The sequence below is a fragment of the Oncorhynchus clarkii genome, chromosome 16, assembly GCF_045791955.1.
Source record: "Oncorhynchus clarkii lewisi isolate Uvic-CL-2024 chromosome 16, UVic_Ocla_1.0, whole genome shotgun sequence".
Lineage (NCBI taxonomy): Eukaryota > Metazoa > Chordata > Actinopteri > Salmoniformes > Salmonidae > Oncorhynchus > Oncorhynchus clarkii.
Window position 1 is genome coordinate 61090162 of NC_092162.1, and position 72089 is coordinate 61162250.

Below are 72089 nucleotides of genomic sequence, written 5' to 3' on the forward strand. Positions count from 1 at the left end.
TGACAGCTTTGAGATTGGCCTATAACTATTTAAAAGAGTTGGATCTCCCCCTTTTAAAAGTGGTAGGACAAAAGCTGATTTCCAGATTTTCGGAATTTCATTACATTTCAGGGTTAGCTTGAACAGATATGTAAGTAGTTCAGCTATGAAATCAGCTGCCAGATTTAAAAAGCAGGGATCCAAAAGATCAGGACCTGCAGGCTTTCTCTGATCTAAGAATTTCAGGGCTTTATGTACCTCCTGCACTGAGAATGGCAAAAAGCTACAAGTTTGACCAGCTCTCACTGGTTCATCCACACAGGGTTGTACAGAGAAAGAGGACACTGAATCAAACAGCCTACCAGATGATACAGTGTGCTCATTGAAACAATTCAGCATTTCAGTTTTGTCATATACAGCAACAAGAGTTGCAAAACACATTCTATAACTGATTCAAGTATTTTTAGCCAGAACCTAATTGGAATGCCGAATTTTATGTTTCTTTTGATGGCAATTGAATGCACTTCTTGCCTTGTCGATCTCTCTCTCTCTCTCGCTCTCTCTCTCTCTCTGTATCTCTCTGTATATGTTTCTCTTTCTGTCTCTGTATCTCTCTCTCTGTCTCTCTCTCTGTCTCCGTATCTCTGTTTCTCTGTCTGTCTGTCTGTCTGTCTGTCTGTCTGTCTGTCTGTCTGTCTGTCTGTCTGTCTGTCTGTCTGTCTCTCTCTGTATCTCTCTTTCTCTCTCTGTCTGTCTGTCTGTCTGTCTGTCTGTCTGTCTGTCTGTCTGTCTGTCTGTCTGTCTGTCTCTGTCTGTCTGTCGGTCTGTCTGTCTCTGTATCTCTCCCTCTCTGTCTCTCTCTCTCTTTCTCTCTGTAACGATTGTCGTTGGGAGAAGGAGAGGAGGACCAAAGTGCAGCGTGGTACGTACCCATAATACTTTTAATGAAGGGAACAAAAACATCAAAATGACAAAGGAACAGTTCTGACAGGTGCAACAAACATTAACCAGAAAATAACTACCCACCACTCAAAATGGGAAAACAGGCTACCTAAGTATGGCTCTCAATCAGAGGCATCCTCTGATTGAGAACCATACCAGGCCAAACACATAGAAAAAGAAAACCTAGACCTACAACATAGAATACCCACCCACATCACACCCTGACCAAACTAAAAATAGAAACATACAAAGCAATCTACGGTCAGGACGTGACACTCTCTATCTATCTATATCATTCTTTATCTTTTCTTCTCTCAAGGCAGTTTTGCTGCATTCAGAGGAAATGTTGCCAACTGTTACACGGCATTAGCAACACATCAAATCAAATCAAATGTTATTTGTCACATGCGCTGAATACAATGACTGTAGACTTTACCGTGAAATGCTTGCTTACGAGCCCTTCCCAATGATGCAGAGTTAAAAACAAATAATAAAAATAAAAATTTTAACACAAGAGGAATAAAACACAAGAATGGAGCTATATACAGGGAGTACCAGTAACAGATCAATGTGGAGCTATATACAGGGAGTACCAGTACCAGATCAATGTGGAGCTATATACAGGGAGCACCAGTAACAGATCAATGTGGAGCTATATACAGGGAGTACCAGTAACAGATCAATGTGGAGCTATATACAGGGAGTACCAGTACCAGATCAATGTGGAGCTATATACAGGGAGTACCAGTAACAGATCAATGTGGAGCTATATACAGGGAGTACCAGTACCAGATCAATGTGGAGCTATATACAGGGAGCACCAGTAACAGATCAATGTGGAGCTATATACAGGGAGTACCAGTACCAGATCTATGTGGAGCTATATACAGGGAGTACCAGTACCAGATCAATGTGGAGCTATATACAGGGAGTACTAGTACCAGATCAATGTGGAGCTATATACAGGGAGTACCAGTACCAGATCAATGTGGAGCTATATACAGGGAGTACTAGTACCAGATCAATGTGGAGCTATATACAGGGAGTACTAGTACCAGATCAATGTGGAGCTATATACAGGGAGTACCAGTAACAGATCAATGTGGAGCTATATACAGGGAGTACCAGTACCAGATCAATGTGGAGCTATATACAGGGAGCACCAGTAACAGATCAATGTGGAGCTATATACAGGGAGTACCAGTACCAGATCTATGTGGAGCTATATACAGGGAGTACCAGTACCAGATCAATGTGGAGCTATATACAGGGAGTACTAGTACCAGATCAATGTGGAGCTATATACAGGGAGTACCAGTACCAGATCAATGTGGAGCTATATACAGGGAGCACCAGTACCAGATCAATGAGGAGCTATATACAGGGAGCACCAGTACCAGATCAATGTGGAGCTATATACAGGGAGTACCAGTAACAGATCAATGTGGAGCTATATACAGGGAGTACCAGTACCAGATCAATGTGGAGCTATATACAGGGAGTACCAGTACCAGATCAATGTGGAGCTATATACAGGGAGCACCAGTACCAGATCAATGAGGAGCTATATACAGGGAGCACCAGTACCAGATCAATGTGGAGCTATATACAGGGAGTACGAGTACCAGATCAATGTGGAGCTATATACAGGGAGTACCAGTACCAGATCAATGTGGAGCTATATACAGGGAGTACCAGTAACAGATCAATGTGGAGCTATATACAGGGAGCACCAGTAACAGATCAATGTGGAGCTATATACAGGGAGTACCAGTAACAGATCAATGTGGAGCTATATACAGGGAGTACCAGTACCAGATCAATGTGGAGCTATATACAGGGAGCACCAGTAACAGATCAATGTGGAGCTATATACAGGGAGCACCAGTACCAGATCAATGTGGAGCTATATACAGGGAGCACCAGTACCAGATCAATGTGGAGCTATATACAGGGAGCACCAGTAACAGATCAATGTGGAGCTATATACAGGGAGTACCAGTAACAGATCAATGTGGAGCTATATACAGGGAGTACCAGTACCAGATCAATGTGGAGCTATATACAGGGAGTACCAGTACCAAATCAATGTGGAGCTATATACAGGGAGCACCAGTACCAGATCAATGTGGAGCTATATACAGGGAGTACCAGTACCAGGTCAATGTGGAGCTATATACAGGGAGTACCAGTACCAGATCAATGTGGAGCTATATACAGGGAGTACCAGTACCAGATCAATGTGGAGCTATATACAGGGAGTACCAGTACCAGATCAATGTGGAGCTATATACAGGGAGTACCAGTACCAGATCAATGTGGAGCTATATACAGGGAGTACCAGTAACAGATCAATGTGGAGCTATATACAGGGAGCACCAGTAACAGATCAATGTGGAGCTATATACAGGGAGTACCAGTACCAGATCAATGTGGAGCTATGTACAGGGAGTACCAGTACCAGATCAATGTGGAGCTATATACAGGGAGCACCAGTACCAGATCAATGTGGAGCTATATACAGGGAGTACCAGTACCAGATCAATGTGGAGCTATATACAGGGAGTACCAGTACCAGATCTATGTGGAGCTATATACAGGGAGTACCAGTACCAGATCAATGTGGAGCTATATACAGGGAGCACCAGTACCAGGTCAATGTGGAGCTATATACAGGGAGTACCAGTACCAGATCAATGTGGAGCTATATACAGGGAGTACCAGTACCAGATCAATGTGGAGCTATATACAGGGAGTACGAGTACCAAATCAATGTGGAGCTATATACAGGGAGTACCAGTACCAGATCTATGTGGAGCTATATACAGGGAGTACCAGTGCCAGATCAATGTGGAGCTATATACAGGGAGTACCAGTACCAGATCAATGTGGAGCTATATACAGGGAGTACCAGTACCAGATCAATGTGGAGCTATATACAGGGAGTACCAGTACCAGATCAATGTGGAGCTATATACAGGGAGTACCAGTACCAGATCTATGTGGAGCTATATACAGGGAGTACCAGTACCAGATCAATGTGGAGCTATATACAGGGAGTACCAGTACCAGATCTATGTGGAGGTATATACAGGAGTACCAGTACCAGATCAATGTGGAGCTATATACAGGGAGTACCAGTACCATATCAATGTGCAGCTATATACAGGGAGTACCAGTACCAGATCAATGTGGAGCTATATACAGGGAGTACCAGTACCAGATCAATGTGGAGCTATATACAGGGAGTACCAGTACCAGATCTATGTGGAGGTATATACAGGGAGTACCAGTACCAGATCTATGTGCAGAGGTACTATTATATTTTACCTTTATTTACCAAAGTATTTGAGCTAGATATTGTAATATCCAGTTGTTTAGATTGATTCTGTTTATTAGAACTGAGGTCAGGCGTTTGTATACTTAAATTTAACTTTACTCAGAAGTATGCTGGCATTACATAGTTCACATGGCATACCCTTCCTGCTGTCTGGCTACTGTAAAACATGGAACTGGAATCCCACACTAGCAATACACGGACTGAATTATGGCATAATGTTCACTCTATTACAGATATGTACATAAAGGCAGGGTAAAGTGAATAGTCATCTGTATATATAATAATAGGAGTAAAAAACTAAAAGAAACAGTATAGAAGCAACATATGTGTGTTTATGTATGTATGTGTGTGTGTGTGTGTGTGTGTGTGTGTGTGTGTGTGTGTGTGTGTGTGTGTGTGTGTGTGTGTGTGTGTGTGTGTGTGTGTGTGTGTGTGTGTGTGTGCACGTGAGTGTATGTGGGCGCGTGTCGGTTTGTGGGCGCGTGTCTGTGTGAAAAAAGGGTTCCAAAAGGGTTCTTCGGTTGTCCCATTGGAGAACTCTTTTTGGTTACAGGTAGAACCATTTTTATTTTAGGTAGAACTCTTTTGGGTTCCGTGTAGAACCCTCAGTGGAAAGGGTTTTTACATAGAACTCAAAGGGTTTTACCTGGAACCAAAAAGGGTTCTTCAAAAGGTTCTACATTGGTGACAGCTGAAGAACCGTTTAAGAATGTAGTGTATGTGAATGTGTGTGGGTTTTGCATGAGAGTATCAGTGTAGTGTACGTGAGTGAGTGTGTATATGGTGTGCATACATAGTCTTGTGTGTATAGAGTTAGTGCAAGATAGTCTGGGGAACCATTGAATTAATTAACTATTTTGCGGTCTTATGACTATGGCTTGGGGATGAAGCTGAGCCTGTTTGTCCGAGAGCCAATGCTCTGGTACCGTTTACCGGATGGTAGCAGAGTGAACAGTCTATGGCTTGGTCGGCTGGAGACTTTGGCAATTTTTTGGGCCTTCCTCTGACACTAACTGATATAGAGGTCCTGGATGGCAGGGAGCTTGGCCCCAGTGATGTACTGGTCTGTCCGCACTACCCTCTGTTTGCATTTTGCCATACCAAGCGGTGATGCAGCCAGCCAAGATGCTTTCGACGGTCCAGCTGTAGAACTTTTTGAGGATCCAAGGGCCAATGTCAAATCTTTTCAGCCTCCTGAGGGGGAAGAGGCTCTGTCGTGCCCACTTCACGACTGTGAGGGTGTGTGTGGACGATGTTAAGCCCTTAGTGATGTAGACGCCAAGGAACTTGAAATTCTCGACCCGCTCAACTACAGCCTTGTCAATGTGTATGGGGGCGTGCTCTCCCCTCTTTCTCCTGTAGTCCATGATCAACTCCTTGATCTTACTGAAGTTGAGAGAGAGGTTGTTGTCCTGGCGCCACACTGGTAAGTCTCTGACCTCCTCCCTTTGTTTTTATATTGCCTCTACTCACTGTTTATTATCTATGCAAAGTCACTTTACAAATGACCTCGACTAACCGGTGACCTCGCGCATTGACCCGGTACCGGTACCCCCTGTATACAGCCTCCACATTGACTCGGTACCGGTACCCCCTGTATATAGACTCCACATTGACTCGGTACCGGTACCCCCTGTATATAGACTCCACATTGACTCTGTACCGGTACCCCCTGCATATAGACTCCACATTGACTCTGTACCGGTACCCCCTGTATATTGCCTCCACATTGACTCGGTACCGGTACCCCCTGTATATAGAATCCACATTGACTCTGTACCGGTACCCCCTGTATATTGACTCCACATTGACTCGGTACCGGTACCCCCTGTATATAGAATCCACATTGACTCAGTACCGGTACCCCCTGTATATTGACTCCACATTGACTCGGTACCGGTACCCCCTGTATATTGACTCCACATTGACTCGGTACCGGTACCCCTGTATATTGACTCCACATTGACTCGGTACCGGTACCCCCTGTATATTGACTCCACATTGACTCGGTACCGGTACCCCTGTATATTGACTCCACATTGACTCGGTACCGGTACCCCCTGTATATAGCCTCGTTATTTCTGATTGATTAGATCTTTTTTTTTTAAACTTTATTTGGTATATATTTTATTAACTCTATTTCTTGATCTGCGTTGTTGGTTAAGGACTTGTAAGTAAGCCGTGTAATTTCACCGTACAAGTTGTAATCGGCGCATGTGACAAATAACATTTGATTTGATTTTATTAGACTTGAAGGCTCTCTCATCGCTGTGGTGATCAGGCCGAACACCGTTGTGTCGTCAGCAAACTTGATGACGGTGTTGGTTTCCTGCGTGGCCACGCAGTCGTGGGTGAAAAGGGAGAACAGTCAGGGACGAACCCCTTTGGGGCCCCCATGTTGATGGTCAGCAAGCAGGTGTTGTTGCTTACCTTCACCACATGGGGTCGGCCCGGCCAGGAAGTCGCAGAGGGAGGTGTTCAGTCCCAGGGTCCCCAGCTTGGTGATGAGCTTGGAGGAGACTATTATGTTGAACGCTGAGCTGTAGTCTATGAACAGAATTCTCACATAGTTATCTGCCCTCCTGTCCAGGTGGGAGAGGGCAGTGTGGAGTGCAATTGAGATTACAGCATCTTTGGATCTGTTGGGATGGTTTGTGAATTAGAGTGGGTCCAGAATGTCTGGGATGATGGTCTTGATGTGTGTCATGACCAGCCTTTCACTTAATAATTACAGATGTGAATGTTACAAGGCAATAGTCATTTAGGCAGGTTGCCTAGAGTTCTTGGGAAACAGGACAATGGTGGTCAGCTTGAAACATGTTGGGATTACAGACTGGGACAAGGAGAGATTGAAGATGGTGACTGTGTGATCACTGAGATCACACAGTCATCTGGAACAAAGAGGCTTTCACGCAAGACTCAGTGTTGTATTCCTCGAAGCAAGCATAAAAGGCATTTAGTTTGTTTGGAAGTTATGCATCACTGGGCATTTTATGGCTAGGTTTCCCTCCGTAATACATTGTCGTCTGCAAGCCCTGCCACATGCGACGAGCGTCAGAGCCGGTGTAATAGGTTTCCACCTTTCTCCTACACTGAGTGTACAAAACATTAGGAACACCTGCTCTTTCCATGACATAAACTGACCAGGTGAATCCAGATGAACTCTATGATCCCTTATTGATGTCACTTGTTAAATCCACTTCAATCGGTGTAGATGAAGGGGAGGAGACAGGTTAAAGAAGGATTTTTAAGCCTTGAGACAATTGAGACATGGATTGTGTATGTGTGCCATTCAGAGGGTGAATGGGCAAGACAAAAGATTGAAGTGCCTTTGAACGGGGTATGGTAGTAGGTGCCAGGCACAGCGGTTTGTGTCAAGAACTGCACCGCTAGTGGTTTTCCACGCTCAACAGTTTCCTGTGTGTAGCAAGAAGGGTTCACCACCCAAACATTGATGTCAACATGAGCCAGCATCCCTTTTGAACACTTTGGACACCTTGAAGAGTCCGTGCCCCAGCAAATTGAGGCTGTTCTGAGGGCAAAAGAGGGTGCAACTCAATATTAGGAAGGTGTTCCTAACGTTTTGTCCACTCAGTGTATATTGTCATTTTGCATGTTTGATGTCTTGTCGGAGGTCGTACGGGCTTTCTTTCGTCCATGTCACTGTCCTGTTCCTTGTAAGCGGTAGCTTTACCATTTAGCCCAGTGTGAATATTGCCTGTAATCCATCAAAGGGAGACAACATCCATTAACTCTGCTGGCTACCAGGACCACCGCCATGCTAGCTAGACTCTCTGTGTGTGTGTGAGACAGACATGGTGTTCTCGTTTTCTCCTCCATGCATGTTTGTGTCTGTGCGTGTCAGCTGAGAGATGTAGCTTGTTCACCACAAATATCCTGCAACACGAATAGAGAAAACAAGGTGTTGCAAGTTCCAAAAATACCTTTTATTGCGACTCACTGCTCATCCACTGATTTCATCTGGCATTGACCCATATCTGCATCTGCCAAGGCTGACCTCAAACAAAGGTGATTGAATGTATTCAGAACAGTAACCGGGGGATTAGATGTGGACATGGGTTTGGCACGCAGGGTTTTCTTGATCATTAACCTTAATCAGCATTACTGATGGGTGGTTTCCCTCTAATGACACGGACCTGGATCGCTGGATCACAGACAGACAGACAGACAGACAGACAGACAGACAGACAGACAGACAGACAGACAGACAGACAGACAGACAGACAGACAGACAGAGTACCAGTCAAAAGTTTGGACACACCTAGCCATTCAAGGGTTTTTCTTTATTTTGACTATTTTCTACATTGTAGAATAATAGTGAAGACATCAAAACTATGAAATAAGTTAAACATGTTCAGTTAGTGGCACAGCGGTCTAATGCACTGCATCTCAGTGCTAGAGGTGTACTACAGACACCCTGGTACAAATCCAGGCTGTATCACAATCGGCCATGATTGGGAGTCCCATAGGGCGGCGCACAATTGGCCCGGATTTGGCTGGTGTAGGCTGTCATTGTAAGTAAGAATTTGCTCTTAACTGACTTTTCTAGTTAAAACAAAATGAAACCAGGTCTGTGAAGATTTGCAGCTCTTTGGATCTATGAAATGGTTCTGGGCTGTTAAAGCCATACATCCTCTAATGCAGCTGACAGCACATTTTCATCACAGTGAAATAATGTCTGCCCTGGAGGCAAATTAAATGAAGAGAAATTAACATGCTGAGGCCTTGGCTGTAGATGGCTAAAGTTAAAGGTGATGGAATCAAATTGATGCATAGGCGGAGGTACTTCATCACAAGACAGACAGCACAGAAACTTCATATTAGGTTGTAATTACATTTATCGCAGTGAGCCCATCCTGTGATTGACAATGGACCGCCCAAGAAGGCTTTAGTGTCCATGTTAGACTGGTTTGATATATATTAGATAATGCATCGCTGTCAAAATGTATGCCAATTAATTTTAAAACACTTTTTAAAATGTGTCGGCCAATCAGCTGTGTTTTTAAATTGGTTCTCTCAAGAAATAGGACAGTGTCGACTTTCATTATGTCAATAATGGTGAAATGCAGACTCAAAATGACCTGGCTGTCAAACCAGGCTGAGGTAGCCTAATGAGCTTCTGTTGATGAGGGCTAGCAGATTCACTCAACTATATGCTGATCAAATACATGACCCGAAACCAATGCATATTTATTCCCTATAGTTACAGGTAGACTTAATAAACCATTTAGACTCCAAATTCCAGTTGCCATGTCTGGGATATGTGCAATGGGCCTAAAGTTGGCTATTCTCCTAGCCTGCACATTTTCCTGTAGTCTGCTGCACTCTGCTGGTAGAGCATGGCAGTAGTAGTTGTGGAGCGCCACAGGGGGCGCTGTTGCAGACCAATGCCATGATTGTAAAAGGAAGTGCGTATGTTATTATTTCCAAAAGTTCCAGTCTGCCGGAAGCTCATACGAAGAAGATTATTCCGGAAGTGAACCCGATCTTATTATACCTTAGTGAGTGAACCGCGTTGTCGGTATAACTAGCCACGATGGCTGGCAGAGATGGAAACTATAACAACAGAAATCAAAATGATGGTAGAGGCTCTAGGGGCGGTGGACAGAATTTCGGTCGAGGCTCCGGTGGCCGCGGGCAGAATGATGGTAGAGGCTTTGGGGGCGGCGGGCAGAATTCTGGTAGAGGCTCTGGAGGTGGCCGGGGTGGCGGGCGTAATGCCGAGCCCCCGCCAATGCCCATGTCCTCCCCGCTCATGGGCAAGAAGAAAAAGCCCTTCCTTGGGATGGCCGCGCCGCTAGGCTATGTGCCTGGACTCGGCAGAGGGTAAGCAGGCATGATGTTAGTTAGCTTAGCCACATAGCTAGCTACAGTAACTAAGCCACCTTTGACTGGAAAACAATCTTGAATTTTGCTGTCAATCCAAGTATTTGTACCTAAATCTTGCTAATAGTGTTAGGATGCAATACGTCTAAAATTCCTTATTTCTTGTTATTAAGTAACGTTAGTAACTACTTGTGTACCAATGCAATGTTTGGCTCGCTATCTACTTATGTAAACACTCCAGAACCAGACTGAAACAAAAACTAGAGGCTGTGGTCTCCAGGAGCAGGATTGAAGATAGCCAGCAGATCTGACCAGCTTGCTAACAACTGCACTAGAGTTAGACAGACTTCCTGTGTAGATTAAGACACCGCTGAGCCAACCCGAGATATGGCTCGGAATATGTATCTCGATACAGGGATGAGAAATGAGTTATACTCCGAATTGCCCCATTATCCCAATTTAACTGTTACAACAACTTAGTTTTTTAGCAGTCGTTTAATCTTCTTGGTGTAACAGTTGGGATAATGGGACAATTTGAAGAACACCACATTTCTCATCCCTGGATTGAGGTATGTTTTCCAAGCCATCTCTCGCGCCTGCTCTGCTGTGTAATAATCTACACAGGAAGCCTGTCTGACCCTAGTGCAGCTGTAAGCAAGCGGGTTGGATCTGCTGGCTAGATTGAAGAATAATGTTCTAGTCTGTTGTTGAATCTCTCCATCTAACTCCACCTCTTCTGTCTCCAGAGCCACAGGTTTCACCACCCGTTCTGATATCGGACCCGCTCGAGATGCCAACGACCCGGTGGATGACCGCCATGCTCCCCCGGGGCAGAGGACGGTGGGGGACAAGATGAAGAAGAACCAGGAAGACGACGAAGAGGATCTGAATGACACCAACTATGATGAGGTGCTTGTTTACACATGACACCCAAGAACAAGTTCAGGCAAAGCTCATCTCACAACATATTGTAACACCTACCTCTGTCCACTTTGTCTCAGTTTAACGGCTATGCTGGCAGTCTGTTCTCCAGTGGACCCTATGAGAAAGACGACGAGGAGGCAGATGCCATCTACGCAGCTCTGGACAAGAGGATGGACGAACGACGCAAGGAGAGGAGGTGAGGGAAGATAATTCCATGTGTTTATTAGTGTGGGTTACTGCTCCTGAGGGTGTGTGTGTGTGTGTGTGTTACTGCTCTGTTGTGTTAACCCAGTCTGTCCTGTGTGGTCCCCAGGGAGCTGAGGGAGAAGGATGAGATAGAGAAGTACCGTATGGAGCGCCCCAAGATCCAGCAGCAGTTCTCTGACCTCAAGGTTGGTCACTGTGTTCTCATGGCAACAGAGTCAAGTCTCCTGTACTGTCTCTGAGCAGTTCTACCTTTAAATCTGCCAAAGACACAATTTCCATCTCTTAATGGATAATGACACTGAAAGCAATATGTCTATTCTACTCTTCATTCTCTCTCCATTTCTCTGGCTCTTGGTCTCTGTGTGTAGAGGAAGCTGTCAGGAATGTCAGATGAGGAGTGGCTGAGTATCCCGGAGGTTGGCGATGCCAGGAACAAGCGCCAGAGGAACCCGCGCTATGAGAAACTCACCCCTGTACCAGACAGCTTCTTCTCCAAACACCTGACCACAGGAGACAAGCACACCACTGTGGACCCACTGCAGGGGGTTAGTAACGTTACATGCACAGAAGCAGACACACACTCAAGCATACTCACTAACTTCTACGGGTCATGCATTGCCATACTCTCATACTACACTCTCTGTTTTGTCACATGTTGCAGTTTCATTATGTGCCTGTAGGAGTCAACTTCTGCCACTGAAACATTCTCCAAATCCTACCTAGGGCTGTTGGGGTGACTGTATTACCGCTACACCGGCAGTCATGAGTCATGACCGCAGTAAAATTCCATGTGACTGTTGAGTCGCGGTAATCTCCTCTTATGCACTGGACATACTTCGAGAGTACTCAACTTGCTAACGATCATCTAGTCCTGATGGCCTGGGTCTCAGGGCTCTATTGTCCCTCCAACAGGTCCTAACGGCCTGATACTCATGGCTCTATTGTCTCTCCATCAGGTTCTAATGGCCTGGTACTCATGGCTCTATTGTCCCTCCATCAGGTCCTAATGGTCTGGTACTCATGGCTCTATTGTCCCTCCATCAGGTCCTAATGGCCTGGTACTTAGGGCTCTTGTCCCTCCATCAGGTCCTAATGGCCTGGTACTCATGGCTCTATTGTACCTCCATCAGGTCCTAATGGCCTGGTACTCAGGGCTCTTGTCCCTCCATCAGGCCCTAATGGCCTGGTAGTCATGGCTCTATTGTACCTCCATCAGGTCCTAATGGCCTGGTACTCAGGGCTCTTGTCCCTCCATCAGGTCCTAATGGCCTGGTACTCAGGCCTCTTGTCCCTCTAACCACTCTGACATCAATGTAAATGCTTTCTACGGTGATGATTAATTCAAAACACCCATACTATTAGAGCTTATGCATGGTCTTATGAGTCCAAGCCCCCCCCCCCAAAAAAAAACGACATTAAAATGATCGTGCCCTTATACAATACATATTATGCATGGGGAAAAAACATCAAACATAACTGATTTAAAATGTATTTGGTCTAGTCTGTGAGTGTGGACTGTATTATTATGCTTACTGGATGAACTGGTTACCTTATGGCCCAAAATGTCTATCCATGAGTCTGGGAGAGAACGTATAGCCCTAGTCGATGCTGCTGGTTCATTGATTGTGCAGGGCGACTTACAGTTGGCCTACAATTAGTGAATTTGTATTTGATTTTGATTAGCCTAGTAGCATTACCTTTAGCTATACAGCATATCTCACCACCATGCGTTTCCATCTCCTCTCTCCTTTATTCCTTTCTCAAGCGCGCAGACGGGCTGTCAACAGTTTAGTGAAATTTGTTTAGTTGTGAAAACATGTTACTATCGATGTTCCCGAACGGATTTCACTTGGTTTTCCAAATTAAGCACTGGGTAGCTGCAGGATCAAGGTTGAAGGGCCCGTGGCATACAGAGTTTGGGCGGAAAATCCCGTCGGGCAGCAAGAGCGTGCTCCTCAAACAGTGGTTGATGCGTGGAGTGAAATAAATGGAGTGAAAATGATGTTTATTTCTAAGCACATGCTCCGCTAACCCAAGTCGCCTACAAAACGGACTGGCGGGAAAGCATGCTGCCTCCATTCACACCAGTACATACAGATGACATGTCTTTTCTACTGTCCTTTTGATAATGGGACATTCTAAATCGAAGACATGATATTCATTTAGAATTGTCTGACGGGTGAAAATGTGATCACTTGATGAGAGAACAGCTGTGCAGCCTGAGGCAAGGAACAGAGCGCAAATCTTTTTTTTGCTACTTTCTCAAATCATCATTAGCCTATAGTCCCACCACGCAGCCCATATATTTTCTGATTTCTAAGACATTCTAAGGTTTGTATCATTCACAACTAAGGTTGACAAATAACTAAATCTAGCATATATGACCTGTTTCAAATGATCACTTTTACACTTACTATAAAATAATGGCACAGGATTTTTAAGGATATCTTGCCAGCTAAATGAACAAGCCTACAGCCTATGACATGGAGCATAGCCATATAACTAACATACAGCAAGCCAACTCATATTCTGTTCTTCTGAAATACATTTTCTTCATATCATGTTTCTTTAGACCGGACTAAAATAAATAATGGTTTATTGTGAGGGTGTATATTCAGGGTTGGGTAGGTTACTTTCTAAATGTAATCCGTAACATTTAGTAGTTGTCTAAAATTGTAATCTGTAAAGTGACTTTTGGATTACCCAAACTCAGTAATGTAATGTGATTACATTCTGTTACCTTGAGATTACTTTCCCCCTAAGAGACATTAGAAGAAGTCAAAAATGTATGTTACCAATTGAACGTCATCTATTGCAGGATAAATCAATGTTAAAGTTTACATAGCTGGCCATATATGGATGTTTAATTTTACTTTATGGGTTGGTTATGTAGTCTTCTTCTAACCTATCACTTCTTCTACATATAATAATACTATTAAATTATATCTTTACAGTAAAAACAAAAGTCTATCAGAATTCCATATTTCCAAGTCCTATTCTTGAAGATCAAGGGGTACAACATTTATTGGACTGACTGGCAGTATAGATTAGCCAAATTGTTTTACCTGCGCATGACCCCAAAACTAAGGACTTATTAGCCAGCCCTACTCTGTTGTTTATGATTTTGTTGTCATGGAGGACGGATTGGGCACATTGATTCAAGTTGAAAAATAAATCCTGTGCTCATGGAATGGCATGCTTTGAGCACTACTGAAAAGTGCTATTTACACGTGGGAAAGAAATGCCATATGCTGCATTTGTTATAGGCCTATTGTTTACCTTTTTGTTGGGGACACCGATATCTTGATAATATGCCACTGTTTAAAGGGCAAATCTTATGCTCGCTTCGAGACAAGCAACACTAAAGCATGCACGAGAGCACCAGCTGTTCTGGATGACTGTGTGATAACCGATGTGAACAAAACCTTTAAAGAGGTCAACATTCACAAAGCCGCTGGACCAGACGGATTAACAGGACGTGTACTCAAAGTATGCGCGGAAGTGAATGTAACCTGTCTAAATGATTACCGTCCAGTGGCACTCAAGTTGGTAGACATGAAGTGTTTTGAAACGCTGGTCGTGGCTCACATCAACAGCATCCTCCCGGACACCCTAGACCCACTTCAATTTCCATATCGCCCCAACAGATCCACAGATGACTCAATCGCACTCCACACTGCCCTTTCTCACCTGGACAATAGGAACACCTATGTGAGAATGCTGTTCATTGACTACAGCTCAGCGTTCAACACCATAGTGCCCACAATGCTCATCACTAAGCTAAGGACTCTGGGACTAAACACCACCCTCTGCAACTGGATCCTGGACTTCCTGGCGGGCTGCCCCCAGGTGGTAAGTGTAGGCAACAACACATCTGCCACGCTGATCCTTAACACTTTGGCCACTCAGGGGTGTATACTTAGTCCCCTCTTGTTTTCCCTGTTTACCCACGACTGTGTGGCCAAACATGACTCCAACACCATCATTAAGTTTGCTGATGACACAGCAGTGGTAGGCCTGATCACCGACAACGATGAGACGGCCTATAGGGAGGAGGTCAGAGAACCGGCAGTGTGGTGCCAGGACCACAATCTCTCTGTCAATGTGAGCAAGACAAAGGAGCTGATCGTGGACTACAGGAAAAGGCGGGCCGAACAGTAGGACCTGAGCCCTAGGACCATGCCTCAGGACTACCTGGCCTGATGACACCTTGCTGTCCCCAGTCTACCTGGTCGTGCTGCTGCTCCAGTTTCAACTGTTCTGCCTGCGGCTATGGAACCCTGATCTGTTCACCGGACGTGCTACCTGTCCCAGACCTGCTGTTTTCAACTCTCTAGAGACAGCGGGAGCGGTAGAGATACTCTTAATGATCGGCTATGAAAAGCCAACTGACATTTACTCCCGAGGTGCTGACTTGTTGCACCCTCGACAACTACTGTGATTATTATTATTTGACCCTGCAGGTAATTTATGAACATTTCCATGGCCTCCAACTACTCTTAAATGCTAGTAAAACTAAATGCATGCTTTTCAACCAGTCACTGCCTGCACCTGCCCGACTAGCTTCACAACTCTGGACGGTTGACTTAGAATATGTGGACAACTACAAATACCTAGGTGTCTGGTTAGACTGCAAACTCTCCTTCCAGACTCACATTAAGCATCTCCAATCCAAAATTAAATCTAGAATCGGCTTCCTATTTTGCAACAAAGCCTCTTTCACTCATGCTGCTAAACACCCTCGTAAAACTGATTATCCTGCCGATCCTTGACTTTGGCGATGTCATTTACAAAATAGCCTCCAACACTCTACTCAGCAAATTGGATGTAGTCTATCACAGTGTCATCCGTTTTGATGCCAAAGCCCCATATACTACCCACCACTGTGACTGGCCCTCGCTTCATATCTATCTCCAAACCCACTGGCTCCAGGTCATCTATAAGTCTTTGCTAGGTAAAGCCCCGCCTTCTCAGCTTACTCGTCACCATAGCAACACCCACCCGTAGCACTTGCTCCAGCAGGTTTATTTCACTGGTCATCCCCAAAGCCAACTCCTTTGGCCGCCTTTCCTTCCAGTTCTCTGCTGCCAATGACTGGAACGAATTGCAAAAATCGCTGGAGACTTATCTCCCTCACTAACTTTAAGTATCAGCTGTCAGAGCAGCTTACTGATCACTGCACCTGTAAATAGCCCATCTGTAAATAGCCCACCCAACTACCTCATCACCATATTGTTATTTTTTTTTGCTCTTTTGCACCCCAGTATCTCTACTTGCACATCTTTCACTCCAGTGTTAATGCTAAAATGTAATTATTTTGCCACTATGGCCATTTTATTGCCTTACGTCCCCAATCTTACTACATTTGCACACACTGTATATACATTTTTCTATTGTGTTATTGACTACGTTTGTTAATCCCATGTGTAACCATGTGTAATTTGTTAATCCCATGTGTTGTTGTTTATGACGCTCTGCTTACCTTGGCCAGGTCGCAGCTGTAAATGAGAACTTGTTCTCAACTGGCCTACCTGGTTAAATAAAGGTGAAAAAAAGATCTATGCCCTATGAAGATATCAATAATAGGTGATATCCGTATCGCCGTGTTTATTCAAGTTGTATAATCTTTGGATGCTGACAGCAGTCGCACCGTTGGAAGACAGCTTGGACTGTAGCCTACAAAAACCTATTCCTGCTCTTTTCCCATGATCCATAAAACACATTTGTTGTGTCATCATAGTGGTCTTTGACTTGTGGTCAGACTCGCTCAGGTGGAACAAATTTAAACTTGATCCTTTTTTCAATGCTGATTTGAATGTCATTGAGAAAACAGAAGTGTCAAAGATTTTTTTCCCCACAAACTTATTTTCAGAATTTAAAAGTAATCCTCAAAATAATCATCTGTTTTTTCTAAAGTATCTGTAATCTGATTACAATATTTATTTTGCTGGTAAAGTAACAGATTAGTTATCGTCTTTTGTAATTCCTTACTTGTAACCCAGTGTATATTAAATAGAATTATTAGACTATTTTACATGTAGAGGTTCCAAAGGCGCGCATGGAGGCCTGGAGATGCGAAACTTGTTTGTTAATTAAAGGTCAGTTACCTTGAGACCGGCAGTCTTCTGCATGACAATAACCAGCTGACAAAATGTCATGACTGCCACAGACCTAATCCTACCCATGCCAAAATGTATTTCTAGGCTGCTGGTTCTCATCCAGACTCTTATTTGTTGTGTTGGTTCCGTCTCCAGTTGAACCTCCCCGGTGGTCTGGAAAGCCCGTACCCTGGGGGGATGACCCCTGGCCTGATGACCCCTGGGACAGGAGAGCTGGACATGAGGAAAATCGGCCAGGCCAGGAACACACTGATGGACATGAGGCTCAGCCAGGTAATGCATCACTTTACCACTAGGCTACCTGGCGCCCCATAACTATGTACATAAAGTGCTGTAATTCCTAAACGGTTCACCCAATATGGATGAAAATACCCTGAAATGAAAGCTGACAGTCTGCACAAACCTCATATTCATTGTATCATTTCAAATCTAATGTGCTGGAGTACAGAGCCAAAACAACAACAAAAAATTGTCTGTCCCAATTAGTTTTTGAGCTCACTATATGTTATGGAAGAGACTGGACAGATGGTAAGCATGTGATCCCCAGTATAACTTCCTGTTTTGTATATCTGTGCTGATCTCCATCTCTCTCCTCTCAGGTGTCTGACTCTGTGAGTGGACAGACAGTGGTGGACCCTAAAGGTTATCTCACTGACCTAAACTCTATGATCCCCACACATGGAGGAGACATCAGGTGAGTGGCCCAGAGAATAAACTTCGCTACGAACACACATTTGTTGCTGATCTATATCTTTGTCTGTATTGTTGACTGTCTTCTTGTGAATGTGCAGTGACATTAAGAAGGCCCGTCTGCTGCTGAAGTCAGTGAGGGAGACAAACCCCCACCACCCCCCCGCCTGGATTGCTTCGGCCAGGCTAGAGGAGGTGACAGGGAAACTACAGGTGGCCCGGAACCTCATCATGAAGGGCACTGAGATGTGTCCCAAGGTAACGTACACAAACTGTAAAGTATCTTTTCAAAGTGCACTTCTTGCTTCCCATGATGCTTATCTTTGTATTTGTGTGCTAACTTTTTAGGTTTTAAATGAGGCATTCAATTTCTCCACCAGTGCTGGCCTGGTTAGATTTCCAGACGTAAAAAAATGGGCTGGCCTAATTACCCTGTATTAGATGATAGATAGGTCTAGTCTAGAGGTGCCTCTGGCTGTAATTTGCACATTACTGCAGACTAATGATAGTGCTCAAAAACTTCACCTCATTGGTGATAATGATTGATGGATGTGACTGCTAGTCTACAGACTGGTGACTCAGCCAAGGCAGTGGTGGCCCAGGCAATGTGTGTGAGATGAATGGGTGTGTTTTGTCCCCAGAGTGAGGATGTGTGGCTGGAGGCCGCCAGGCTGCAGCCAGGGGACACAGCCAAGGCAGTGGTGGCCCAGGCGGTGCGTCACCTCCCCGGGTCTGTCCGTATCTACATCAGAGCAGCCGAGCTGGAGACTGACGTCAGGGCCAAGAAACGCGTCCTCAGGAAGGGTGAGATGTTTGTGCCCTGTCAAAGCTACAATGGTACAAACCAGTTCTTGTTGAGACCTGTAAAAGCCTTGTTCACATTGACAGTTTGAAGTGACTCAATCAAGTTGTTTTGCATATCCAATTCGAATCTGTCATTTTTCTTGGAGTCTGAACAGCCAATGGTATTGGCATTGTTGTCACCTAACTTTTGAATGATAGGAAGTTATCTGTCTACACCACTTTGCCACACAAGTCATTACTATGATAACTAGTGTGGTATTGTCAGCAGATGACTTCTGCCTGAACACACACACACCCCATTTGTTCACTTGTAACCTGTTCTTTGGACAGTAGAGCCCGAGCGATTTATCGGTTCACCAATATTATTGGCCGATATTTCGTACCGTTGTTAAATCCATTGAAATGGACCAATATAAGATGCAAAGATAACGCTCGTCATAAAAGCCGATCTTGATAGAATTTGACTTTTTGTACATTTCGTTATTTGTCCCCCATGGCTATAAGCCTATTTTGCCTTGGCGTGCTACACTAAGACTGGACACGACCACCGGGCCAACGCATCCACACCAGTCAGAGAGGAGAGTGAACTAACTCTTCGTCTCACTGCTTCTACCGTGAGTGCTGAGTGGATAGACGCTTGCCAGCTCAATAAAATGCGCACAGGCCATTTACGTAAAGTGTCATGTCGTGACAAACAATGGATGCAATGCCCAAATGTAAAGTAAGTGCTGTGCTAAGAAGTTCAAAGTTGTGGTAATGTTATAGCTTTTTAGTAAAGCCAGTGAAATCTGTTGTGTTATTTTTGCTCTTTATTAAGGGTATTCCTCAAGCTCCACCATTCAAATGTTTTCAGAGACACCAAAAAACATGTCACTTGGTAGGGACTGGTCCTTATTCACATTTCGCCAATCGCCATTTCTGTGATAAGTGCAAGCTGTCCAGCTAACTAGCTGTGTGAGAGGACTTGAAAATGTCCTCTGAGGGATGATGCTATCAGGGATCCTTGGGATGTCCCTACGCTAAACCCCAACCACAGATGGAACAATGAGCAAGATATTTCACTGGATGTATAAATGTGAAGCATCCGGTAGGCGTTTCCACGCACTACCAAATATGGTGATGAGAGGGAACCCAGTGGCTGGCAGTAGGAGAAGATGGATTTTTGGCAACATTCTGCTAATTTTCTCATCGATTAAACATTTGATCTCAATACAGTTTTCTGTTTCCAAAACTAGAATCTGTTATGAAGAGAGTAGACTAAGTTTGTAGACTGCCAAAGTTTTAAAAAATTGCATTCTTTAGGAGTGCAAGGGCGAATTTAGTTATTGCACACTTCACCGGGTAGTGTTCCCTAACAGAAATATCCAAATACATGATACAATGCGGCAATACGACCTCGATTGGTCAGTTTAGCTGAGCGGCCAGCTCTAGGAAGAGTCTTGGTGGTTCCAAACTTCTTCCATTTAAGAATGATGGAGGCCACTGTGTTCTTAGGGACCTTCAATGCTGCAGAAATCTTTGGGTACCCTTCCCCAGATCTGTGCCTCGACACAATCCTGTCTCGGAGCTCTACGGTAAATTCCTTCCACCTCATGGCTCTGTTATGCACTGACGAGTGTGTGCCTTTCCAAATCATGTCCGATAAATTGAATTTACCACAGGTGGACTCCAGTCAAGTTGTAGAAACGTCTCAAGGATGATCAATGGAAACAGGATGCACCTGAGCTCAATTTTGAGTTTTGTAACAAAGGGTCTGAATACTTACGTAAATAAGGCATTTCTGTTTTTTAAATGTTTTATAAATTTGCTAAAAAATGTAAAACAAATCTGTGTTCACCTTGTCTTTATGGGGTATTGTGTGTAGATTGAGGAAACAGTTTTATGTAATATATTTTAGAATGAGGCTGTAACGTAACAAAGTGGAAAAGGTCAAGGGGTCTGAATACTTTCCAAATGCACTGTATATCAGTTATCGGTGAAGATTTCCACTCTAAAATTGGAATTGGATCCAAAAATCCCATATCGGCCTGGCTCTATTGGACAGTCAGTATTTAAATAGGAATAATCATTAAGGCCTGCAGTGTGAACAAGGCTTACGTGTCTGCTATTGAGACTATTGAGCTTGGACTAGTGATGAAAGGAAAGACTGAGAGAAGAGGGAAATAAAAAGTTCAACAGGCCATCACTCCATTTGAACCCAACCTTGAACCTTGTTTCCTATCCCAATTGACACTTCTAGCCATGACACACCCTCTATTTACACTCTGTCATGGTGGGAGCACTGCTCCATTACACACACAGTGCTGTTCCCAGCAGCATACTTCTTTGAGAGACTGGATGTTTTGCTTCCTTTGAAAGTCTTCAGCCCCTACATATCTGCCCCTGTGTATTTCACAATAGAAAGAAAATAAAAACCTTCTCTATTTATCCATCACAGTGTACCTAGAAGATTGGGGCAATGTGTTGATATTAAAATAATTGCCCTGATTACATTATGAAATGTTTTTTGCAGATATTTTTGTGTTTTAGGGTTGGACAATATCCAGATTTTCATATTGTCACGTCGTTGGGATTTACGTTATTACCATCTTCGTACACAAGGGGGCACTAAAAATGCAACAAAAAAACTATTGGTTGTCTATTACCAGAATGCTAACAAAATTAGCACAGGTAATGGCGTATAGTGGCTGCTAGCTAAATATGCTAAAGAGCACAAATGAAAATAAACTAATTGCGAAGACAGGCAATCCAGCTCATAAAGTTATTCAAATATAGGTTGTAGCTACTGAATGTAATTTAGTGAGTTTGGACATTTGTAAGTGAATGTTAATTAGAGAAAGCCGTTTTGACAGACTTGTCTGGAGGAAGAAGAGCTCTGGCTCTGGAGCAGCAGGTGTGGAGTCGCTCGGAGAAGCCTCAGGAGCCGACAACGGAGAGAAGAAAAAAAACACAAGGAAATGGAGATGGCAGCAGTGACATCTGTACAGATAATTCATCCAAAGTGCTTTGACTTCTCAATCACGGCAGAAAGCTAACATTATATGATGCCCCATCTCCTTATTAAGTCAGCCACTTCGCTAACTAGCAAGTGAAACCAAATACACACCTGGACTCTTTCTCCCGTTGTGCTATTAACAAAGAAACACGTGATTAGCTCAACCGTTCTGGGGAACTAAGGTGGTTCCTAATGTAAAATCGTGACAGACCAAATGAAGAACTCAATCTGCTTCATCTCCTAATGTTTTGCACACGTTCACTACAGGTATTTACCTAAGTAACTACAAAAATGACAGTTTGTTGAAAAAATGAAGGCTGTAACTTAACAGAAATCCCATGTGGGATCGCCGGATTTGAAAATGACGTGGGAAGAACATAATCTGTAGTTAGGTTTCCATCCAACTGGCAACAAATTTTCATGCGAATCTTTAAAAAATCTGCATTAAAGAAAATATGTATTTTCCCACCACCAAAACAGACATGTTGCAGATAAACGTCACGTTATGACAATCCACAAAATGAACTTTTTCACTTACGTTTTCATGTACCAAATAAAAATTGAATGTTCAATGTGTTCAATCTATCGCATTTTCAACTCTACTGATCGTTTTGTCACAAAAACTGTTGCGTTAAATGGCCTTTGTGCCTAGTCTGGTCATACTGTGGGCTTTCACCACCTCGTGAAGTTTCCTGGGTTGCAGTGGGAGGACCTAATGCACCATGTCATCCCATGACTCCCAATTTGACTTCCATACGCATAATTCATTTTACAGACAAAAAGATCCCACCATGTCGAACGAACAAACGATCAGTCTTTTATATAATTCGGCACGGGCCAAAAAAGTTTGGGAACCCCAGGTGTAACTCCTCTTTCTGTGTGTCCCACAGCGCTGGAGAATGTGTCTAAGTCAGTTCGTCTGTGGAAAACTGCTGTAGAACTGGAGGAGCCAGAGGATGCCAGGATCATGCTGAGCAGAGCTGTGGAGTGCTGTCCCACTAGCGTGGAGGTACACACATTGATATTGTGCAATGTTCTCATAAGGACCCAGTCTCATACAACTCTATCTTCTGCATTCTGACCCTGACTGCTCATCCCAAAATATCTACTTTTAATTTTTTTTACACCCCCTTCCCTCACCTTCCTGCTGCCTCTACCTGTGTAGTTGTGGCTGGCACTGGCACGGTTGGAGACCTATGAGAATGCCAGGCGTGTCCTGAACAAGGCCCGTGAGAACATCCCTACGGACCGACACATCTGGATCACCGCCGCCAAGCTGGAGGAGGCCAACGGGAATACGCAAATGGTGGAGAAGATAGTTGACAGAGCCATCACATCACTCGGGGCCAATGGGGTCGAGATCAACAGAGAACAGTGGATACAGGTGAGAGGGAGAAAGTGTGTGTGAGAGAGAGGTGAGAGTTTAGAGCAGGAAACACCACTGTGCTGCAAAGCACAAAGTGATGTGAGCCACTTCCAGCTCCTGTTATTTTCATGTGACCCACTGAATAAACAACAGTCTCCTGCATCCATGATCCAAAAGCCTTCCGCTTCACCCCAGCATTTGGAAAACGTGTGATGTTGAAAAGTCCCTTCACCCTTTACTCAAATCATGCCGGTGTTGCCCTTGACTCCTCTGTAAAAGGATACTATAGTCACTTCCTCTCTTCAGAGGTGCTGGCGTGCCAGAGTCATTTGGAACAACTCTGTCGTCCATGTTATTTAATCACTGCAGCACAAAACAAGTGGAGCACTCAAACACTTTGCACAGTGTGTGTGTGTGTCACTTCCTGCAGGTAGGTGACTGATGTCTTTCTGACCTCTGTGCATTTCACCTCTGTTCAACTTACACTTATTGTTGTGCAACCAAGCTTTGGATTGCAATTATCTGCCGGATTTCTTTCTTTGTTTTCTTTCCCCTTGTTTTTACTGTTTTCTTGGCTCTAAAGTGAAGTGGTCCATCAACAGTTCTCTGGAACAGGCATGTGAGGTATATTGGAGTACACAGGGGTAATATTAAGCATATGGGTTTGGCACTACAGAGCCAGATCAAACACTGGATTGATTCAACTCAAAAGAAAGAGATCATGTCATGTTTTTCCCCAGTACAGTTTGAAGCCCTGGCCGCCCATAAATCCGTCTATAAATGGTTGAGGATCCCAGGTTGTGTTTTTTTAGAGGATGTGGGGACATGTTTTCACATAATTCACTCTGTAGTTGCTCCAGCATTCCACTGGCTTGCCTGTGGTTCTCTCTCGCTCTCTCCTCCCTCTCCCTCCTGTCCTTCCTTTCAACTCCCCCTCTCCCTTTCAAACTTTTCTCACGATTCTTCTTCTCTTCCCTCCCTCGTCTTTTCATTTTCCCTCCTGTCCGTACCCCTCTCTGTCCTCTCCTCGCTCAACCTATTCTTTCTGCCTCTCCCCCCTTGTCTCCAGGATGCAGAGGAATGTGATAAAGCTGGCAGCGTGGCAACGTGCCAGGCGGTGATCCGGGCGGTTATTGGCATCGGCATCGAGGAGGAGGACTGTAAACACACCTGGATGGAGGATGCAGAGAGTGTAAGCATGACGACCTTTCACCCATTCCTTATCCTCTATCGCGATCCCCCTGGATCTGTTATCGAGATACTCAGTTTATATTAGACACATATGGCATGTCCTTAGTTTGATACATTATCTGTAATTATTTTTTATTTCAGTGTGTGTCCCATGGGGCTCTGGAGTGTGCCCGTGCCATCTATGCCCACGCCCTGCAGATGTTCCCTAGCAAGAAGAGTGTGTGGCTCCGTGCAGCCTACTTCGAGAAGAACCACGGCACTAGGTGTGTGTTGAAAGTTGAATTAAATGCCTGTACCTATTGATTGTAATTGTATCAAAGTAGATATCATCACTATGGCACGTTGTCATTGGCAAATGATTCAATAGAAGCCAATCAATTTCATTAGTTGCTTTTCATTCATTTAGTGTATGTAAAATAGTAATTATTTATATAAGGAATCAACGAGGGGCTATGCGTTCTCTGAAAAATAATGAGGGATGTGGAAGGTGTGTTCCACAATGCATTAGCGAAGTGGAACTAACCTTCCACAGAGTTGCAATATTTTCCAGAGAACGCATAGAGCCCCAAGTTGATTATCCGATTTATACCATGGCAGTAATTTAACAAATTTACTGCTAGAAATGTGTTCATTTGCAGGGAGAAATGTGTTTAACATCCACTGAAGTAGCTAGCACGTTTACTAGATAGCGACAATAGTTGCCTTGGTAACAAACAGACTTGCTAGTTTAGCTAACCAAACTCATACGGTTAGTTATTATCAATCACTGTTTCAAAGCCTGCCTGTCCTCACACTTTCTCACCATTACTTATTCAATCTCTCTTTCCTTTCTCCTCCCTCTGTCTTTACCCACGTCTCTCTCTCACTCCCTCATTTTCTTCTCATCTGACCCCCTTTCTATCTCTCCACGATGCACCCTTTTACTTCTCACTGTCCACTATCCACCCCCCCTCCCCCCCAGGGAGTCTCTGGAGGCGCTGCTGCAGAGGGCAGTGGCTCACTGTCCCAAGGCTGAGGTGCTATGGCTGATGGGGGCCAAGTCTAAGTGGCTGGCTGAGGACGTGCCTGCTGCCCGCAGCATCCTGGCTCTGGCCTTCCAGGTGAGAAAGGAGCAATGGAGCTTGCTAGCCGGAGTAAACATGCTTATTCCAACAGTATCTTTCTTTAAAACAACAGAGTACACAGCAAAGTAAACCAACATTTGGTGGAAGTAAAACACCCTTCCTCCTATCTGTCTGTGTCCAGGCTAACCCTAACAGTGAGGAGATCTGGCTGGCTGCTGTGAAGTTGGAGTCTGAGAATAATGAATATGAGAGAGCACGTCGACTACTGGCCAAGGCCCGCAGCAGTGCTCCTACTGCCAGGGTGAGTGTGGGGTGGTGTGTCAGGGTTTCCGTTAACCGGCAATTGCCTGCTTTCGGCCAATACATCGAAATGAAAAGCTAATAAAACTTTTGTCGGCCCAAAAAAATCCCATAGCAAAATAATGCTTTTTATTAGTTGATGGAAATACATTTGACCGTCAAGCTTATCGGTATATAGGTTAATGTGCATAATGTGGTGGGATGAAATTGGCCTATTTTCGTTAGTCATTATGTATCTTATTCATCCCACACAACTGTCATACACGCCCAGCATACAGAGCCTATTTTAAGTGGGATTTCTCCTGATGGAGGAAAATATGCACTTCGCAACAATTCTAAATGCAATCGCTTGTTAAACCATTTGGTGCCAGGTAAGATTATCATTATGGGCATTTTCATGGAGCAGTTTCGTTTCAATAATAACTTTTTACTTTCTATGCTTAGATGTTTTTCACTGACAGCTGCAGCTCACTAATCAGCTAGGCCTATTGCCATGTGCACTGTAGACTTCCCAAATAGACATAGATCTATGAGCATGTGATTTGAAACGATCAACAGTAAACAAATAAAGAAACTAATGATCCTCGATTCCTCTGGCCAAGTCATGCTTTCTGGTGAAGTATTTTCAATGATTTTATAATTTGGAAAATGTATTTCCATTTACTTCTTTATTAGACCCACCACTATGTCATGTATCTCCTGTTCTATTGAACCCACCACTATGTCATTTATCTCCTGTTCTATTGGACCCACCACTATGTCATTTATCTCCTGTTCTATTGGACCCACCACTATGCCATTTCTCTCCTGTTCTATTGGACCCACCACTATGTCATTTATCTCCTGTTCTATTGAACCCACCACTGTCATTTATCTCCTGTTCTATTGGACCCACCACTATGTCATTTATCTCCTGTTCTATTGAACCCACCACTATGTCATTTATCTCCTGTTCTATTGGACCCACCACTATGTCATTTATCTCCTGTTCTATTGAACCCACCACTATGTCATTTATCTCCTGTTCTATTGGACCCACCACTGTCATTTCTCTCCTGTTCTATTGGACCCACCACTATGTCATTTCTCTCCTGTTCTATTAGACCCACCACTATGTAATTTCTCTCCTGTTCTATTGGACCCACCACTATGTCATTTATCTCCTGTTCTATTGGACCCACCACTATGCCATTTCTCTCCTGTTCTATTGAACCCACCACTATGTCATTTATCTCCTGTTCTATTGGACCTACCACTATGCCATTTCTCTCCTGTTCTATTGAACCCACCACTATGTCATTTATCTCCTGTTCTATTGGACCCACCACTATGTCATTTCTCTCCTGTTCTATTAGACCCACCACTATGCCATTTCTCTCCTGTTCTATTGGACCCACCACTATGTAATTTCTCTCCTGTTCTATTAGACCCACCACTATGCCATTTCTCTCCTGTTCTATTGGACCCACCACTATGCCATTTCTCTCCTGTTCTATTGGACCTACCACTATGTAATTTCTCTCCTGTTCTATTAGACCCACCACTATGCCATTTCTCTCCTGTTCTATTGGACCCACCACTATGTAATTTCTCTCCTGTTCTATTAGACCCACCACTATGCCATTTCTCTCCTGTTCTATTGGACCTACCACTATGCCATTTCTCTCCTGTTCTATTGGACCCGCCTCTGTAATTTCTCTCCTGTTCTATTGGACCTACCACAATGTAATTTCTCTCCTGTTCTATTGGACCTACCACTATGCCATTTCTCTCCTGTTCTATTGAACCCACCACTATGTAATTTCTCTCCTGTTCTATTGGACCTACCACTATGCCATTTCTCTCCTGTTCTATTGGACCCACCACTATGCCATTTCTCTCCTGTTCTATTAGACCCATCACTATGCCATTTCTCTCCTGTTCTATTGAACCCACCACTATGCCATTTCTCTCCTGTTCTATTGAACCCACCACTATGCCATTTCTCTCCTGTTCTATTGAACCCACCACTATGCCATTTCTCTCCTGTTCTATTAGACCCACCACTATGCCATTTCTCTCCTGTTCTATTGGACCCACCACTATGCCATTTCTCTCCTGTTCTATTGAACCCACCTCTATGCCATTTCTCTCCTGTTCTATTGGACCCACCACTATGCCATTTCTCTCCTGTTCTATTGGACCCACCACTATGTAATTTCTCTCCTGTTCTATTGGACCCACCACTATGCCATTTCTCTCCTGTTCTATTGGACCTAACACTATGCCATTTCTCTCCTGTTCTATTGGACCCACCACTATGCCATTTCTCTCCTGTTCTATTGGACCCACCACTATGCCATTTCTCTCCTGTTCTATTGGACCCACCACTATGCCATTTCTCTCCTGTTCTATTAGACCTACCACTATGCAATTTCTCTCCTGTTCTATTGGACCCACCACTATGCCATTTCTCTCCTGTTCTATTGGACCCACCACTATGCCATTTCTCTCCTGTTCTATTGAACCCACCTCTATGCCATTTCTCTCCTGTTCTATTGGACCCACCACTATGCCATTTCTCTCCTGTTCTATTGGACCCACCACTATGTAATTTCTCTCCTGTTCTATTGGACCCACCACTATGCCATTTCTCTCCTGTTCTATTGGCCCTAACACTATGCCATTTCTCTCCTGTTCTATTGGATCCACCACTATGCCATTTCTCTCCTGTTCTATTGGACCCACCACTATGCCATTTCTCTCCTGTTCTATTGGACCCACCACTATGCCATTTCTCTCCTGTTCTATTAGACCTACCACTATGCAATTTCTCTCCTGTTCTATTGGACCCACCACTATGCCATTTCTCTCCTGTTCTATTGGACCTACCACTATGCAATTTCTCTCCTGTTCTATTGGACCCACCACTATGCCATTTCTCTCCTGTTCTATTGGACCTACCACTATGCCATTTCTCTCCTGTTCTATTGGACCCACCACTATGCCATTTCTCTCCTGTTCTATTGAACCCACCTCTATGCCATTTCTCTCCTGTTCTATTGGACCCACCACTATGCCATTTCTCTCCTGTTCTATTGGACCCACCACTATGTAATTTCTCTCCTGTTCTATTGGACCCACCACTATGCCATTTCTCTCCTGTTCTATTGGACCTAACACTATGCCATTTCTCTCCTGTTCTATTGGACCCACCACTATGCCATTTCTCTCCTGTTCTATTGGACCCACCACTATGCCATTTCTCTCCTGTTCTATTGGACCCACCACTATGCCATTTCTCTCCTGTTCTATTAGACCTACCACTATGCAATTTCTCTCCTGTTCTATTGGACCCACCACTATGCCATTTCTCTCCTGTTCTATTGGACCCACCACTATGCCATTTCTCTCCTGTTCTATTGAACCCACCTCTATGCCATTTCTCTCCTGTTCTATTGGACCCACCACTATGCCATTTCTCTCCTGTTCTATTGGACCCACCACTATGTAATTTCTCTCCTGTTCTATTGGACCCACCACTATGCCATTTCTCTCCTGTTCTATTGGCCCTAACACTATGCCATTTCTCTCCTGTTCTATTGGATCCACCACTATGCCATTTCTCTCCTGTTCTATTGGACCCACCACTATGCCATTTCTCTCCTGTTCTATTGGACCCACCACTATGCCATTTCTCTCCTGTTCTATTAGACCTACCACTATGCAATTTCTCTCCTGTTCTATTGGACCCACCACTATGCCATTTCTCTCCTGTTCTATTGGACCTACCACTATGCAATTTCTCTCCTGTTCTATTGGACCCACCACTATGCCATTTCTCTCCTGTTCTATTGGACCTACCACTATGTAATTTCTCTCCTGTTCTATTGGACCTACCACTATGCCATTTCTCTCCTGTTCTATTGGACCCACCACTATGCCATTTCTCTCCTGTTCTATTGGACCCACCACTATGCCATTTCTCTCCTGTTCTATTGGACCCACCACTATGCCATTTCTCTCCTGTTCTATTGGACCCACCACTATGCCATTTCTCTCCTGTTCTATTGAACCCACCTCTATGCCATTTCTCTCCTGTTCTATTGGACCCACCACTATGCCATTTCTCTCCTGTTCTATTGGACCTACCACTATGCCATTTCTCTCCTGTTCTATTGGACCCACCACTATGCCATTTCTCTCCTGTTCTATTGGACCCACCACTATGTCATTTCTCTCCTGTTCTATTGGACCCACCACTATGTAATTTCTCTCCTGTTCTATTGGACCTACCACTATGCCATTTCTCTCCTGTTCTATTGGACCCACCACTATGTAATTTCTCTCCTGTTCTATTGGACCCACCACTATGTAATTTCTCTCCTGTTCTATTGGACCTACCACTATGCAATTTATCTCCTGTCCTATTGGACCCACCACTATGTAATTTCTCTCCTGTTCTATTGGACCTACCACTATGTATTTTCTCTCCTGTTCTATTGGACCCACCACTATGCCATTTCTCTCCTGTTCTATTGGTTTTCATATCAACTTTCTTTAATTGTCCTCAAGCAAAAGGCACAATCCTAGTCATATTAGCAACCCATCGTAGTTGTTGCATCTTTCGTTTCCTCCTGGATGGATACAAAGAGCTGAATCAGAGCGAGTCCTAGTCAGCCAAGACTCCTCTATGGATACAATGAGCTGAATCAGAGCGAGTCCTACAGTCAGCCAAGACTCCTCTATGGATACAATGAGCTGAATCAGAGCGAGTCCTACAGTCAGCCAAGACTCCTCTATGGATACAAAGAGCTGAATCAGAGCGAGTCCTACAGTCAGCCAAGACTCCTCTATGGATACAAAGAGCTGAATCAGAGCGAGTCCTACAGTCAGCCAAGACTCCTCTATGGATACAAAGAGCTGAATCAGAGCGAGTCCTACAGTCAGCCAAGACTCCTCTATGGATACAAAGAGCTGAATCAGAGCGAGTCCTACAGTCATCCATCTTCCAGTTTGCCCAACCTCAACATCAGTGTCGGGTGAAAGAGAACGAAAGCCCCAGGGGGATATTTCAAAACTCATTTGTCTTGTCAGAGTGGCCCAGTGGGATATATAGATAACATAGTGTACACACACACACACACACTTTCCTCCTGACCTCAGACTTGTTTTGGGAGGAAGTATTATATGAAGGTAATGGTGTGTTATCCATGCGTCCATGCCCAGGCTTGCTAGATTCACAACTGGATGGGAAACTGCCAAAGTGCTGTCTGTCTCCAGGAGATCATAGCATTGCCTTGCCAGATAAAGTAACAATGTGGTGTTGTTGAAGGTAGAAACACCCAGGCTAGGCTTGAGGATGTTGCACCTGGCATAATTAACATGATATTAGTTACATTTGAAATGGTTGTCTGATGTCTTGCCACCAAAAATATATTTGTTCAATGCTATTTCTTCTGCAAGATTTTATTCAGAATGAAATGCTGCTGAGAATTTAAGTGTTCTAATGTAATGACTAAGATGAAAAATGTATATACAGAGTGTGTGTTTGTCCCATTGCAGGTGTTTATGAAGTCAGTAAAGCTGGAGTGGGTTTTGGGGAACATCGAAGCAGCCCACGAGCTGTGTACCGAGGCTCTTAAACACTATGAGGACTTCCCCAAGCTCTGGATGATGAGGGGACAGATAGAGGAGCAGTCTGAGCACAACGAGAAGGCCAGGGAGGCCTACAACCAGGGGGTGAGGAGGGAGAGAGAAGGCCAGGGAGGCCTACAACCAGGGGGTGAGGAAGGAGAGAGAAGGCCAGGGAGGCCTACAACCAGGGGGTGAGGAGGGAGAGAGAAGGCCAGGGAGGCCTACAACCAGGGGGTGAGGAGGGAGAGAGAAGGCCAGGGAGGCCTACAACCAGGGGGTGAGGAAGGGGAGAGAAGGCCAGGGAGGCCTACAACCAGGGGGTGAGGAAGGGGAGAGAGAAGGCCAGGGAGGCCTACAACCAGGGGATGAGGAAGGGGAGAGAAGAGGCCTACAACCAGGGGGTGAGGAGGGAGAGAGAAGGCCAGGGAGGCCTACAACCAGGGGGTGAGGAAGGGGAGAGAGAAGACCAGGGAGGCCTACAACCAGGGGGTGAGGAGGGAGAGAGAAGGCCAGGGAGGCCTACAACCAGGGGGTGAGGAAGGGGAGAGAGAAGGCCAGGGAGGCCTACAACCAGGGGGTGAGGAAGGGGAGAGAGGAGGCCTTACAACCCGGGGGTGAGGAGGGAGAGAGAAGGCCAGGGAGGCCTACAACCAGGGGGTGAGAAAGGGGAGAGAGAAGGCCAGGGAGGCCTACAACCAGGGGGTGAGGAAGGGGAGAGAGAAGGCCAAGGAGGCCTACAACCAGGGGGTGAGAAAGGGGAGAGAGAAGGCCAGGGAGGCCTACAACCAGGGGGTGAGGAAGGGGAGAGAGAAGGCCAAGGAGGCCTACAACCAGGGGGTGAGGAACGGGAGAGAGGAGGCCTTACAACCCGGGGGTGAGGAGGGAGAGAGAAGGCCAGGGAGGCCTACAACCAGGGGGTGAGGAAGGGGAGAGATGGAGAGAGGCCAGGGAGTCCTATAACCAGGGGGTGAGAGGTGGAAGGGAGATTGGACGTGAAGACAGGAGCGGGCATTCTGGATGATGAGAGATATCTGAATACATTCATATAGCTAGAGCGACAGTAGGCTATCTGAAGTTCAATGTTGCTCAGTTATGTGTGTTTAACACTGATTCATCTTGTGTGTGTGTGTGTGTGTGTAGCTGAAGAAGTGTCCCCACTCCATGTCCCTGTGGCTGCTGCTGTCTCGTCTGGAGGAGAGGGTTGGCCAGCTGACCAGGGCCAGATCCATTCTGGAGAAATCACGCCTCAAGAACCCACAGAGCCCAGACCTATGGTGAGATATACAGACGCGTTACGCTTACACACAGACACACACTCTTAAAACACACAAACTGGTTGATGCATACACAGTACCCTGTTTGTGTGTGTTGTCAGGTTGGAGTCGGTGAGATTGGAGTTCAGGGCAGGACTGAAGAACATCGCCAACACACTGATGGCTAAAGCTCTACAAGAGTGCCCCAACTCAGGTAAGACAGTCCCTCGCAATGTGTGTGTGATGGAAAGCAATTCTCAGTCTTTTTAGTCTGCTAGATCCAAGTGGTGATTGTCCCAGTTAGCTTGGTCTCACTGTTGAGAATATAAGATGTATTTACTCACATAAACCAGGTTTCCATCTACCATTTTTATGTGAGTAAAGTACACATCGGATAGATAATGTCACGACAGACCTGATGGAAACGGCAAATGTGTCGGTAAACTTTCCAAATGTCGACAAAACAATACTCTAGACAAGGTGGGATCTTTTTGTGAAATGGCGGCGGAAATTCCTTTATGCACAAATATGGATATAATAACCATTTCGACATAAAGTTGGAGTCACGCGATGATATTGTGTGTGGTCTTTCCACTACGACTCGTCAGGAAAGCAGGCAGTTTATTAGGCTGCAGATGAAATAAGTTATGAACTTCACAGGGTGGTGAAAGTGCAAGATGGTGACATGATGATCGATGCTTGACTGCCGTTTGACAAAACAAAATCCTAATGATCTCATCATGTGGTATGCTGTATCTTCGAGCTGCTGGGCACATTTGCTCTTTAACGCAAAAATATTTTTTTGCAAACCCATCGGTAGAGTTGAAAATGCAATGGAAACCCATTTACATTAGATTTGTTTATTCAGTACATAGGAATTTAACTGCACAAGTCATTTGTCTTCACGCACAGCCGTCAATTTGATGTAAACATCTCCGGTGGGAAATTCGTTTTTTTGTATTTATGTGGATTTTTGAATATTTGCATGGAAATCTGTCGCCAACTGGTTGGAAACCTAGCTAGTGAAGTGTAAATAAAACACAATTCTGATGTGTTTACTCAATTGACATGGTTTAGTCCTCAGACACCAGAAGGTTAAAGTTGTTTGTGTTTTAACTATGTCTATTTTAAGTATGTCTATATTTAATCATGTTCAACATGAAACAGTTCAGGATGGAGAAAATACTCTTACATATTGTATTTACATATATCTCTGTCTTTCTGTAGGTATCCTGTGGGCTGAGGCAGTGTTTCTGGAGGCACGGCCCCAGAGGAAGACTAAGAGTGTTGATGCTCTGAAGAAGTGTGAACACGACCCACACGTCCTGCTAGCCGTGGCCAAGTACGACACACACTACCAAACTACAGAGCATTCATCTTTCACTCTTTCTCTCACAACCCCCCCCCTCTTATCTGTGCTATGACCACCTTCCCCTTTGTACTGTCTCAGTAGGACAAACTCTCCCTCTATTTGCTTTCATTCCTTCAGTAGGTTAAACTCTCCCTCTCTCTGCTTTCATTCCTTCAGTAGGTTAAACTCTCCCTCTCTCTGCTTTCATTCCTTCAGTAGGTTAAACTCTCCCTCGCTCTGCTTTCATTCCTTCAGTAGGTCAAACTCTCCCTCTCTCTGCTTTCATTCCTTCAGTAGGACAAACTCTCCCTCTCTCTGCTTTCATTCCTTCAGTAGGTCAAACTCTCCCTCGCTCTGCTTTCATTCCTTCAGTAGGTCAAACTCTCCCTCTCTCTGCTTTCATTCTTTCAGTAGGTTAAACTCTCCCTCTCTCTGCTTTCATTCTTTCAGTAGGTTAAACTCTCCCTCTCTCTGCTTTCATTCCTTCAGTAGGTTAAACTCTCCCTCTCTCTGCTTTCATTCCTTCAGTAGGTCAAACTCTCCCTCTCTCTGCTTTCATTCCTTCAGTAGGTTAAACTCTCCCTCGCTCTGCTTTCATTCCTTCAGTAGGTTAAACTCTCCCTCTCTCTGCTTTCATTCCTTCAGTAGGTCAAACTCTCCCTCTCTCTGCTTTCATTCTTTCAGTAGGTTAAACTCTCCCTCTCTCTGCTTTCATTCTTTCAGTAGGTTAAACTCTCCCTCGCTCTGCTTTCATTCCTTCAGTAGGTTAAACTCTCCCTCGCTCTGCTTTCATTCTTTCAGTAGGTTAAACTCTCCCTCGCTCTGCTTTCATTCCTTCAGTAGGACAAACTCTCCCTCGCTCTTACTTTCATTCCTTCAGTAGGTTAAACTCTCCCTCTCTCTGCTTTCATTCCTTCAGTAGGTTAAACTCTCCCTCTCTCTGCTTTCATTCCTTCAGTAGGTTAAACTCTCCCTCGCTCTGCTTTCATTCCTTCAGTAGGTTAAACTCTCCCTCTCTCTGCTTTCATTCCTTCAGTAGGTTAAACTCTCCCTCGCTCTGCTTTCATTGAGAGCATTTTAACTGGCTGCATCACTGCCTGGTATGAAAATAATACTCCCCTCGATCACATGGCGCTACAGAGGGTGGTGCAGGCAGCTCAGTACATCACTGCCTGGTATGGAAATAATACTCCCCTCGATCACATGGCGCTACAGAGGGTGGTGCAGACAGCTCAGTACATCACTGCCTGGTATGGAAATAATACTGCCCTCGATCACATGGCGCTACAGAGGGTGGTGCAGACAGCTCAGTACATCACTACCTGGTATGGAAATAATACTGCCCTCGATCACATGGGACTACAGAGGGTGGTGCAGACAGCTCAGTACATCACTGCCTGGTATGGAAATAATACTGCCCTTGATCACATGGCGCTAAAGAGGGTGGTGCAGACAGCTCAGTACATCACTGCCTGGTATGGAAATAATACTGCCCTCAATCACATGGGACTACAGAGGGTGGTGCAGACAGCTCAGTACATCACTGCCTGGTATGGAAATAATACTGCCCTCGATCACATGGGACTACAGAGGGTGGTGCAGACAGCTCAGTACATCACTGCCTGGTATGGAAATAATACTGCCCTCGATCGCATGGCGCTACAGAGGGTGGTGCAGACAGCTCAGTACATCACTGCCTGGTATGGAAATAATACTGCCCTCGATCACATGGGACTACAGAGGGTGGTGCAGACAGCTCAGTACATCACTGCCTGGTATGGAAATAATACTCCCCTCGATCACATGGGACTACAGAGGGTGGTGCAGACAGGTCAGTACATCACTGCCTGGTATGGAAATAATACTGCCCTCGATCACATGGCGCTACAGAGGGTGGTGCAGACAGCTCAGTACATCACTACCTGGTATGGAAATAATACTGCCCTTGATCACATGGCGCTACAGAGGGTGGTGCAGACAGCTCAGTACATCACTGCCTGGTATGGAAATAATACTGCCCTTGATCGCATGGCGCTACAGAGGGTGGTGCAGACAGCTCAGTACATCACTGCCTGGTATGGAAATAATACTGCCCTTGATCACATGGCGCTACAGAGGGTGGTGCAGACAGCTCAGTACATCACTGGGGCCGAGATCCCTGCCATCCAGGACATCTATATCAGGCGGTGTGTTAGGAATGTCCTGATAGTTGTTAGACTCCAACCACCCAAGCCATAGACTATCCTCTATGCTTCCACACGGCAAGTGGTACCGGTGCAGTGTTCAAAGCTGTCATCAAGACAACGGGAGGCTACTTTTGAACAATCTCAAATATCAAATATATTTTGATTTGTTTAACACTTTTTTTTTTGGTTACTGTATGATTCAATATGTGTTATTTCATAGTTTTGATGTCTATTCTACAATGTAGACAATAGTAAAAAATGTAAACACTTGGAATGAGTAGGTGTGTCCAAACTTTTGACTGGTACTGTACATGTTGACCGCCGTCACTCCAGTATCCCAGCACATTGTAAATATGGTATTGGAACTGCGCCTGTATATGGTATGCTTGCTTGCTTGCTTCATATTTCTTATTTCTCGTGTTTTTGTTCTAGTATTATGTTGTTATGGGTTTTGAGTTTGCAAGAAAGGCTTGTGCATGTGACATTACAACTTGAAACTTAAACTTTCATTCTTTCAGTAGGTTAAACTCTCCCTCGCTCTGCTTTCATTCCTTCAGTAGGTTAAACTCTCCCTCTCTCTGCTTTCATTCCTTCAGTAGGTTAAACTCTCCCTCTCTCTGCTTTCATTCTTTCAGTAGGTTAAACTCTCCCTCGCTCTGCTTTCATTCTTTCAGTAGGTTAAACTCTCCCTCGCTCTGCTTTCATTCTTTCAGTAGGTTAAACTCTCCCTCGCTCTGCTTTCATTCCTTCAGTAGGTTAAACTCTCCCTCTCTCTGCTTTCATTCCTTCAGTAGGACAAACTCTCCCTCGCTCTGCTTTCATTCCTTCAGTAGGTCAAACTCTCCCTCTCTCTGCTTTCATTCCTTCAGTAGGTTAAACTCTCCCTCTCTCTGCTTTCATTCCTTCAGTAGGTTAAACTCTCCCTCTCTCTGCTTTCATTCCTTCAGTAGGACAAACTCTCCCTCTCTCTGCTTTCATTCCTTCAGTAGGTTAAACTCTCCCTCTCTCTGCTTTCATTCCTTCAGTAGGACAAACTCTCCCTCTCTCTGCTTTCATTCCTTCAGTAGGTTAAACTCTCCCTCTCTCTGCTTTCATTCCTTCAGTAGGTTAAACTCTCCCTCTCTCTGCTTTCATTCCTTCAGTAGGTTAAACTCTCCCTCTCTCTGCTTTCATTCCTTCAGTAGGACAAACTCTCCCTCTCTCTGCTTTCATTCCTTCAGTAGGTTAAACTCTCCCTCGCTCTGCTTTCATTCCTTCAGTAGGACAAACTCTCCCTCGCTCTGCTTTCATTCCTTCAGTAGGACAAACTCTCCCTCTCTCTGCTTTCATTCCTTCAGTAGGTTAAACTCTCCCTCTCTCTGCTTTCATTCCTTCAGTAGGTTAAACTCTCCCTCTCTCTCTTACTTTCACTCTGTCAACATATTAGTCGTAATCTAGCGGTAACCAGCTCGTGTGTGTGTTGCAGGCTGTTCTGGAGCGAGCGTAAGATCACTAAGGCCAGAGAGTGGTTCCTGAGGACAGTGAAGATTGAGCCAGACCTTGGAGATGCCTGGGCCCTCTTCTACAAGTTTGAGATGCAACACGGCACTGAGGTGTGTGTGTGTGTGTGTGTGTGTGAATGAGCTTGTATGTGTGTGGGAGGCTCTGTGTTGTTCTATGGTGTCTCACATTCTCTCTCTCTCTGTGTCCCCTGTAGGAGCAGCAGGAAGAGGTGCGTAAGCGGTGTGAGAACGCTGAGCCGCGTCACGGGGAGCTGTGGTGTGCCGAGTCCAAACATGTCCTCTACTGGCAGAAGAAGATAGGAGAGATCCTCACACAGGTCGCTTCCAAGATAAAAAACACCTTCTAAAGTTGGACAGACAGACACTGTGTGTGTTATGGATCTGTTTCTATGACTCCGTGCCCCTCTGTCCATTAACCAGTGACACACACCTCAAGTTCTCTCCTTTCAAAGTCTGTGGTAGGGAGTAGCAGCATAATTGCAGTCTTCGGGGACACACTTGCCTGGTCTGAGGAGTGGACTATGGTTCACTATTAGTACAGAATATTTGCATATTTACAGTGTTATGCAATGTATGCAGAGTTTTTTTTAAAGCACATTGCTATTGGGAAAATGAAAACAGGATAATTTGTTGAATTGTGAAATAAAATGTCCTTCAATTGAATCTGCAAGGGTATTCTTGGAGCAGACTAAGTTACCTGATACCAGCTCTGTAAAGATGTTAATGTGACCATTAATTTGACCATGGTATTGTTTTTTTTACTCTTCTGTAATTTGTTTGATTGAGATATACACCGTAAATAGTTAGTCATGATTCACTGCTTGTGTATGTCTTACAACTGTTTAAACCCGCTCCGGAGGATTCCTCAATAAAAAACAAACTGAAAATCAACCATTTAATTGCCTTGGATATGAGATCTCTTCTTAAGAAAACAAGCATCTTCCAAGATCTGTATGTGGCATGACAATATTGGTGAGATGAGTCGGCTCAAGATCACACATTTTATTTGTCACATGCTTCATAAACAACCCGGTGTAGACTAACGATGAAATGCTGACTTACGGGTCCTTGTCCAACAATGCAAAGTTTATTTAAGTCTATTGATGCACCTGCGTCAATCTAAGTAACATAATAAAAAATCGCCATAAATCCATAAGTTTAAACTAGAGATATGAGTTTTTGCATGAGCAGTGTCTCAATCCACTGCATCAGTGTCACCCTTTTGCATGAGCAGTGTCTCAATCCACCGCATCAGTGTCACCCTTTTGCATGAGCAGTGTCTCAATCCACCGCATCAGTGTCACCCTTTTGCATGAGCAGTGTCTCAATCCACCGCATCAGTGTCACCCTTTTGCATGAGCAGTGTCTCAATCCACCGCATCAGTGTCACCCTTTTGCATGAGCAGTGTCTCAATCCACCGCATCAGTGTCACCCTTTTGCATGAGCAGTGTCTCAATCCACTGCATCAGTGTCACCCTTTTGCATGAGCAGTGTCTCAATCCACTGCATCAGTGTCACCCTTTTGCATGAGCAGTGTCTCAATCCACCGCATCAGTGTCACCCTTTTGCATGAGCAGTGTCTCAATCCACCGCATCAGTGTCACCCTTTTGCATGAGCAGTGTCTCAATCCACCGCATCAGTGTCACCCTTTTGCATGAGCAGTGTCTCAATCCACCGCATCAGTGTCACCCTTTTGCATGAGCAGTGTCTCAATCCACCGCATCAGTGTCACCCTTTTGCATGAGCAGTGTCTCAATCCACCGCATCAGTGTCACCCTTTTGCATGAGCAGTGTCTCAATCCACCGCATCAGTGTCACCCTTTTGCATGAGCAGTGTCTCAATCCACCGCATCAGTGTCACCCTTTTGCATGAGCAGTGTCTCAATCCACTGCATCAGTGTCACCCTTTTGCATGAGCAGTGTCTCAATCCACTGCATCAGTGTCACCCTTTTGCATGAGCAGTGTCTCAATCCACCGCATCAGTGTCACCCTTTTGCATGAGCAGTGTCTCAATCCACCGCATCAGTGTCACCCTTTTGCATGAGCAGTGTCTCAATCCACCGCATCAGTGTCACCCTTTTGCATGAGCAGTGTCTCAATCCACTGCATCAGTGTCACCCTTTTGCATGAGCAGTGTCTCAATCCACTGCATCAGTGTCACCCTTTTGCATGAGCAGTGTCTCAATCCACCGCATCAGTGTCACCCTTTTGCATGAGCAGTGTCTCAATCCACCGCATCAGTGTCACCCTTTTGCATGAGCAGTGTCTCAATCCACTGCATCAGTGTCACCCTTTTGCATGAGCAGTGGAAAGTGGCCGAGCTACAGCAGTGTGTCAGACCATGAGACATCCCAAAAATTGGTATTCTCACGAAAATGTTTGGCTTACAAACTAGTATGACCACTCCATTGAAAGGGGAGACACCAATGAACACAATGGCCTTCTCTGTTTTAGTCTACGACCTCCACAAGTGTCACAGGACTTGTGTGAAGGGAACCCATACAAACCACCTAGTATGGAGGTAGTTTTGTGGCAACAAAAGGGGTTAAATGTGTCATTTCTTAAATATGACACTCTTCAAAACCGTATTCCTTATCATACATTTTTGGCTGTCTTTTGCCATTTCTGAATGTGTTATTCAATATTTTATTTATAATTATTTTGATACCTAAAGGGGCCCTAAACTTCAAAATCAAATGGCTAAATGATCCATGGTATGGCCATCTAAAAACAATTCCATGTGTTAGCTTAGTAACCGCCCCCCCCCCCCCTTAAAGCATGGGTTGGAGGTAGCTATGTACAAATAGGTAGGCTAAAGTGACTAGGCAACAGGATAGATAGAAAGTAGCAGCAGCATATGTGATGAGTGTGTGTGTGTGTGGTCCATATTCGTGTGTGTGGGTAGAGTTAGTACAAAAAGGGTCAATGCAGCTAGTCCGGCCAGCCATTTGATTAGCTATTTAGCAATCTTATGGGTTGGGTGTAGAAGCTGTTCAGGGTCCAGTTGGTTCCAAACTAGGTGCACTGGTACTGTTAGCTGTGCGGTAGCAGAGAGAATGGTCTATGGCTTGGTTGGCTGGAGTCTTTGACCATTTTTGGGGCCTCCCTCTGACATCGCATCCCTCCAATAGAAACATCCACATAAAGTCTGTAAATAGGGCGTTGGGCCACCACGAGACAGAACAGCTTCAATGCACCTTGGCATAGATTCTACAACTGTCTGGAACTCTATTGGAGGGATGTGACACTATTCTTCCAAGAGAACTTATCCAGGTGAATGCCTGCCTCAGACCACTTGGAGAACATAAAGTCCTCCCAAGTCACTTTATACACACAAGACCTCTGCTAAACATAGAATCACATGGTGGTCCATCTCTCTGGGAACTCCAATAACTTCAGAACGAAGTTGACAACAAATACAAAGTTGCCATTGTCTTTGCAATTGATACAAACAAGCGACATACCGAGATGACTGCATCAATCTAATTAACATAATACAAACATCCCCATCAAAATCCGTCTGTTGAAAGCTAGAGATGTTTTTTGTATGGACTCCGTCTCAATCTACCACATTCGCCTATGTCGGTCTTTCGCATCTGCGGTGGAAAGTGGTAGAGCTACAGTAGTAATGTTTGTCAGAGCAGGAGACGAAGACCTCTGTAGTGTCCGAACGGTTTGGGCTACAAACTAATATGACCCCAAACTGAAAGGGAGACTCAAACACCATGATATTCTCCGTTTTACTCTATGATCCCACAAGTGTTACAGGACTCATATGAAGTTAACCCCGTACCGGTTAAAACATTTTATGGAAGGGGTTAAATGTGTGTTTCAAAAACATTTACGGACCTTTCTTATATCTCCTATAAGACAGACACTTCAAACATGTAGGATTTATTTTTGGACTGTTTTGACATTTCTGAATAGAACCCTCCCAAAGGTTTAGACAGTTTACAATATAAACAGTAGGCTAAAGGCCTATTTCAATCATATTGAAATACATTTCATGTTCAATCAAGTTCTATTCATCTACTTGTAGGCTACTGTCTGTCATTTGTCTCAATATATGGTTTGGAGATGACACAGCATAATACAGACAGAAGTCTGTTCTACGAAATATATTCACAAATATTTGTATTTTCTCTATTACGCTGTGTGCACTGAAGTGACACGCATGATTGTCGCTGACACTATGATTTTCAGATAAAGGGAATTAAATAGTCTGTAATGTGCATCACTGCAGCTCTCAACTCACACAGCGGTGTCACTTCTGGCAAAGTCATTCAAAGTGTATACTTTATCACTCAGGATGGAACTTTCCAGTGCTACTGTTTTTGCCATGTGATGTTAGTATAACAAAATCAGATCCCCCCCAAAATAGAATAGTTGACCTATTTACCTACATGGCTTGTGGTTGTGTGTTTTATGCAAGATCAATATTCCTCTCAAGGCACATTCAAGTTGCTAGAGTCATAGAAGGGAAACATTCTGACCCTGCAGTCAATGCTCTACAATTCTTCATGTATTTGGAAAGCTGGGGAGGCCAGTTTTCAATTGCTATCACATTTATCTCTTTACTCCTTCTATTGTGCATGTGGCTTTGTTCACAAATGCATTTTTACATCCAGTGTTTCCAGCATTGTTGAGGCACAGCTGCTCACCAGAACTCTTAAAGGGGCAATATTTTCTTAAAAGGGCAATGACATACTTTGTAATAAAAAAAAGTATTCATATTTAGAATAAATAATAATAACAAATTAGGATGTTGTGTCCAATGGTGTAAATGCATATGGACAAACCCCATGCTTCAGCCTATGTACATTTTAGTGGTGTGCGGGTCAGCTGTTTGTTCATCCACCCGCATTTACTTATAACCTATCCGCAACCACCTGACATCGGACAAAGTGAAAATCTGAGGCCCGCACCAACCCTAATCCTGCTTATTTAGAAAATCCTCTGTAGGCTGCATAAAAACAAAAATAAACATTTTGGTAGGCTATTTGTTAGTCAACTTGTCAACACACATAGCTTAACTTCTGTCATTATATGTTGCCCTAGACTGGGGAGAAAATGCACAAAAAAAATTCAATGTCCAAATGACATCAATAGAAAGCTGTGAAAACGACCCAACAGGTTCCTGGCAAGATTTCAGCTTGGATGCATATTTTTATGTGGTTGAAATACTATCCACTTTTATGATGCTGATAAAGATAGCACCTCTACAGACGGCAGGCCTATCTAACTACTCATTCTCATAAGATGCTGAAAGAAAGGAATTACATTTCTCCACTCCTGTTCCTGAGTCAAAATTTGGCCTACATTTGGTGTATAATTTAACTACAAGAAATACTTCATTGTTCAGTGGTCATTGGTAGCTCAGCTGGTAGAGCATGGTGCTTGCAATGCCAGGGTAGTGGATTTAATTGCCGGGACCACCCATCTATAAAATGTATGCACACATGACTAAGTCCCTTTTGTCTGCTAAATGGCATTGAATTAGAGTTTGATGCCTCTGGAATTTATACACTGATTGAGTAGGTGACGTTATGGAGATTGTACTCTTATTTGAGAGATGGTGAGAGAGACAGTTCCTCAGTTTAGGGCTCTATAATGTTGATTAAAGATTAACAATGTTTGCAATTCTGTGCCATGTCACTCAGCTGTGAATATCCAATTAACTGTCCAGTTATCCATACAAGATGTGGTCTTACAGTTCTGGTATTCACCCACATTGATGAATCCATCTGGTTAGAATGTCGTGGCAGACATTTGGGCGGCTATGTAAGAAAGCCTGTCTCTTTAATAACTCGGTGATGTCGTTACATCTATCACAAGCAGGCAGAGTGTTTAGTTCATTACCAAGTGCAGCTTGCCACCTACAAATCTCAGTTTCGGACATTATTTCCTTTCTGACCAATTTAAAGTCTGTTCTAGGTGACAGGTTATTCTGCATCATCATCAAGGATGGCTGGGAGCTGCACCAGCTGGGCCACTGGTCGTAGGTAAGTCCGACCCTTGACCAGGATAGCAGCAGTCCTAATACATCCATCAGGTAAGTCTGAGTCATCTTCCCAGCAGGCTGTGCAATGAAGCGTCTTAGAGACATCAGGAAGGCATTGGCATCCAGGCTCTGCTGGAGGTCAGGTGGGTGCAGTGGCTGGGCATGCATTTGTAGACGATGCCCCATCACATTTCCCTGCGACATCCAATTTTTATGTTGAATAGTCCGAAATAATCCCCTACGGGAGAGTAGAAGGATGGCTTGTACAGACGAGAAGAGCCGGAGGTAGGTCTGCCATCTTTGGAACGTCAGGTTTGATGCGCCATCTTTGGGATTGCAAACAGGTGTGCTGAAGCTTCCGGATAGCTTCCCTTCGCGCTGAATCCAGTATCTACGACCCTGCTCCGCCACAACCCTCTCTGGGCCGGGATGGAGGAGAGTCTAGTTGAAATCTTGAATGAGTCACTCGATCAGCGGATGATGCAGATCCAAGACGATGGGGTGCATAGCATCCATCTCCAGGTGCTCTTCTCTTCGCAATCTACCGCCAACTCTAAGGAGTCCTGAATCCTTATCATACTCAGGAGACGAGGGACCCAGATGGCTGTTAGAAGGAATAGACCGGTTTGACATGACGGCCTTGACCTATTCACGAAATGATTCCATCTGAACTTGCTTCAGGAGGAGGATCTCTGTGGCTATGTAGTCTGCTGCTTCGCTGGTTGAACTGGAGAGTGGATCGGCCTCCACGTGTAGGGATCTAGTTGTTAGGAGCTAAAGACTGGAACTGACAGACACATGTCTGCAGAAGGCTGATTTCTTCAGTTCGCTGTCATCAGGCTCTGGGTCAGCAGAAGGCATTGAAGGCCACCTATCTTCTAAGTGCTGGAGGAACTCAGGGCCTTGGTGCATCGATGTGGTTGGGCCAGCTCTTTCAAGGTATTGCCCCAAGTGATGTCATCCGCAGTGTTGTTCTCGGTATCTACGTGCGGTACCTCCAGTTGACTACATCCGTAAGGTTCTAAATCTCTGCAACACAAGTTCCTATGAAGACCTTGTACTGTATCTACAAGATTCTGACTTGGGCCAATGAAGGACTGTAGTTGAATCGGACCAGAGGATGACTTGTTCGATGGGCAGGGTGAGTTCTGCTTGGAGGACACTGGCCAGCTGAGCCCCAGTAAGTGCAGCACTCAGCCCCAAGCGTGGCGCTGACAGCTGCTTCTTTGGTGCAACGCGAGACCTGGCCAAAATGAAAGAAATGTGCATCTGCTTCTGGTCATCCACAGTCTGCATGTAGGCAACAGAGCCATATGATCTCTATGACGCATCACAGAATATGTGGAGGTCTCTGGTTGACTTTGGTTTGTCAGCATATGGTGGTGCGTAAGTTCTGGTGAGTTCCAGCTGGACAAGGTCAGGAATCTCTTGTTCCCAGAAAAGCCATCTGTCCAGCAGGCTCGGAAGTTGAATGGGCTCATCCCAAACTATCCCATCTTTCCACAGGTCCTGGGCGAGTACCTTGGCTCGGGTTGTGAAAGGCACGATGTAGCCTAGTGGGTGGTATTGACGGACAAGCATGCTGTAGATATTCCTCATTGTAGGTTTGGAGAGCTACACAATGTGGTGCTTATATCTCAAGGAGTCTCTGAGGCAGTTTCAACGTTGCCAAAGGGGTTGGTTCCTGGAGGGCTGTGCTACTTTGGGAAAGCTACAGTTCACTGCTTTCTGATCTAGCCTTGGGCAGTATGTGCTCGATGACAGCCGGTACATTGCTGGCCCAACGGTGTATCTAAAAGCCTATAGCATGTAGCAACTGCCGCAGTACATTAACAAGGTTTCTTGCTTCATCGGCAGAGGGGATGTCACTACTTACAGCTACGGCATGTTGACAGAATCTGAGGAGGACAGGGATGGTCCCAAGGGCGGTCCAGGGAGGAGAAGGTCATTGAGTGACTGTCCTTTATGCTGGAACGAACAGTTAAACACAATCCTATCTTCTCCATTGTGATGTACAATATGGTAGGTATAAACCAGGACTCAGTAGATCGTTCAGCTACCTCAGGTGGCACCAGTGACACGTAGCCTACTGTCTGAAGCTTCTTTATCTCCTGGCGGTACACCTCTGCGCGTTTTGGGTCTCTGGCGAGTATGTGGAAAGCTGCTCGTCAAGCATCTCATTCCAAAATCATGGGCATTAATATGGAGTTGGTCCCCCCTTTGCTGCTATAGCAGCCTCCACTATTCTGGGAAGGCTTTTGACTAGATGTTAGAACATTGCTGCGGGGACTTGCTTCCATTCAGCCACTAGAGCATTAGTGAGGTCGGGCACTGATGTTGGATGATTAGGCCTGGCTCACAGTCAGCGTTCAAATTTATCCCAAAGGTGTTTGATGGTCAGGGCTCTGTGAAGGCCAGTCAAGTTCTTCCACACCGATTTCAACAAACCTTTTCTGTAAGGACCTCGCTTTGAGCACAGGGGCAGTGTCGTGCTGAAACAGGAAAGGGCCTTCCCCAAACTGTTGCCACAAAGTTGAAAGCACAGAATAGTCTAGAATGTCATTGTATGCTGTAGCGTTAATATTTCCATTCACTGGAACTAAGGTGCATAGCCAGAACCATGAAAAACCACCCCAGACCATTATTCCTCCTCCACCAATCTTTATAGTTGGCACTGTACATTGGGGCAGATAGCATCCTCCTGGCATCCACCAAACCCAGATACATCTGTTGGACTGCCAGATGCTGAAGCATGATTCATCACTCCAGAGAACATGTTTCCACTGCTCCAGAGTCCAATGGTCCAGCCGACGCTTGGCATTGCGCATGGTGATCTTAGGCTTGTGTGCGGCTGATCGGCCATGCAAACCCATTTCATGAAGCTCCCGATGAACAACTCTTGTGCTGACGTTGCTTCCAGAGGTAGTTTGGAACTCGATAGTGAGTTCTGCAACCGAGGACAGACCATTTTTACGTGCTACGTGTTTCAGCACTCGGCGGTCCTATTCTGTGATCCTATGTGGTCTACCACTTCACGGCTGAGCCGTTGGTGCTCCTAGACGTTTCCACTCCACAATAACAGCACTTACAGTTGACCGGGGAAGCTCTAGCAGTGCTGAAATTTGATGTACTGACTTGTTGGAAAGGTGGCATCCTATGACGGCCATTCTACCGCCAATGTTTGTCTATGGAGACTCGGCTGTGTGCTCGATTTCATACACCTGTCAGCAACGGGTGTGGCTGAAATAGCCGAATCCACTAATTCGAAGGGGTGTCGACATACTTTTGTATATATACAGTGCCTTGCGAAAGTATTCGGCCCCCTTGGACTTTGCGACCTTTTGCCACATTTCAGGCTTCAAACATAAAGATATAAAACTGTATTTTTTTGTGAAGAATCAACAACAAGTGGGACACAATCATGAAGTGGAACGACATTTATTGGATATTTCAAACTTTTTTAACAAATCAAAAACTGAAAAATTGGGCGTGCAAAATTATTCAGCCCCTTTACTTTCAGTGCAGCAAACTCTCTCCAGAAGTTCAGTGAGGATCTCTGAATGATCCAATGTTGACCTAAATGACTAATGAGGATAAATACAATCCACCTGTGTGTAATCAAGTCTCCGTATAAATGCACCTGCACTGTGATAGTCTCAGAGGTCCGTTAAAAGCGCAGAGAGCATCATGAAGAACAAGGAACACACCAGGCAGGTCCGAGTGTTACGGTGCGTGAATGAGGACCCAAAAGCGAATTAACTTAAACAGAGCTTCTTTAATTACCAAACATAGGTAGGCTCAGACGGACCGGCAGATTCCGACAGGACAAGACAAGGTTACAGCAAACATGACGACAGTCTGGTTCAGGCATGAAACACAACAAACAAGAATCCGACAAAGACAGGAGCAGAAACAGAGAGAGATATAGGGACCTAATCAGAGGGAAAAAGGGAACAGGTGGGAAAAGGGGTGACGAGGTGGTTAGGAGGAGACAAGGCACAGCTGGGGGAAAGAGGGGGAGAAAAGGTAACCTAACAACGACCAGCAGAGGGAGACAGGGTGAAGGGAAAGGACAGAGACAAGACACAACATGACAGTACATGACAGTACCCCCCCACTCACCGAGCGCCTCCTGGCGCACTCGAGGAGGAAACCTGGCGGCAACGGAGGAAATCCTCGATCAGCGCACGGTCCAGCACGTCCCGAGAGGGAACCCAACTCCTCTCCTCAGGACCGTACCCCTCCCAATCTACGAGGTACTGGTGACCACGGCCCCGAGGACGCATGTCCAAAATTCTACGGACCCTGTAGATGGGTGCGCCCTCGACAAGGATGGGGGGGGGGGGGGGAAGACGAGCGGGGGCGCGAAGGACGGGCTTGATGCAGGAGACATGGAAGACCGGGTGGACGCGACGAAGGTATCGCGGAAGAAGAAGTCGAACTGCGACAGGATTAATGACCCGAGAAATACGGAACGGACCAATGAACCGCGGGGTCAACTTGCGAGAAGCCGTCTTAAGGGGAAGGTTCTGAGTGGAGAGCCAAACTCTCTGACCGCGACAATATCTAGGACTCTTAGTTCTACGCTTATTAGCAGCCCTCACAGTCTGCGTCCTATAACGGCAAAGTGCAGACCTGACCCTCTTCCAGGTGCGCTCGCAACGTTGGACAAAAGCCTGAGCGGAGGGGACGCTGGACTCGGCGAACTGAGATGAGAACAGCGGAGGCTGGTACCCGAGGCTACTCTGAAAAGGAGATAGCCCGGTCGCAGACGAAGGAAGCGAGTTGTGGGCGTATTCTGCCCAGGGGAGCTGTTCTGACCAAGACGCAGGGTTGCGAAAAGAAAGACTGCGTAAGATGCGACCAATAGTCTGATTGGCCCGTTCTGCTTGACCGTTAGACTGGGGGTGAAAGCCGGAAGAGAGACTGACGGAAGCCCCAATCAAACGGCAAAACTCCCTCCAAAATTGAGACGTGAATTGCGGACCTCTGTCCGAAACGACGTCTGACGGAAGGCCATGAATTCTGAAAACATTCTCGATGATGATTTGTGCCGTCTCTTTAGCAGAAGGAAGCTTAGCAAGGGGAATGAAATGAGCCGCCTTAGAGAACCTATCGACAACCGTAAGAATAACAGTCTTCCCCGCTGACGAAGGCAGTCCGGTGACAAAATCTAAGGCGATGTGAGACCACGGTCGAGAGGGAATAGGAAGCGGCCTGAGACGGCCGGCAGGAGGAGAGTTACCGGACTTAGTCTGCGCGCAGACCGAACAAGCAGCCACGAAACGACGCGTGTCATGCTCCCGGGTGGGCCACCAAAAACGCTGGCGAATGGAAGCAAGCGTACCCCGAACGCCAGGGTGGCCGGCTAACTTGGCAGAGTGAGCCCACTGAAGAACGGCCAGACGAGTAGGAACGGGAACGAAAAGAAGGTTCCTAGGACAAGCGCGCGGCGACGGAGTGTGAGTGAGCGCTTGCTTTACCTGCCTCTCAATTCCCCAGACAGTCAACCCGACAACACGCCCCTCAGGGAGAATCCCCTCGGGGTCAGTGGAGGCTACTGAAGAACTGAAGAGACGAGACAAAGCATCAGGCTTGGTGTTCTTAGAGCCCGGACGATAAGAAATCACGAACTCGAAACGAGCGAAAAACAGCGCCCAACGCGCCTGACGCGCATTAAGTCGTTTGGCAGAACGGATGTACTCAAGGTTCCTATGGTCAGTCCAAACGACAAAAGGAACGGTCGCCCCCTCCAACCACTGTCGCCATTCGCCTAGGGCTAACCGGATGGCGAGCAGTTCGCGGTTACCCACATCATAGTTACGTTCCGACGGCGACAGGCGATGAGAAAAATACGCGCATGGGTGGACCTTGTCGTCAGAGAGGGAGCGCTGAGAAAGAATGGCTCCCACGCCCACCTCTGACGCGTCAACCTCGACAACGAACTGTCTAGAGACGTCAGGTGTAACAAGGATAGGAGCGGATGTAAAACGATTCTTGAGGAGATCAAAAGCTCCCTGGGCGGAAACGGACCACTTAAAGCACGTCTTGACAGAAGTAAGGGCTGTGAGAGGAGCTGCCACCTGACCGAAATTACGGATGAAACGACGATAGAAGTTCGCGAAGCCGAGAAAGCGCTGCAGCTCGACGCGTGACTTAGGGACGGGCCAATCAATGACAGCTTGGACCTTAGCGGGATCCATCTTAATGCCTTCAGCGGAAATAACAGAACCGAGAAATGTGACGGAGGAGGCATGAAAAGTGCACTTCTCAGCCTTCACAAAAAGACAATTCTCTAAAAGGCGCTGGAGGACACGTCGAACGTGCTGAACATGAATCTGGAGTGACGGTGAAAAAATCAGGATATCGTCAAGGTAAACGAAAACAAAGATGTTCAGCATGTCTCTCAGGACATCATTGACTAATGCCTGAAAGACAGCTGGAGCGTTAGCGAGGCCGAAAGGAAGAACCCGGTATTCAAAGTGCCCTAACGGAGTGTTAAACGCCGTCTTCCACTCGTCCCCCTCCCTGATGCGCACGAGATGGTAAGCGTTACGAAGGTCCAACTTAGTGAAAAACCTGGCTCCCTGCAGGATCTCGAAGGCTGAAGACATAAGAGGAAGCGGATAACGATTCTTCACTGTTATGTCATTCAGCCCTCGATAATCTATGCAGGGGCGCAGAGACCCGTCCTTCTTCTTGACAAAAAAAAACCCCGCTCCGGCGGGAGAGGAGGAGGGGACTATGGTACCGGCGTCAAGAGCTACAGACAAATAATCTTCGAGAGCCTTACGTTCGGGAGCCGACAGAGAGTATAGTCTACCCCGGGGGGGGGTGGTTCCCGGAAGGAGATCAATACTACAATCATACGACCGGTGTGGAGGAAGAGAGGTGGCCCTGGACCGACTGAACACCGTGCGCAGATCGTGATATTCCTCCGGCACCCCTGTCAAATCACCAGGCTCCTCCTGTGAAGAAGAGACAGAGGAAACAGGAGGGATAGCAGACATTAAACATTTCACATGACAAGAGACGTTCCAGGAGAGGATAGAATTACTAGACCAATTAATGGAAGGATTATGACAAACTAGCCAGGGATGGCCCAAAACAACAGGTGGAAAAGGTGAACGAAAAATTAAAAAAGAAATGGTTTCACTATGATTACCAGAAACAGTGAGGGTTAAAGGTAGCGTCTCACGCTGAATCCTGGGGAGAGGACTACCATCCAGGGCGAACAAGGCCGTGGGCTCCTTTAACTGTCTGAGAGGAATGTCATGTTCCCGAGCCCAGGTCTCGTCCATAAAACAGCCCTCCGCCCCAGAGTCTATTAAGGCACTGCAGGAAGCTGACGAACCGGTCCAGCGTAGATGGACCGACAAGGTAGTGCAGGATCTTGAAGGAGAGACAGGAGTAGTAGCGCTCACCAGTAGCCCTCCGCTTACTGACGAGCTCTGGCCTTTTACTGGACATGAAGTGACAAAATGACCAGCGGAACCGCAATAGAGACAGAGGCGGTTGGTGATTCTCCGTTCCCTCTCCTTAGTCGAGATGCGGATACCTCCCAGCTGCATGGGCTCAGCACCCGAGCCGGCAGAGGAAGATGGTAGTGATGCGGAGAGGGGGGCAACGGAGAACGCGAGCTCCTTTCCACGAGCTCGGTGACGAAGATCAACCCGTCGCTCAATGCGAATAGCGAGTTCAATCAAGGAATCCACGCTGGAAGGAACCTCCCGGGAGAGAATCTCATCCTTTACCTCTGCGCGGAGACCCTCCAGAAAACGAGCGAGCAAAGCCGGCTCGTTCCAGCCACTGGAGGCAGCAAGAGTGCGAAACTCAATAGAGTAGTCTGTTATGGATCGATTATCTTGACATAGGGAAGACAGGGCCCTGGAAGCCTCCTCCCCAAAAACAGATCGATCAAAAACCCGTATCATCTCCTCCTTAAAGTCCTGATACTGGTTAGTACACTCAGCCCTTGCCTCCCAGATTGCCGTGCCCCACTCACGAGCCCGTCCAATAAGGAGAGATATGACGTAGGCGACACGAGCAGTGCTCCTGGAGTAAGTGTTGGGCTGGAGAGTAAACACAATATCACACTGGGTGAGGAACGAGCGGCATTCAGTGGGCTCCCCAGAGTAACACGGCGGGTTATTGATTCTGGGCTCCGGAGATTCGAAAGCCCTGGAAGTGGCCGGTGGATCGAGGCGGAGATGGTGAACCTGTTCTGTGAGGTTGGAGACTTGGGTGGCCAGGGTCTCAACGGCATGTCGAGCAGCAGACACTTCCTGCTCGTGTCTGCCTAGCATCGCTCCCTGGATCCCGACGGCTGAGTGGAGAGGATCCGAAGTCGCTGGGTCCATTCTTGGTCGGATTCTTCTGTTACGGTGCGTGAATGAGGACCCAAAAGCGAATTAACTTAAACAGAGCTTCTTTAATTACCAAACATAGGTAGGCTCAGACGGACCGGCAGATTCCGACAGGACAAGACAAGGTTACAGCAAACATGACGACAGTCTGGTTCAGGCATGAAACACAACAAACAAGAATCCGACAAAGACAGGAGCAGAAACAGAGAGAGATATAGGGACCTAATCAGAGGGAAAAAGGGAACAGGTGGGAAAAGGGGTGACGAGGTGGTTAGGAGGAGACAAGGCACAGCTGGGGGAAAGAGGGGGAGAAAAGGTAACCTAACAACGACCAGCAGAGGGAGACAGGGTGAAGGGAAAGGACAGAGACAAGACACAACATGACAGTACATGACACCGAGATACTGTTGTGAAGAAGTTTAAAGCCGGATTTGGATACAAAAAGATTTCCCAAGCTTTAAAATTCCCAAGGAGCACTGTGCAAGCGATAATATTGAAATGGAAGGAGTATCAGACCACTGCAAATCTACCAAGACCTGGCCGTCCCTCTAAACTTTCAGCTCATACAAGGAGAAGACTGATCAGAGATGCAGCCAAGAGGCCCATGATCACTCTGGATGAACTGCAGAGATCTACAGCTGAGGTGGGAGACTCTGTCCATAGGACAACAATCAGTCGTATATTGCACAAATCTGGCCTTTATGGAAGAGTGGCAAGAAGAAAGCCATTTCTTAAAGATATCCATAAAAAGTGTCGTTTTAAGTTTGCCACAAGCCACCTGGGAGACACACCAAACATGTGGAAGAAGGTGCTCTGGTCAGATGAAACCAAAATGGAACTTTTTGGCAACAATGCAAAATGTTATGTTTGGCGTAAAAGCAACACAGCTGAACACACCATCCCCACTGTCAAACATGGTGGTGGCAGCATCATGGTTTGGGCCTGCTTTTCTTCAGCAGGGACAGGGAAGATGGTTAAAATTGATGGGAAGATGGATGGAGCCAAATACAGGACCATTCTGGAAGAAAACCTGATGGAGTCTGCAAAAGACCTGAGACTGGGACGGAGATGTGTCTTCCAACAAGACAATGATCCAAAACATAAAGCAAAATCTACAATGGAATGGTTCAAAAATAAACATATCCAGGTGTTAGAATGGCCAAGTCAAAGTCCAGACCTGAATCCAATCGAGAATCTGTGGAAAGAACTGAAAACTGCTGTTCACAAATGCTCTCCATCCAACCTCACTGAGCTCGAGCTGTTTTGCAAGGAGGAATGGGAAAAAATGTCAGTCTCTCGATGTGCAAAACTGATAGAGACATACCCCAAGCGACTTACAGCTGTAATCGCAGCAAAAGGTGGCGCTACAAAGTATTAACTTAAGGGGGCTGAATAATTTTGCACGCCCAATTTTTCAGTTTTTGATTTGTTATAAAAGTTTGAAATATCCAATAAATGTCGTTCCACTTCATGATTGTGTCCTACTTGTTGTTGATTCTTCACAAAAAAATACAGTTTTATATCTTTATGTTTGAAGCCTGAAATGTGGCAAAAGGTCGCAAAGTTCAAGGGGGCCGAATACTTTCGCAAGGCACTGTAATTTAGTGTCTTGTTTTTCCTCCAAATGAAAATGTGGATTTAAAAAAATCCAAAGAATATCTCTTTAAAATTACATTTTTGTGAGAATCACCCCCAAAATACTAAGTAGTCTGTTTGTGTGCATTCGGGCTCTGGATGTAAGCACAATGAGAGATGAAGTGGACAGTGTGTCTGGACATTGATATAAGATCAGTTTGGCATTTCACCCATAATGTTCTGGGTTGGGATTTGCTGATTTCATCTGTGCCTAAAGTAAACGTTCCAGTACTGACTGGACATAAACATTCTTTAATCCAACCACACATCATTGCAGCCCTCCCAACCAGACTGACTAATCAAGGATTTTACCAAGTACCACGACCTTTTAGACAAAAACCTGTTTTAGACAAAAACCTCCGCCAAGTGAATCAAGTGGATCTTCCAGCAAGACTATAACCCCAAGCACACATAAAATCCACAAAGAAATGGTTAATTCACCACAAAATCAACATTTTGCAAGGCCACCTCAGTCTCCGGACTTGAGTCCCATTTAAAAACCTGTGGTTTGAGTATAATTTTTCAGTCCATAAGCACAGACGAAGGATATCAATGATCTGGAAAGATTCTGTATATAGAAATTGTCTAAGATCCCTCCCATGTGTTCTCCATTCTCATCAAGCATTTTAGAAAAATACTCGTATCATTATCCTCGAGCTTGCAAGGTGAGGGTACTTTTAAAAATATATTTTTTACTTACTTGTTAAACAAAATCTCTTTCTCTGATTAATTGTGTAAGTATAAAATAACATAATTTGTCCGTTTTTTTAGCATTCAATATAGCTCAGTACTTGTATTATTTATGTATTGTATTTTGTGCTAATCTTTATCAAGGGATCAACTAATTTGGGACCCCACTGTATATAATAATAATAATAATAATAATAATATGAATATATGCCATTTAGTAGACGCTTTGTTGCATTAATTTGACATTCCTTTGTATATAGACTTGAATGTAACAGTTTGAATGGAACAGTTTGAATGCAACGGTTAGTAATGTAACAGTTTGAAAGCAACAGTTTCAGCATTATTATACTATTACGCACGACAGTTTTCCAGGACTATTTTAAGGTCTCCAAAGTGTACATAGCCTAGCTAGCTGATTGGGGAGCATCTAACCTAAACCTGTCAACGTTGCTCCCCTGCTCCTATAATCTCTCCAACGAAACCGAAAGAAACCAAAAAGGTGATTGATTGATCGTGGAAATTGTCCTCGACTTGATGGGACTGGAGTTTGCTGAAATCCTAAGCCCACCGCTAGCAACCCATGACAGAGAGGGAAACTAGAGACGCCAGTAGGATTTCGGCGATGTTGGGTAACCACGGAACTTCGGAAAAATCACTGCACATCCTGGGTCCGCTTGCCAACGCGTTGACTTTACCCATGAAAGCGTTTTTAAACACCCAAATAGGCTACTAACCTTTTGGATACAATGTACACAGCCCGATCACGAATAACTCCCGCAGCTCCTGCTGGCTCCCGAGGACACGGATTTGCTTGTCTGAAGATCATCCTATAGAAAATGATAAATGGTAGGTGGCCATTCCCTTCTGACATGTGATGCATACTTGCGTAACGATGGGTGCTGTCCTAGATCAATGGAAAGCACACTTGGAGATGGGGTCCATTCATGTAGATAAAACCAACTAATGTTATAGTGTTTTCTCTCTGTTCTGAACTGTTGCATGTTGAATAGTTTGATCATGATTAAATATAGACATATACTTACAGTTTATGTCGTGCGCCCAAGAATAACATTTCAATTACGCGCATTGCGCGCAGGACGCATTCCATATTAAATCTACAAATAATTAATGTGAAATAAAATAAGCTGACTGGCAGGTATGTGTTAACTCACACACTACTTGATTTTTCAGTATGTGAACGGGCCTGTGCTCCGTAGCGTCGTGGTGTTTCTGCTGTTGGGTGTCTCCTACAGTAAGCGCAGGTGCAACTACACGGATATACTCAGCACGTACAGAGAACTAATCTTCGTTGAACTTCAGAATTTGGTATGTGGGCCATCAGATCGTTGAAAGTGTGTTACTGTTGTTCACAAGATCAAAGTGGCTTTATCTCAAACATAACTATTAGTTGTGACTTTATTAATTTATTATACCTGTTATATTGACTATGGAAAATGGCAGATGCAAAATTCACACTTCAGAAAAACGTATTACTAGCTTGAGCCTACACAAATATTATGCAGGGCAAGTCTGTACAGTGGAATACTTGTTTTTGACTGCCTTCACTGATTTGTTATGAATACTATATCCTTTAAAAACATGTATATCCCTTTATTGTCTAACAGACATGTATGTTTTCTTGGAACAGAATCTGACAGGCACTTTTGACACACCCAAAGGGAGGGACCATTGTCCCTCAGGAAAGGTAGTGTGTGTGTGTGTGTGTGTGTGTGTGTGTGTGTGTGTGTGTGTGTGTGTGTGTGTGTTTGTATGTTTGGTTTTACTGTCCTTATGGGGACTGGGAGTCCTCACAAGGATAGTAAAACAATGAAAATTGTCAGTGTCATTTTGCAGGTCCCCACAAGGAAAAATTATATTTTAGGCTTAAATTAGTTTTAGATTTGGGGTTATGGTTAAGGTTAGGGTTAGTTTAAGGGTTAGGGAAAATTGGATGTTGAATGGAAATCAATTGTTTGCTCCCCACAAGGATAGTAAAACAAATGTGTGTGTGTGTTTGTTTGTGTGTCAGTTTCAGCACCATGGACAGGGGATGTAGCTAATATGCCCCTCTGTGAAAACAATTACCCCTTGCCTTATACTCCAATTACAACTTTGTTTGTTTGTTTGAGTGATTGATTGAATGAATGATTGATTTCTTGAATGTATGAAATAAAAATGTGAATTGCAGATGACAACACAATCATTGTACAAAATGTATTTCCAACGCGTATCTCTTATTTGACAGTATGCCTAATAATTCACGTGCTTCATTATGGCAGCTGCAGCACGTGTTGCGCTCCATCCATGGTATGACGGAGCAATTCCTGTGTCAGGGCTGGGATCAGGAACACGGGCGGGGCAGCAGAGAGCAGCGGGCCATGAAGAAGCCAGTGGAGATGATGGCAGTGCTGATCAGACAGAACTGCAGGCACACTGAACTGGTGAGGCTGCTTTAAAGACAGGGCTAGGTTTCACTATGGTTCTGGCGAATGCTTTTTGTTACTTACGATTCATTTTTTAATAATGATAGTTAATGTGTATAAATGATGTATATCAGTCAACGACGATGTAATGAGATGAGACGGATCCTCAATGTTTTGCCTTTCCTTTCTTTAAGGTGAGGAAACAGAAGAGAACAGCGCTGTGTGTGACTGCCCAGAGGACGAAGGGAAAGAACAGGAAGAGGATGAGACTCATCAGGGCACTGATAAACTGTTGGCAGAAGCTGCAGAGTTTGTACACACCCACAAAATAATTCAAAAAAAATATGTTTTTCTTTTTTATCAAAATTGTTTCAAAAAAGCTTATTTTGTAGAGTAGAATGACAGTTTGTATGTCAGGCATAGGCCTCTGTTTATGACCTTTTACTTCTTGTCTGTATAGTCCCACATGTATAAGCTATAGGTCACCATAGATCAGGGATGGGCCACTTTGATGTGGGCGGGGGCCACAAAAAAACCAAACTGATCATGCTTACTATAAGTTTAGATAGCTAGCCGCTAGACTAACTTGCCAATCTAAAAATGTTTACCTGACTTGGGCTAATTAAGTGACTGCTGATGCACAACCACATGTTGAAATTGCACCTTGTGTAATCTACTATTCTAACTCTCAGCAGTAAGTTGAGACCCGACTGAGTTCCCCCCATTAATTATGGTTGTTAGAGGATGGTTTTACAATGCAGTGAAGATATTTACTTGTAATACCTTGGTGCACACACATTTTATAACTCTTAGCTATCTCACAATCCAGATATTGTTTTTGTGAAACCGATATATACATTTGTTGTTCTATGAAATGTATTCAAGATGCCCACTGATAAAGGTTTCTTTAACTGCATCATTGGTTGTTTATTCCTGTAATGATCGAAACATGGGCCATTACTAGAGACCTATTGTTTAGTTCTCTTGTTATAAGAAATTGTTAACAAAATGGACAAAAAACAAGAAACTCCCCAAGTTGCATAACTTCCAGAACGTTTCTCATTTTAGGTTTTTGTTTCTGTTGGGAAAGATATTCCACATGCACAGTCATGTTTACATGAACTCTGTAGCACTGTTAGTGCTATCCTGGATCCTTGGGACGTCCATACCATAAACTTAAACCTAACCATTTTAAATGTCTACTTCAATATGGTCATACCAAGGATCATTTAGCTATTTGATTTACAATTTTAGAACCACTTAAGGTATCAAAATATTTTTGTTTGATGAAACATTGAATTTGGCCTTACTGCTATTAGCCCATAGAAACATGTTGACCAACAGCTTCATACATAGATTAACAGTAAGAGAATACAAGGAATGTCTGTCCTATATCTGAGACATATAAGAATGATCAGGACACAAATATATATAGAGTAGAATGACAGTATATACATATATATATATATATATATATATATATATATATATATATATTTTTACATGTATTTAACCTCTTATTTTAGGCACTAAACAATCTCCATAAATTTCCATTCATTTTGTTCACTGGTACCCATACAAAAAACTGATATCGCTAATTCAACGGGCCACAGATTTTGATGGGGATTTTACTATTACGCTAAATCACGCTAAATCGACTCTAGGGGGTTTTGAGCACTGGATACAAATCAGTATTCGACTTCCATCCGTCAGTTCACATACATGAAAGCCGGTCACTAGGGGGCAATAGTGACCGTTTTTTACCTTTAATTAGGTTTTGATTTTGCTAGAGCTGTGTGGACAGGGATGGCAGGTGTATGTAGCTATCTGCGTCTTAGTTCAAAGGTTGTAAGTACGAATCCAGCAATAGAAGGTTACTTTTGAGAGTTTTGCTTTAAGCCTATCACAAACCTTTACTCTTACGTGGATCATTCGGAGTTAATGCCTAACATAATCATCTGCCTTTGATTCCAAAGGTTGTAAATTCGAATCCAGCAATATAAAGTTGTTTTTGAGATTTTTGTTTAAAGCCTATCCCAAACCTTAACCCTTACCTTACCATTCAGAGTTAATGTGTAAACTTAACCCTTACAATTTCAGAGATAATGGCCAAACCTAACCTTAAACACTTAGAAACTTGACATTTGCAACATCTTCAAAATTTTACGTTTGAGAAACATGGATGAATGATAAATCCTGAGGTGGCATGGGGGTTGTTTGAGGAGGGGGCAACCCTGGTTGTTATGGAGCGTTCCCGAGGGCACAGAGCTCGGTATAAACTACAAGAGCTGGCAGGTCGGGTCTTGCTTCCAGGGGGTGAAGATGATCCCACCAGGCCTCCACTTCCTCCACTACTGTTCCTCCAACGCACCAGACCCTGCGTGTGAAACAGGCCCTAAAAAAGGCCTCTGAAAGAGCGAGATCTGTCTGGCCAACTGGGACCCCAAAGAGGAGAATCTGGACATCTCTGCCTCCCAAAATGAAGAGGAGGTGGGCTGGGTCTGGGTGGGCCTACAAGACCTGGACCCTTTCCTGGGCCCCTACCAGTACGAGCTGATGTACAAATGTGTCTCCCTAACTGCCTGGGTGAACCAGGAACCAGGAACCAGGCTAGCCACAAGGTTGCAGCTTCTCCTGGGTTGTATGTGTGCCGTCAACAACCTAATCCCATAACTTTAGCTCAAACACCAAGACCCGTGAGGAACAGAACCTGCCTAGGAACGATAAGTGTCAGACCATGAAGGAGGAGCTGGACAGGCTGCACAGGATGAAGCCGAGAGATGGGACTGAGCTGAGGTTCTCCCCCATCCCCAGGCAGACCTACCCTCCTGGAGCCACCCCAGCCCAGATCACTCAGTATAGCCCAGAACGGAGCTGCAGTGGCAAGAAAAAGTATGTGAACCCTTTGGAATTACCTGGATTTCTGCATACATTGGTCATCAAATTTGACCTGATCTTCATGTAAGTCACAATAATAGGCAAACATAGTGAGCTTAAACTAATAACACACAAATTATTGTATTTTTCTTGTCTATATTGAATACATCCTTTAAACATTCACAGTGTAGGTTGGAAAAAGTATTTGAACCCCTAGGCTAATGACTTCTCCAAAAGCTACAGTGCCTTGCAAAAGTATTCATCCCTGTCAGAGTGTGCACAACTGGTTGGAAGTCAGGTGCAGGAAAGCAGCGATGAGTGAACAGGTACACTTTATTCAGGCAGAGGAAAACAGACAGACGCAAACTGCTTCACAACACACCGGCCCAAGGGAAAAAGCGATAGCGCACAAATACACAAATACAGTGCCTTGCGAAAGTATTCGGCCCCCTTGAACTTTGCAACCTTTTGCCACATTTCAGGCTTCAAACATAAAGATATAAAACTGTATTTTTTGTTAAGAATCAACAACAAGTGGGACACAATCATGAAGTGGAACGACATTTATTGGATATTTCAAACTTTTTTAACAAATCAAAAACTGAAAAATTGGGCGTGCAAAATTATTCAGCCCCTTTACTTTCAGTGCAGCAAACTCTCTCCAGAAGTTCAGTGAGGATCTCTGAATGATCCAATGTTGACCTAAATTACGATAATATTGAAATGGAAGGAGTATCAGACCACTGCAAATCTACCAAGACCTGGCCGTCCCTCTAAACTTTCAGCTCATACAAGGAGAAGACTGATCAGAGATGCAGCCAAGAGGCCCATGATCACTCTGGATGAACTGCAGAGATCTACAGCTGAGGTGGGAGACTCTGTCCATAGGACAACAATCAGTCGTATATTGCACAAATCTGGCCTTTATGGAAGAGTGACAAGAAGAAAGCCATTTCTTAAAGATATCCATAAAAAGTGTTGTTTAAAGTTTGCCACAAGCCACCTGGGAGACACACCAAACATGTGGAAGAAGGTGCTCTGGTCAGATGAAACCAAAATTGAACTTTTTGGCAACAATGCAAAACGTTATGTTTGGCGTAAAAGCAACACCCTGAACACACCATCCCCACTGTCAAACATGGTGGTGGCAGCATCATGGTTTGGGCCTGCTTTTCTTCAGCAGGGACAGGGAAGGTGGTTAAAATTGATGGGAAGATGGATGGAGCCAAATACAGGACCATTCTGGAAGAAAACCTGATGTAGTCGGCAAAAGACCTGAGACTGGGACGGAGATTTGTCTTCCAACAAGACAATGATCCAAAACATAAAGCAAAATCTACAATGGAATGGTTCAAAAATAAACATATCCAGGTGTTAGAATGGCCAAGTCAAAGTCCAGACCTGAATCCAATCGAGAATCTGTGGAAAGAACTGAAAACTGCTGTTTACAAATGCTCTCCATCCAACCTCACTGAGCTCGAGCTGTTTTGCAAGGAGGAATGGGAAAAAATGTCAGTCTCTCGATGTGCAAAACTGATAGAGACATACCCCAAGCGACTTACAGCTGTAATCGCAGCAAAAGGTGGCGCTACAAAGTATTAACTTAAGGGGGCTGAATAATTTTGCACGCCCAATTTTTCAGTTTTTGATTTGTTAAAAAAGTTTGAAATATCCAATAAATGTCGTTCCACTTCATGATTGTGTCCCACTTGTTGTTGATTCTTCACAAAAAATACAGTTTTATATCTTTATGTTTGAAGCCTGAAATGTGGCAAAAGGTCGCAAAGTTCAAGGGGGCCGAATACTTTCGCAAGGCACTGAAGGTACAAATAACAAAACCACGGGTTACAACAATACACAACAATGCACAAAGCCAGCCTGAAGCGTCACACACGTAACGAACGAACAATACCACACACAGACATGGGGGGAACAGAGGATAATATACACGTAGAGTAATGAGGGAATGTAAACCAGGTGTGCGGGAAAACAAGACAAAACAAAACAAAACAGGAACACACACAAAACACCAGTGGAACCCATCCAACTTGAAGGAGCTGGAGCAGTTTAACCTTGAAGAATGGGCAAAACTCCCAGTGGCTAGATGTGCCAAGCTTACAGAGACATACCTCAAGTGACTTGCAGCTGTAATTGCTACAAAAGGTGAGTCACCTTACAGTATATTGACTTTTTGCATCTTCAATGTGGTAGGCATGTTGTGTAAATCAAATAATACAAACCTCCCCCAAAATCAATTTTAATTCCAGGTTGTAAGGCAAAATAGGAAAAATGCCAAGGGGGTGAATACTTTCACAAGCCACTGTATCTGGAGTCAGGAGTCAGCGTTTCTGGAGTCCAATCAATGAGACGAGATTGGAGATGTTGGTTAGAGCTGAATAGCAAAGTCAAAACAAATTTGACTTTGCTATTCACAAGAAGCATTGCCTGATGTGAACCATGCCTTGAACAAAAGAGATCTCAGAAGACCTAAGATTAAGAATTGTTGACTTGCATAAAGCTGGAAAAGGTTACACAAGTATCTCTAAAAGCCTTGATGTTCATCTGTCCACGATAAGACAAATTGTCTATAAATGGAGAAAGTTCAGCACTGTTGTTGCTCTCCCAGGAGTGGTCGTCCTGCAAAGATGACTGCAAGAGCACAGTGCAGAATGCTCAATGAGGTTAAGAAGAATCCTAGAGTGTCAGCTAAAGACTTACAGAAATCTCTGGAACACGCTAACATCTCTCTTGACGAGTCTACGATACGTAAAACACTAAACACGAATGGTGTTCATGGGTGGACACCACGGAAGAAGCCACTGCTGTCCAAAAAGAACATTGCTGCACGTTTGAAGTTTGCAAAAGTGCACCTGGATGTTCCACAGCGTTACTGGCAAAATATTCTGTTGACAGATGAAACTACGGTTGAGTTGTTTGGAAGGAACACACACTATGTGTGGAGAAAAATATGCACAGCACACCAACATCAAAACCTCATCCCAACTGTAAAGCATGGTGGAGGGAGCATCATGGTTTGAGGCTGCTTTGCTGCCTCAGGGCCTGGACAGCTTGTTATCATTGACGGAAAAATGAATTCCCAAGTTTATCAACAATAAAAAATAAATAAGTAACCTTTATTTAAGCAAGAGAATGTAAGGCTATCTGTCCACCAATTGAAGCTCAACAGAAGTTTGGTGATGCAACAGGACAACGACCCAAAACACAGAAGTAAATCAACAACATAATGGCTTCAACAGAAGAAAATACGCCTTCTGGAGTGGCCCAGTCAGAGTCCTGACCTCAACCCGATTGAGATGCTGTGGCATGACCTCAAGAGAGCAGTTCACACCAGACATCCCAAGAATGTTGTGGAACTGAAACAGTTTTGTAAAGAGGAATGGTCCAAAATTCCTCCTACATGTCTGATCCGCATCTACAGAAAATGTTTGGTTGAGGTCCTTACTGCCAAAGGCGGGTCAACCAGTTATTAAATCTAAGGGCTCACATACTTTTCCCACCCTGCACTGTGAATGTTTACACGGTGTGTTCAATAAAGACATGAAAACGTATAATGGTTTGTGTGTTATTAGTTTAAGCAGACTGTGTTTGTCTATTGTTGTGACCTAGATGAAGATCAGATAACATTTTATTACCAATTTATGCAGAAATCTTAGATTTATTTCCAAAGGGTTAACATACTTTTTCTTGCCACTTCATGCCCTGGACATTCTGTTGGAGAAACACCACCAGCAGCAACCACTCAATGAGCTAGGTGAAGCGGAAGTAAGATCTATGTGATATATTTTACTGATTTATGTGGATTTATGGAGAAAATAAAGTGAATAGGAACTTAGACTAGACGTTATAGATTGCGAAACATCAAAGGAGATTGGGGCTTAGACATTTGAATTGACATGATTGCAACCATGCTGTAGTCATATGTCTTTCTGCCTCAGGCGCCTATCCTCAACCACTATAAACCATATTTAATAGGACATCTGACAACTACAGCCTTTGCTCTAAGAGCTGTAAAATAACCTGGATATGTCACATTACTGTTTTGTGTTCGTTCATAAGCAGTTGAAAATGAACTGTTTTTCTGAATGCCTCTCTCTGTTTCTCTCCTATGCCTTTCCCTCTCCCCAGGTGAGCTGCAGTTTGCGTTTGTGTATTTTCTCATTGGGACCGTGTACGTACGAGGGCTTTGAGCACGGGAAGCATCTGCTGGCCCTGCTGTGTCGTAGTGAGAGCCCGGATCTATACCTGGGCCTCATCGCTGTGCTCTACCAGCAGCTGGGAGAGATACCTACAGACTTCTCTGTGGACATTGTGTCTCAGGACAACTACCTCACCTCACCTTACAGGTGAGCTGGCATCAATGAAACCCCATCATTACTGATGTCTGTATTATAGAATATCTTCCCCAGTTCTAGAAGACAAAACAGACCGCACCGTAAATTGGTTAAAAGCAGCAGGTGGCCATCCTATCACATCTGACCACAGAACACAGTCCGTAATTTTCTATTCATTTCCTGATAATTCTACATGTTGAATCTGCTACACACGGCCAGCGTTTGTTACGGTGTGACTCGTGTCTAACTTGCTCTCCATTTCCCTTCTCTCCGTCAGGACTTCTTCCAGTTTGCCAGTGGGCCTGGGGTGGACGGCACCCTGCAGAAGAGGGCAGAGAAGTTCAAGGCCCACCTGACCACTGAAATAGATCCTGATGATTGTGAACCTGTTGTAGTGTTACTGCCTGAGAGGATCACACTGGACTCGGGAGAGGCGAAGGTCAAGAGCCATGCATCCTCCGAAACTCAACCCTGCCAAGCCGCACTGCTTCTTGACACACTGCTCGCTTAACCCCAAAGCCAGCTACACTAATGTGTGGGAAGAAACACCATACCACTGGCGACCGAGGTCAGCATGCAGGTGCCCGAGGTCAGCTTGCAGGCGCCCGGCCCGCCACAAGGAGTCGCTAGAGCGCGAAGGGACAACGACATGCCGGCCGACCAAAACCCTCCCCTAATCCGGATGTCGCTGGGCAAATTGTGCGTCATCTCCCGGTCACGGCCAGCTGTGACACAGCGTGGGATCGAACCCAGGTCTGTAGTGAAGCCTCTGTTTTCTTTGTCTCTCATTTCCTTCAAGTGTGTTGCCTTGAGTTTGACCATTCTTAGGAAAAACAACTGACCTCCAAGGCTCTTGATGCTGGGGTGTCATTCTAGTTCTGGCCATGCTGCCCCCTCCCTGGCTCTCTGTCTTTAACTTCTCTGCCAGTCTACTCATAAACAAGCACATGTCCATCTAAAATGAATGGTCCAATTGGAATCAGGAATGGGGTCAATATGGCACTTTCTACGTGGATCGTTCTAAGGTTCTAGAGGAGAATGGGGAAATGTGGAAAACCTCACTGATACCCTCTAGTGGTCCTTCTGTGTTCATGTTAGCACCTATCATCAATAATTAGTTATTTTTTGGGATTGCCTATCTTAGATTTTATTGAGGGTGTAGAGAAATACTTGTGCTCCTAGCTCCAACACTGCAGTAGTATCTAACAAAACACAAGAATCTAAAAGTAAAAGAATGGAATTCAAAATTATAGATGTGTTTTTGTGTGATGAGACGTATATGTGGATGTATATGTATATATGTATTATGGACAGTATGTGGCTTGAATATGTAGTATATCTGAATACGTAGGATAGAATAGTGTATGTACAGCAATAGTTGATTAGGTTGGCCTAGACTAGAATACAGAATACACAGTTGAAGGCGGAAGTTTACATACACTTAAGATGGAGTCATTAAAACTCGTTTTTCAACCACTCCACAAAATTCTTGTTAACAAACTATAGTTTTGGCAAGTCGGTTAGGGAATCTACTTTGTGCATGACACAAGTCATTTTCCTAACAATTGTTTACAGACAGATTATTTCACTGTATCACAATTCCAGTGGGTCAGAAGGTTTACATGCACTAAGTTGACTGTGCTTTTAAACAGCTTGGGAAATTCCAGAAAATGATGTCATGGCTTGAGAAGCTTCTGACAGGCTAATTGACATCATTTGAGTCAATCGGAGGTGTACCTGTGGATGTATTTCAAGGCCTACCTTCAAACACAGTGCCTCTTTGCTTGACATCATGGGAAAATCTAAAGAAATCAGCCAAGACCTCAGAAATAAAATGGTAGACCTCCACAAGTCTGGTTCATCCTTGGAAGCAAATCCCAAGCGCCTGAAGGTACCACGTTCATCTGTACAAACAATTGTATGCAAGTATAAACACCATGGGACCATGCAGTCTTCATACCGCTCAGGAAGGAGACGCGTTCTGTCTCCTAGAGATGAATGCACTTTGGTGCGAAAAGTGCAAATCAATCCCAGAACAACAGCAAAGGATCTTGTGAAGATGCTGGAGGAAACAGATAGAAAAGTATCTATATCCACAGTTAAACGAGTCCTATATCGACATAACCTGAAAGGCCACTCAGCAAGGAAGAAGCCACTGCTCCAAAACCGCCATAAAAAAAGCCAGACTACGGTTTGCAACTGCACATGGGGACAAAGATTGTACTTTTTGGAGAAATGTCCTCTGGTCTGATGAAACAAAAATGGAACTGTTTGCCATCGTTATGTTTGGAGGAAAAAGGGGGAGGCTTGCAAGCCCAAGAACCCTGTCCCAACCGTGAAGCATGGGGGTGGCAGCATCATTTTGTGGGGGTGCTTTGCTGCAGGAGGGACTGGTGCACTTCACAAAATAGATGATATCATGAGGATATATTGTGGATATATTGAAGCAACATCTCAAGACATCAGTCAGGAAGTTAAAGCTTGGTCGCAAATGGTCTTCCACATGGACAATGACCCCAAGCATACTTCCAAAGTTGTGGCAAAATGGCTAAAGGACAACAAAGTCAAGGTATTGGAGTGGCCATCACAAAGCCCTGACCTCAATCCCATAGAAAATCTGTGGGCAGAACTGAAAAAGCGTGTGCAAGCAAGGAGGCCTACAAACCTGACTCAATTACACCAGCTCTGTCAGGGGAATGAGCCAAAATTCACCCAACTTATTGTGGGAAGCTTGTGGAAGGCTAACCGAAACTGAGTCAGGTTTTTAGACCCAAGTTAAGCAAATTAAAGGCAATGCTAACAAATTCTAATTGAGTGTAAACTTCTGACCCACTGGGAATGTGATGAAAGAAATAAAAGCTGACATAAATCCTTTTCTCTACTATTATTCTGACATTTCACATTCTTAAAATAAAGTGGTGATCCTAACTGACCTAAGACAGGGACTTTTTACTAGGATTAAATGTCAGGTATTGTGAAAAACAGAGTTTAAATGTATTTGGCTAAGGTGTATGTAAACTTCCGACTTCAACTCTACATATGAAATCAAATCAATCAAATGTGCCGAATACAACAGGTATTACAACCTTACAGTGAAATGCTTACTTATGAGCACTTAACCAACAATGCTGTTAAAAAATCCAGATAAGAATAAGAAATAAAAGTAACAAGTAATTAAAGAGCAGCAGTAAAGTATCAATAGCGAGACTATATACAGAGGGGTATCAGTACAGAGTCAATGTGCTGGGGCACCGGTTAGTTGATGTAGTATGTACATGTAGGTAGAGTTATTAAAGTGACTATGCATAGATAATAGAGTAGCAGCGGTGTAAAAGAGGGTGGGTGGGGTGGGGGGGGGGGTGGGGGGGATGTCCTGAGATGTTGCTTCAATATATCCACAATATATCCTCATGATATCATCTAGCCATTTGATTAGGTGTTCGGGAGTCTTATGGCTTGGGGATAGAAGCTTAGAAGCCTCTTGGACCTAGACTTGGCTCTCCGGTAGCAGAGGGAACAGTCTATGACTAGGGTGACTGGAGTCTTTGACAATTCTTAGGGCCTTCCTCTGACACCGACTGGTTTAGAGGTCCTGGAAGGCAGGAAGCTTGGTCCCGGTGATGTACTGGGCCGTTCGCACTACCCTCTGTAGTGCCTTGCAGTTGAAGGCCGAGCAGTTGCCGTACCAGGCAGTGATGCAACCATGCTCTCAATGGTGCAGCTGTAGAACCTTTTGAGGATCTGAGGACCCATGCAAAATCTTTTCAGTCTCCTGAGGGGGAATAGGTTTTGTCGTGCCCTCCTCACGCCTGTCTTGGTGTGCTTGGACCATGTTAATTTGTTGGTGATGTGGACACCAAGGAACTTGAAGCTCTCAACCTGGGTCCTTAGTTTGGTGATGAGCTTTGAGGGCACTATGGTGTTGAACGCTGAGCTGTAGTCAATGAACAGCCTTCTCACATAGGCGTTCCTTTTGTCCAGGTTGCATCATCTGTGGATCTGTTGGGGTGGTATGCAAATTGGAGTGGGTCTCGGGTTTCTGGGATAATGGTGTTGATCTGAGCCATGACCAGCCTTTCGAAGCACTTCATGGGTAAAACAGTATGTAAACATTATTAAAGTGACCAGTGTTCCATGTCTATGTACATAGGGCAGCAGCCGTTAAGGTCCAGGCTTGAGTAAATGGATGGCAGCCAGCTAGTGACAGTGACCAAGTTCAGGGCAGGGTACTGGGCGGAAGCCGGCTAGTGATGGCTATTTAACAGTCTGAAGGCCTTGAGATTTCCCAACCATCCGCAATGTGTGTCTAAGATAGCATGCAGTAACATTACCATTCACTGTAACCTTGTATAACTGGTCATTCTCTTTGATTAAACACAACTTTAAATCCATGTGTGCTTTTTGGTTACTCTGTTCTGTAAATGTTACTTACAGATTATGTCCACTAGATGGAGGCGTTGATCTTCACTATAGATCTGTTACTTTCAGAATTGCCGCGGCAGAATCAAACATTTTGCCCGCAAATATCACAAAGAAATTCCTCTTAATCTTGAAGGGACTGAATAAATTACCAACACTTTTCAGATTGAGGAAGAATCAGAAACTCCCCACTGTTTAGTGTTGGTAGGGGGTGGTATGTGTGTGTGTGTGTGTGTGTGTGTGTGTGTCCCTCCATTTAGTCTGCCTTTAGTCTACTTTGTCAATTGGTAGTTAAAGTGAGACAGTGATGCAGTGAGCTCCATTGTGAGAGTGTTCAAAGCCATCCTTAAAACATTTGGGAGTTGATGGAGCTGATTTCACGATGTTCATGAGGCCTGAAATGGTGTGTGTGTGTGTATGTGTGTGCGTGCATGTGCGTGCTTGTTCTTGCACATGTGTAAAGAATACCCTCTCATTGACTCTGAGGGGTTTGGAACAGGCCTTATGTTTGCCTGTTGATCCATCCAGTTCATCTATTCAACCATTTGTCTGTCCTTTAGCTCCAACGATTCCCTTTGATGAGGCCCTGCTCTGTGAAACAGTCTGTGGAACCAATCAGAAGCTGGAAAGAGGAGAGCCTCCTAATGTAATTACCTCAGCCAATGGAATCTCTACTATTGATGATGATTCACTTCTAATTCTATGGAAATGTTTTTGCATATAAAGAAATTCTGGAACTCATTTCCCACCTATCTGATGAATGTTCTGAGCTGGTGGACCATCAGATGACCCAAGTCCTGCTCTGTGGTTTGAGTGTCATGTATAGAGAGGAGGCTAGACTGGTATGGGCTTTCAGTGAGGAATAGAGAAGAGGTCTTCATTAAGGAGTTGAAAATGCATTGAAACTCAAGTGAACTCAGTTGTTCCTACACTATATAAGTGGTCAGTGGTGGTCCATCTCCAAGCCTGCAGAACAGGACCATACACATGGACCGTGGTCCGTCATTCTCCCTCAGGGCGAGACACGTGTCAGCTGACCACTGGGGTTTCAACAACTATGGTTGGAATGAATAACTGACTAATTACTACCACATTTCCTCCACAGCAACGGAAGGAATCTCAGCCAGACATACAAATACATAGGAATCAGTGGAGGCTGGTGGGAGGAACTATTGAAAGATGGGCTCATTGTAATAGTTGGAATGGAATTAATGGATTGGTATCAAACACCAAACGTATGAAAATCACGTTTGACTCTGTTCCATTAATTCCATTCCAGCCATAACATGAGTCCGTCCTCCAATGGCTCCTCCCACTAGCCTCCGCTGATAGGAATATATTGGTGTAGGACCTAAAGCTTTAAAGCTAGAATCCTTAGTTGCTACAACATGTTTTGACTTAATGAATTAATGATATATACCCAATGATTCTTGAAGAATATAATATATAAATGCCTCATGAGCTTAGTTCAACTGTCGTACCCCATAAGAACCCAAAATGGAAGCTTGTTTAAGTCCAATGTTTGTAAACAATGTAAATGTTTTCAAACACTAGAAATGGTCTCATATCCTCAAAAAATGGATAAAACTATACTTCTGATATCATGGATGGTCAGTCCTTGTATCCGTAGCTCTGTCTATGCATTTGAGAGCTTTTTACCAAAACAGAAGTGGGGTGCTGCTTTGTTATTGTTTCAATTAATGACAACTTTAATGGATATGCTATTTCATATATTTAACAGACATGTGAACACCCTACTGTGGATGTGTTAGGGAATTTGACATCAGGAGCTCCTCAACATGCTCTCCAATAAGTTTGGATACTCAGTCAGACGGACCATCACTGTGTTCCATTTCATTCCAATAACCCCTCCACCCATTCTAAAACGTTCCTAATTGCGTCCGGAATTGCAACAATTTCCTTTTTTAATATCCCTGATTTGATTCATTTGGGGGGCTGCCTGTCACATACACACAAACACAGAGAACACACAGGTTGGTTTTGTGGAACCTGAAAAGGTACCCTCCCAGGCCCAGTCAGTCAATGTGTTTTTTTTTACTCCATTAGATGTGGAATGGTCATTTCCATGGAGCTCACAGTAAAAACACTGATCTCTCTGTCTCTCACTGTACCCCTTCAGAGCAGGAGCTAATGCATGGAAGGAGAGTGTGTGTGTGTGTGTGTGTGTGTGTGTGTGTGTGTGTGTGTGTGTGTGTGTGTGTGTGTGTGTGTGTGTGTGTGTGTGTGTGTGTGTGTGTGTGTGTGTGTGTGTGTGTGCGTGTGTGTGTGCGTGTGAGCTTGTGCGCGCGCGTATGTGTGTGAATGAGAGAGAGTTATGGGTCAATCTGCATAGCCATATTTCTCAGGTTTCATGGAAGAATTGGCATTGTCTCTCTTTCTCACATTGACAGTCAATCTGTTTAAATCCATCGCGAGGTACATAATTGTAATGAATAGCTTGTGAGAGTGTGGGCTTTAAGTAATTGACCATGTCCCCATGATTACATGTGGGATGGACTGGTATTAGCATAGTGGTTAAGAATGTTGGGCTAGTAACCGAAAGGTCACTGGTTCAAATCCACGAGCCAGCTTGAGCAAGGAACTTAATACTGATTGTTTCTCAGGATAAGTGCATCAACTAGAATGTGAATGTTTAAAGCAAATTGGGATCGTTCATGTTTAGAAAAAATGTAATTCACTGTACAGTCATTACTTATAGGAGGAGATATGCATCTGTAGGTCCAGGTTGCAGACCTGACTGTTTTCTATGCTGAGTATTCCCAACCCAGACAGTCTTTCCTGAGACATTGTGCATTACATGTCCACTGAGCTGCACACAATTTAAGCTTAGCCTTAAATGATGCATGCCAATATTTACCAGAGATAATGGACTGTTAATGTCACCAGCACCGTACCAGGCTGCATACTATTGCTGGCTTGCCTCTAGCTAAGCAGGGTGGGTCCTGGATAAGAGACCAGATGCTGTTGGAAGTGGTGTTGGAGGGCCAGTAGGAGACACTCTTTCCTCTGGTCCCCAAAAAATATCCCAAGGCAGTGATTGGGGACATTTCCCTGTATAGGGTGGTGTATTTTGGCTTGGATGTTAAACAGGTGTCCTAACGCTCTGGGTCACTAAAGATCCCATGGCACTTATCGTAAGAGTAAGGTTATAAACCCTGGTGAACTGGCTAAATTCCCAATCTGGCCCTCATACCATCATGGCCACCTAATTATCCCCAGCTTCCAATTGTCTCATTCCCCCTCTCCCTTGTAACTACTCCCCAGGTTGTTACTGTAAATGAGAATGTGTTCTCAGTAAATTTAGCTGGTAAAATCTCTATATATTTTTTTATTGCAACCAAACTCAAATGCCGGTTCACCAGTTGATCTATAAATTATTTAAAAAATTAAAGCCCTCAAGAACTATTGTCCGCTAAAGATGAACATCTGTTATTAATATCTGCCAATTTATGTCTGTCCAGAATCCAGACGACCTGTCCCCAGAGTTCCCTATACAGTTAGTCTCTTTCCGTAACGTGGCAATTAAGGAGAACAAGAGGCTCAATTAAAGATGTTGCAGAACTGCTGTACTTTAAGCACCACTCCCTTCTGCCCAGTTTCAATGATGTTGCTATAGCAATCAATCT

At 44.6% G+C, this 72089-nt stretch overlaps 2 protein-coding genes across 2 annotated transcripts; both read left to right on the plus strand.

The window, feature by feature from the left end:
- The first annotated feature begins 9721 nt into the window (after positions 1 to 9721).
- Positions 9722 to 38567, plus strand: LOC139368865 (PRP6 pre-mRNA processing factor 6 homolog (S. cerevisiae)). Its single transcript, XM_071108306.1, has 21 exons — positions 9722 to 10108; positions 10855 to 11017; positions 11110 to 11228; positions 11346 to 11424; positions 11608 to 11784; positions 17494 to 17631; positions 17958 to 18052; positions 18150 to 18306; positions 18690 to 18852; positions 22738 to 22856; positions 23013 to 23231; positions 24283 to 24405; positions 24546 to 24667; positions 25366 to 25504; positions 25650 to 25769; positions 31313 to 31489; positions 32525 to 32658; positions 32760 to 32851; positions 33865 to 33979; positions 37640 to 37766; positions 37871 to 38567. The coding sequence occupies exons 1-21, from the start codon at positions 9819 to 9821 to the stop codon at positions 38021 to 38023; spliced, it is 3021 nt and encodes a 1006-aa protein (XP_070964407.1). The 5' UTR covers positions 9722 to 9818; the 3' UTR covers positions 38024 to 38567.
- Positions 38568 to 58980: 20413 nt separating this feature from the next.
- LOC139367361 (AAR2 splicing factor) lies at positions 58981 to 64534 on the plus strand. The gene is given in 7 exon segments (XM_071105560.1): positions 58981 to 59040; positions 59042 to 59463; positions 59465 to 59670; positions 63387 to 63443; positions 63818 to 63861; positions 63863 to 64031; positions 64296 to 64534. Coding segments are annotated over 7 exon segments (1197 nt in total).
- Positions 64535 to 72089: the final 7555 nt, after the last annotated feature.

What these genes read in the sequence shown, in the direction of transcription:
- LOC139368865 (XM_071108306.1), top strand. Translation starts at nt 9,819, where the DNA reads ATGGCTGGCAGAGATGGAAACTATAACAACAGAAATCAAAATGATGGT. An exon ending in CTGTGGACCCACTGCAGGGG is followed by an intron (nt 11,785 to 17,493) that starts GTTAGTAACGTT and finishes TTCCGTCTCCAG; the next exon opens with TTGAACCTCCCCGGTGGTCT. An exon ending in GCTGTCCCACTAGCGTGGAG is followed by an intron (nt 22,857 to 23,012) that starts GTACACACATTG and finishes CTACCTGTGTAG; the next exon opens with TTGTGGCTGGCACTGGCACG.